The 72,089-nt window shown below is 45.0% G+C and overlaps 1 protein-coding gene and 1 pseudogene across 1 annotated transcript; one reads left to right on the forward strand and one right to left on the reverse strand.

Annotated features, from left to right (window-relative positions):
• Positions 1–13,993: 13,993 nt before the first annotated feature.
• Positions 13,994–28,689, forward strand: LOC123156732 (uncharacterized; annotated as a pseudogene).
• A 27,041-nt stretch (positions 28,690–55,730) lies between these two features.
• Positions 55,731–58,481, reverse strand: LOC123179847 (disease resistance protein RPM1). The gene has a single exon (XM_044591736.1). The coding sequence runs from the start codon at positions 58,479–58,481 to the stop codon at positions 55,731–55,733; it is 2,751 nt and encodes a 916-aa protein (XP_044447671.1).
• Between the last annotated feature and the right edge of the window lie 13,608 nt (positions 58,482–72,089).

Consider the following 72,089-nt stretch of genomic DNA (forward strand, 5'->3'; position numbering starts at 1 on the left):
GGGCCTTTAGTCCTGGTTCATAAGGGCCTTTAGTCCCGGTTCTGGAACCGGGACTAAAAGGTCGTTACTAATACCCTAGCCCTTTAGTCCCGGTTCTTACACGAACCGGGACTAAAGGCCGTCCACGTGGCCGGTGCGTGGAGCCCAGGCAGGAGGGCCTTTGGTCCCGGTTGGTGGCACCAACCGGGACCAATAGGCATCCACTTGTCAGCATTTCAGTGGCTGGGGTTTTTGTTTTTTTTTTCTAAAAGGGGGGTGGATTTGGGGGTTTATTAAGGTGTTTCATATATTGTATTAGGTAGCTAATTAATTAATAGAGAGAAAAGTGTCCTCTCTTATCTCCGTGCTTGATCGACGCTACGTACTATACGTATAGAGAGGCCCTCGACACGCTAGCTAGTAAGAAAATGAAGGAAACCATTAAGTACAGAAGTTCGTCGTGCATACCGAGAGAAGTGATTGACCTCTCCTTCTCCGAGAGATTGGTCGAACAACAAGTTTTCGTATTATCTATCCGACTACTGGCTACATACATATACAATATGTAAGATCTATACAATCCCCTAGCATTTGAAGTCAACTTCCATATGGTATTCTCCGGCTTTATTGATGACGTGGTCAAGAAAGAATCCCGCCAATTCCTCTTGAATTGCTTTATGCGATCTTGTGGTAGGAGTTCATTCCGCATCTCCCACGTCTAATTTGAAGAAGGGGGTTAATACATATATATATGAATGAAACTCAATAGAAATGATGGTGTAATAAAATGAAATTGTGAATATTATTGCTTACGCACTTCATATTGTCTTTTAGAGTAGCCCCGCTTATCTTTGCAAGTCGCGTTGTAGATGAACTCGCACACATAGTATCCACAGTAATCATTCCCTTGTTCCTGCCACAAGCACTTTACGAGAAATAGAGGTCAATCAAACTGATAATGAAGCATTATAAATGGCATTGATGAAACTAGCTAGAATCAACGGGAGATGCGCCCAACTAGCTAGCTAGTAGTACTTACTTTCGGGTATGTATATCGCAGCTCCTTCGGCAGTCCCGGAGCTTCTGCGGTGAACTGTTTCCAAACCCTGCAAGACAAAGAAAATAATTATTACTTGAGATATCAGAAAATGAACAAAAAGTTGCCGAGTGCGATAATGATCGATTGAACTTACTTGTTGAGAATTTTAGTCATGTCCGCATAGGTCTCGGGATCTTTTCGTCTCGAGTCTAAGACGGTTACTAATCCCCACTCAAGCTTAATCTCCAGGAGAATATAGTGGAAGCTGCGCACGCATGCATAACTCATCAATTACATTACTATAACCTCGCTCGAGTAATAAAGGAAACCGAATATGCACATGACAGTAACACTCACTTGGAGTTGTAAGGAAAGAGTATTAAATCTTTGTTTTGATTTATTACTAATGATTTGAGCAAGTTGGCCTCGGCCTCGGCGGCGTCCTTTTTAACCTGAAAATAATCTATGAGATTGGTGTTAATGAACCCAATATCATACATTTCTGCTTTTCTGCACTCGACGATCTTCAATCTGCATAATATAGTGAGGATAATTATAAATACATGCAATGAAAGAGCTGAGCTATATATAGAGACTTAATGACAAAAGTAGTACTTACAGACAGTAGCAAGTGACCGTTAATTTATCGAGGGCCTTCTGATTGAAAAACGCGAAGAACTCCTCAATGGAACAGGCAACAGATCACCGCTGACGAGGTCGTGCTCCTCTTTAATTCTCAGATACAAAGTATTCGTCCCCCCAGACTCTCTGCAGGTTTTCATGTACCAATTATGAAATCTTCGCATCATCGTTGTTAGAGATTTTTTATCTTTGACGAGAGGCTTCCCGTACTCGTATCTGTGTTCCTCCACCTCCAACAAATCATAATGTACATCATCGGACAGGTAATCTTCAGGATTGCTATAACCGGGCACCATCCCCGGAGCATTAGCGACGATGTCGCTAGACACATTGAGCGGGGGGAACGATTGGTTCGCTTGTTCTCCGAGCTGGGCAATTTCTTTCCCAGCTCGTCGGTCTTTTAATCTTTGATCACTGACAGTACTTCCTGACCGCTCCGCTTCGAGATATGCCTTTTCAGTATGCGCTCATAGTTGGTTTTCGGCGGAGACTTTGGTGGTTTCCTCAGGGCATCGATAGTGCACTTTGCTTTCACCGGATCTACCTTCTCCTCCGGAGGTGGATGTCTCTTTGCTTTCAACCCTTGAAAGAAGTCCTTCACCTCGGTCCGCACGATCTTCGCGGTTTTCTCCGGGGTCCTCTCGTACGGTAACTTCTCTAGAGGCTTGAGAGGTGGACCGTATCTGTATTGCCTCCTGCCTCTGCCTGTACTGCTAGACGCCGGAGCAGACGGGGCGGCTGCGGCTGTCTTGTTTTGTGCTTGCTTACGAGGCGGAGGAGAAGGAGTACGACGCGCCGGAGCAGCCGTGGCGGCGGGTCTCTTCCGCCCTTGCTGGCGAGGCGGAGAAGGAGGAGGCTGGTGGCTGCTTGGGCTCGCCGGCGCAGGCGGAGAAGGAGGCGGAGTGCCGCCACGCGCCGGAGAAGGAGGCTGAGTGCCCTGATCGTCACTCGCCGGAGGAGGAGGCGGTGGAGGAGGCCAAGTGCCCTAACTCGCCGGAGGAGGAGGAGGAGGCGGAGGCATCCAGTTCGAAAGGTTGATGAGCTCCTTCCGCCATAGGCATGGAGTCCTCAGACAAGAACCCAGTCGAGTCTCCCCTTCACCCGTAGGGTGGTCAAGCTGGAGGTCCTCAAATCCTTCTGTGATTTCATCCACCATCACCCTAGCATATCCTTCTGGAATCGGCCGGCAGTGAAAAGTTGCGCCAGGTTCAGGAGGTGCAACAGAGCCAACAGCCGCCTTGACTTTCAATTGCATCCACTGCGTCATAAGGTGGCAATGCTGAGACTCCATGATAGCATCTACGGGGTAGCTAGCAGGAGCCGTGAAGACAGGCTGAACCAGCTCGGTGGAAGCCTGGCTGCTTCTCCGCTGAGATGGCGGGGTAGCTTCGGGGGTAGTTTCGGCAGGTCGCTTGCTGCGATTTGCTTCTCGTTCCTCAATCGCTTGTACCCGTGCGTGCAGCGCCTGAATTTGGATCTGCTCCACTTTTTTCCTCCTCTCCTGGCATTTGTAACCGCCTGCGTCCGGAAAACCAGCCTTCGACGGAACGGAGCCTGGCGTGCCTCGTGTCCGTCCAGGGTGCTCAGGATTCCCGAGGGCCATTGTGAGCTCGTCGTTCTCTCTGTCTGGAACGAACGTCCCTTCCTGCGCTGCATTGATATAGTACTTAAGCTTCTTGACGGGTATTGCAAGTTGCTCATCCGTCCAACGGCACTTCCCTGATACAGGGTCCAAGGTTCCGCCAGCCCCGAAGAACCAAGTCTGGCAATGGTCTGGCCAGTTCATTGTCTCTGGTTCGATCCCTTTATCAAGCAGATCCCTCTCAGCCTTGGCCCACTTAGGCCGGGCTTTGAGGTAGCCACCTGACCCCGTGCGATGGTGAAGCTTCTTCTTCGCAGCATTTTGCTTGTTTGTCGCCGACATCTTCTTACTCTTTTCCGATGTCTTGTGGGCCACAAATGCGTGCCATTGATCTCTGATCTTCTCATATTTGCCGATGAATTCTGGTGTCTCTTCTTTGTCAATAAACCTTTTCAGCTCATTCTTCCACCTCCTGAATAGGTCTGCCATCTTCTTAAGAGCATGAGACTTGATTAATTGCTCTATAACTGGCTTCTCCGGATCCTCCTCTGGCGGTAGGGTGAAATTTGCCTTCAGCTCAGTCCAAAGATCATCTTTCTGCATATCATTCACATAAGACACCTCAGGGTCTTCTTTCTTAGGCTTATACCATTGGTGGATGCTGATCGGGATCTTGTCCCTAACAAGAACCCCGCACTGAGCAGAAAAGGCTTCCTTTGTCCGGATGGGTTCAATCGCAAACCGCGCACCCCACACCCCGCGCGCGATTGATGTGATCTCAAACCTTTCATCCGCGCGCAACTTTTTCTTCGGGCTCGTCTCTTTACCGAAGTTGTGCTCGATCCGGAGGGCTAGAAAAAAGAAGAAAGACGAGAGTTAATTAATATGTGTACATACCAAAACAATGAATGCATCAATTAGCTAGTCAGCACAGGCCTAACTAATATATTTACCTGGCCGGACTCTGTTCGGTCACCGGAGCTGTCAACACGGGCTCCTTCTTGCACCAGCATTGGGTCACCGGAGCCATCATAATCATGACTTTCCTCCTCCATTCTTCGATCACCGTAGCTTGCTTCTTCACCCTGTTCTTCCAGACCATCCTTGTCGTTAAGATATGACATGACATCACCTCCGGCTAAGATTATGTCCCCCAACACCTCTTCTGCTTCCTCGTCTCGTCCATGCTCCATTGTTTCTGCAAATATTACAACATGGCAATTATTACACAAACATGACAGCATGTGGATATATTAGTGGCAAACGTAGACCTTATTCCGGGTTTGGGGTGGCCTCGGCAGCGCTTCAAGGGTAGGGGCGCGGTGGGAGGGGGTAGGAGACCGACATCGTTTTTTCTAGGGTTTGGGTGCCCTCGAGAGTTTTGGTCGAGCGAGAGGGTCGGGGGGGGGGGGTGCTCCCGCGGTATAAGTTATCACTGTCGAAGTTATCCGGGAGGGGGTTATATCGACAACGATGACATACATACATGGGAAAATAATGTTATCGGGGAGGGGGTAGGTCGACCCCCCCCCACGTGTTGAAGTTATCGGGAGGGGGTTATATCGACAACGACGACATACATAAACGGGAAAATAATGTTATCGGGGAGGGGGTATATCGACCCCCCTCGTGTTGAAGTTATCCCCCCTCGTGTTGAAGTTATCGGGAGGGGTATATCGACGACGACAGACCTGATAAAACATAAGAAAACAAAGAAGAAATAAAAAGAGGAGAAGAAGAAAGGAATAGAGGAGAGTATCGAAGAAAAAAAAAGAAGAAAAAAAAAGAGGAGAAGAAGAAAGGAATAGAGGAGAAGAAGAAAAAATAGAAATTTTCTTCTTCTTTTTTCCTCTTCTTATTTATTTCTCCTCTTCTTCCTCTCCTCTTCTTCTTTCTTTCCTCTTCTTATTTTCTTCTTTCCTATCTTTCTTTTTCTTCTTCTTCCCTTCCTAGCTAGATATATAAAACTTTTCTAAAATTGTAACTTTTGCATATGTAAAACTTTTTCATGGATCATCATTTCTCATATATATCGAATATATATCCATTGTCATATATAAAAACTTTCTATATATGAACAAACAACTTTCTATGAACAAAAAAACATTTTTGACATATATATTCATACATTTTGAACATCTACATACATACAAATTTTTTTTGTTCACATATACATTATAGCCACATACACATATACATCACATATGAACAAAAAAATTAAACTGATAAAAATAAAAAAACACATATACACATATACATTATAGCCACATACACATATACACCACATACACATATACATCACATATGAACAAAAAAATTAAACTAATAAATAAAAATTAAACTAATAAAAATAATACGGCGGGGGCGGCGAGGGCGCCGGCGCGCGGGGGCGGGACGGGGCAGGGGCAGGGCGACGGCGAGCACGGGGCAGGGGGCTTGGGGCGCCGGGGCAGGGGCGGCGTGCGGCGGCAGGGCAGGGGCGGCGTGTGGCGGCAGCGAAGGGCAGGGCCGGCTTGCGGCGGCCGCGCAGGGCAGGGACGGTGCGCGGCGGCAGCGAAGGGCAGGGGCGGCGACGCGGTGGCAGCGCGCGGCGGCGACGGCGCCAAGTACAGGGGGAGGAGCAGGGGAACGGGGCGGCGCTCACAGCGAGGTGGCGTCGGGGGCGAGGGCAGGGGCGCGCGGGCTCGGGGACGACGTCGGCGACGGCGACGGCGCGGTCGGGGGCGAGGGCAGGGGCGCGCGGGCTCGGGGACGACGGGGGCAACTGCTAGATGAAAACTGAAATTTTCTAAGTGTTTGCTATATATACATGAAGCATTGGTCCCGGTTCATGGCACCAATCGGGACCAATGCCACCTTTAGTCCCGGTTGGTCCCTTTTCAGCAGCCCAAAGGGCGGGAAGCGGCGACCTTTGGTCCCGGTTCGTGGAACCAACCGGGACCAAAGGGTGGGCATTGGTCCCGGTTGGTGCCACGAACCGGTACCAATGCCCCCTTTGGTCCCGGTTGGTGCCACGAACCGGGACCAAAGGCCTTGCGCTGCCAGCGGCCAAAAGTTTAGTCCCACCTCGCTAGTTGAGAGGGGCTCGGAGTGGTTTATAAGCCCCAGTGCGGCTGCCCTCTCGAGCTCCTCTCAAATGCAGGCTTACGGGCCTAAACTTGCACTATGCTGTCTGTGGGCCTATTGGGCCTTCTGCGGGCCTGAATCCTGGCCCAGGTTGGGTTTCTAGTCGTATTCAGGCCGTGGTGGCCCAATAGGTGGCAGCTTTTTTATTTTTATCCAATTTTTTGGTTTTGTTTTCTGCATTATTTATTTTCTTTTGTTTTTTGCTTTATTTTTTAATTCTTTTTGCTTTTAGGTCAGAAAAATTATAGACTTTCTGTTAGTGCCATTAGTTTTCAAATTTGAATTCTATGAAATTTGTGTGAATCATAATTTTGTGATTAACTTTACTATAAAAATAGTTTTTTTTTCAGTTTTTTGTTTTGTTTTTTGCATTATTTATTTTCTTTTTTTTTGCTTTATTTTTTAATTCTTTTTTCTTTTAGGTCAACAAAATTATAAACTTTCTATTAGTGCCATTAGTTTTAGAAAAAATATAAACTTTCTATTAGTGCCATTAGTTTTCAAATTTGAATAGTGAAAATTTGAATTCTTTGAAATTTGTGTGAACCACAAGTTTGTGATTAACTTTACTAAAAAAATGAGCATAGCTGCGCCTATAGAGAAAATTCAACCTAAATTCATAATAAATTTCTATGAATTTCAGAGAAATTCACTATGAATTTAGGTCAAATAACGGGACCAAAAGGTCCAGACGAACCGGGACCAAGGGCCCACATGGCTGCCCTCTTTGAGTGTTCTTGGTGAGAACATAGTTGACAAGGAGCGAACCGGGATTAATGGTATTACGAGGGCCGAACCATAAGACATTAAAGCATTTCAAATGAACTCTGAAAAAGTTGAAAGTTTGCATGATATCATAATTTCACCCACATACCATGTGCATCTACAAAACGGACAATGGTATCATACTCGTCTGTTACAAAGTTGGCATGGTATCATCATAATAGTTGCGGGAGAAAGTCTTCACTTTTTCATCGCTTGTGTCATTTCCTTATTGCGTCGTAACCATGGATAATCTTCATCGTTTATCAGGATGCTTGGGTCAGCCTTGACTTTGAAGGGAGGAATTTCATGAAACTTTTCATAATCTTCAGACATGTCTGTCTTGCCCTCCACTCCCAGATGTCGTTTTTTCCTGAAAGAACTATGTGGCGCTTTGGCTCATCGTATGATGTATTCGCTTCCTTATATTTTATTTTTCTCGGTTTGATAGACATGTCCTTCACATAGATAACCTGTGCCACATCATTGGCTAGGACGAACGGTTCGTCGGTGTACCCAAGATTTTTCAGATCCACTGTTGTCATTCCGTACTGTGGGTCTACCTGTACCCCGCCTCCTGACAGATTGACCCATTTGCACTTAAACAAAGGGACCTTAAAATCATGTCCGTACACTATGTAACCATAATATGTGTCCTTTCCCCTCTCGGTTGCTGCATCAAAGCGGACACCGCTGTTTTGGTTGGTGCTCTTTTGATCTTGGGCGATCGTGTAAAATGTATTCCCATTTATCTTGTATCCTTTGTAAGTCAATACAGTCGAAGATGGTCCCCTGGACAACGAGTACAGCTCATCACAAACAGTGTTGTCACCTCTGAGACGTGTTTCCAACCAACTGCCAAAAGTCCTGATGTGTTCACATGTAATCCAGTCGTCACACTGCTCCGGGTGTTTGGAGCGCAGATTGTTCTTGTGTTCATCGACATATGGGGTCACCAAGGTAGAGTTCTGTAGAACTGTGTAGTGTGCTTGAGACAAAGAATGCCCGTCCCTGCATATTATTGAGTCCGCTCCTAGCGTGCCTTTTCCAGTCAGTCTCCCCTCATACCGCGATTTAGGGAGACCTATCTTCTTAAGGCCAGGAATGAAGTCAACACAAAACCCAATGACATCCTCTGTTTGATGGCCCATGGAGATGCTTCCTTCTGGCCTAGCGCGGTTACGGACATATTTCTTTAGGACTCCCATGAACCTCTCAAACGGGAACATATTGTGTAGAAATATGGGTCCCAGAATGACAATCTCGTCGACTAGATGAACTAGGACGTGCGTCATGATATTGAAGAAGGATGGTGGGAACACCAACTCGAAACTGACAAGACATTGCGCCACATCACTCCTTAGCCTTGGTATGATTTCTGGATCGATCACCTTCTGAGAGATTGCATTGAGGAATGCACATAGCTTCACAATGGCTAATCAGACGTTTTCCGGTAGAAGCCCCCTCAATGCAACCGGAAGCAGTTGCGTCATAATCACGTGGCAGTCATGAGACTTTAGGTTCTGGAACTTTTTCTCTGGCATATTTATTATTCCCTTTATATTCGACGAGAAGCCAGTCGGGACCTTCATACTGAGGAGGCATTCAAAGAAAATTTCTTTCTCTTCTTTCGTAAGAGCGTAGATGGCAGGACCTTCATACTGCTTCGGAGGCATGCCATCTTTTTCGTGCAAACGTTGCAGGTCCTCCCGTGCCTTAGGTGTATCTTTTGTGTTCCCATACACGCCCAAGAAGCCTAGCAGGTTCACGCAAAGGTTCTTTGTCACGTGCATCACGTCGATTGAAGATCGGACCTCTAGGTCTTTCCAGTAGGGTAGGTCGAAGAATATAGATTTCTTCTTCCACATGGGTGCGCGTCCCTCAGCGTCATTCGGAACAGCTAGTCCGCCGGGACCCTTTCCAAAGATTACGTGTAAATCATTGACCATAGCAAGTACGTGGTCACCGATACGCATGGTGGGCTTCTTCCGGTGATCTGCCTCGCCTTTGAAATGCTTGCCTTTCTTTCGACATTGATGGTTGGTCGGGAGAAATCAACGATGGCCCAGGTACACATTCTTCCTGCATCTGTCCAGGTATATACTTTCGGTGTCATCTAAACAGTGCGTGCATGCGTGGTATCCCTTGTTTGTCTGTCCTGAAAGGTTACTGAGAGCGGGCCAATCGTTGATGGTTACAAACAGCAACGCATGCAGGTTAAATTCTTCCTGTTTGTGCTCATCCCACACACGTACACTGTTTCCATTCCACAGCTGTAAAAGTTCTTCAACTAATGGCCTTAGGTACACATCAATGTCATTGCCGGTTTGCTTAGGGCCTTGGATGAGAATTGGCATCATAATGAATTTCCGCTTCATGCACATCCAAGGAGGAAGGTTATACATACATAGAGTCACGGGCCAGGTGCTGTGATTGCTGCTCTGCTCCCCGAAAGGATTAATGCCATTCGCGCTTAAAGCAAACCACACGTTTCTTGGGTCACTTGCAAACTCAGCCCAATACTTTCTCTCGATTTTTCTCCACTGCGACCCGTCAGCGGGTGCTCTCAACTTCCCGTCTTTCTTACGGTCCTCACTGTGCCATCGCATCAACTTGGCATGCTCTTTGTTTCTGAACAGTCGTTTCAACCGTGGTATTATAGGAGCATACCACATCACCTTAGCAGGAACCCTCTTCCTAGGGGGCTGGCCGTCAACATCACCAGGGTCATCTCGTCTGATCTTATACCGCAATGCACCGCATACCGGGCATGCGTTCAAATCCTTGTACGCACCGCGGTAGAGGATCCAGTCATTAGGGCATGCATGTATCTTCTGCACCTCCAATCCTAGAGGGCATACGGCCTTCTTTGCTGCGTATGTACTGTCGGGGAATTCGTTATCCGTTGGAAGCTTCTTCTTCAATATTTTCAGTAGCTTCTCAAATCCTTTGTCAGGCACAACATTCTCTGCGTTCCACTGCAGCAATTCCAGTAGGTACCGAGTTTTGTGTTGCCATCTTCGCAATTGGGGTACAACCCTTTTTTGTGATCCTCTAACATGCGATCGAACTTCAGCTTCTCCTTTTGACTTTCGCATTGCGTCCTTGCATCGACAATGACCCGGCGGAGATCATCATCATCGGGCACATCGTCTGGTTCCTCCTGATCTTCAGCAGCTTCCCCCATTGCAGCATCACCTTATTCAGGGGGCACATTGTTGTCATCGTCCTCTTCTTCTTCGCCGTCTTCCATCATAACCCCTATTTCTCCGTGCCTCGTCCAAACATTATAGTGTGGCATGAAACCCTTGTAAAGCAGGTGGGTGTGAAGGATTTTCCGGTCAGAGTAAGACTTCGTATTCCCACATTTAGGGCATGGACAACACATAAAACCATTCTGCTTGTTTGCCTCAGCCACTTCGAGAAAATCATGCACGCCCTTAATGTACTCGGAGGTGTGTCTGTCATCGTACATCCATTGCCGGTTCATCTGCGTGCATTATATATAATTAAGTGTGTCAAAAACCATTACAGAACATCATGAATAGATAATTAAGTGACCAAATTAATAGAATTTCATCATCACATTAAAACCAAAGTACATACATAGTGCTCATCTAACAACATATAGCTCTCCAGAGCATCTAATTAATTAAACCATACATTGAAACTATGTAAAACATTTCAATGCGAAAACAAATGCGATCATAATCGCAACCAAGGTAACAATTGATCCAACGGCATAATGATACCAAGCATCGGTATGAATGGCATATTTTCTAATCTTTCTAATCTTCAAGCGCATTGCATCCATCTTGATCTTGTGATCATCGACGACATCCGCAACATGCAACTCCAATACCATCTTCTCCTCCTCAATTTTTTTTTTATTTTTTCCTTCAAGAAATTGTTTTCTTCTTCAACTAAATTTAACCTCTCGACAATAGGGTCGGTTGGAATTTCCGGTTCACATACCTCCTAGATAAATAAAATCTATGTCACGTTGGTCGGCATAATTTTCATAAACAATAAATGAACCAATTGTTATAAAGATAATATATACCACATCCGAATCATAGACAGGACGAGGGCCGACGGGGGCGGATACCAAAACCATCGCACTATATAATAACAAGCAATAAAATAGTAAGAAAATTAGACAAGTATCTATCTAAAGTAAGAATTTTTTTTCTTTCAGAAAGAAGATAAGAACAAGAGGCTCACCACGGTGGTGCCGGCGACGAGATCGGCGCGGGCAATCGACAACAGTGAAGACGGGAATGGGACGTGACGGGCCGCTAAACCTAAACAAATCTCGAGGAAAATGGAGCTTCGAGGTTGAGCTTCGAGAGGAGAAAGCTTAACTAGTGTGGCTCGGGCATTTCATCGAACACCTCATGTGCATAGGAGGTGAGCTAGAGCACCACAAAGCCCTCCACTCGCCGGCCAGAGAAAAACAAAGCACTGGAGTGCTCTGCTCGGGGGCGAGGGGTATATATAGGCACACCATTGGTCCCGGTTCGAGACATGAACCAGGACTAAAGGGCAGCCATTGGTCCCGGCTCAAGCCACCAACCGGGACCAATGGTGGTGGGCCAGGAGCCAGACCCATTGGTCCCGGTTCGTCCCACCAACCGGGACCAAAAGGTCCAGACGAACCGGGACCAATGGCCCACGTGGCCCGGCCGGCCCCCTGGGCTCACGAACCGGGACCAATGCCCCCATGGGTCCCGGTTCTGGACTGAACCGGGACTAAAGGGCTGAGTTGGCCGAACCAAAGGCCCCTTTTCTACTAGTGATACCAGAACAACAATTGCCGCCAATGAAGAGAAGCTTAAATCGAAGGATCCAAACTGAAGACACATGAACAAAGACGAACAAACACAGGATCCCATTAGATCCACCAAAGAGAACCATCGACCGAATCTCGCGAGATCCGTTATGCATATTTTACTTGTCTACTCCCTCCGTTCCTAAATATAAGTTCTTTTAGGGATTTAAATATGGACTACATTCGGAGCAAAATGAGTGAATCTACACTCTAAAATATGTCTACATGCATCCGTATATAGTCTATAGTGGAATTCCTAAAAAGACTTATATTTAGGAACAGAGGGAATATGTTACTATGTGGATGGTTGGGAGTAACATATATGTGGTGTCATTCAACACTTCATTTATTAGCTTATAGACTCATCTGGTCTTGATATGTGTGATGTTACTCATAACGTGAGTAACTAGCTATGTTACTCAAATCATCTCTCCTCATTAAATCATTGCCACATAAACAAATTTGTTGAGTTGGACCTGATGTCTAGTGAAGTTACTCCCACTATAGACAGTCGTAGTACTAGTCTGCCATGATAATCTTCGCCCATTAACTACCATCGTTCTATGCCCGGTGCCCTATATCCACGACACTGAAGCCACACCTCCGCTGTACACAAATCCGTGTGCCACCAGTAGAAAGGCATCGTGGAGACGAGCAACGTTGTTGCCACGTCAATCGCCGGCACCTATGAGGAAGGACCGTGGTGGACATGAGGTTTAGGATTCAAGGATTAACTTGGGTCGCCGTAGGAGAGAGGAGTCTTTGGTAAACTCATGTAAGTTTGGCCCTGATCGTCTCAAAAGGGAGTAAAACAACAACACAAAAATGTTTCAAGATCACCAAAATCGTAGAGCATAAAGTACGGGTTTGATGTTCGTCTGTTTGTTTTAGTCGTGGGACCCACGGCAATCCTATGGAGTGTTATTCTGCTGACTTTCAATTTCAAATTTGTCATGTTTCTTTTCTACCTTTGTATACTAGATTATATTCCGTTTGAGGAGGGTTACACTTCCTTTTGTATCTTTTTGAATTGTTTGGATTGCTTATTACATGTGTCATGTGGTATCCTTCCTTTTGTGTCTAATAAAACACATCAATGGCATCTACTATAATAAAGTTTGTCGGGCTCCAATGAGGGTGTGGCGATGACGGTGACGCGTCTTCGACTCGCTACAGCGATTGTACCCGTCGTTAGGTGGTCTATGGATCTAGATGTAATTTTTTTACTTTGAATGTTCTTTGTACTATGATAACAGTTGACGAATAGATTGAAAGTTTCTTGTAAAAACAAAGTTAAATGTGAGGTTATTTGAAAACATGATGAATGAGAAGAATGAATAGCCTCCTTCCCTAAGAAAAGCTTAGGGTTCCTCTGTCTCCCGCCGGCGCCGGCGCCGGTCCGCCTCGTCTCCGGCGGCCTTAGGGCCATGGCGGCGCGGTGGATCCCGGTCCTTGCCGCCGGGAGGGCTCTCTTTTTAGATGTTTCTTCGAGTTTTGTTAGGGTTTGTGTCCTGTTCAGGAAGACAAGACGGCGGCCGCTCTCTGAAGATGGAATAAGGTCCTCCCCGCTTAACCCCCGTCCCAGTGGTGTGTCTAGCATTGTCGGTGGGCGTGTGGAGGTGTGTCTCCGTCGGATCTGTCCTTGATGGATTTGCTCTGATCTAGTCGTAGCTTGTCTATGTTTGTGTTTCTTCAGGTTGGACCCTTCAGATCTACGCTACTCTTTATCGAAGGTGGTTGCTGTTCTATTGTGCTGGTCCTATGGGGGCCTTAGCATAACGATTTCCTGAATGTCTACTACAACAAGTTTTGCCCAGCTCCGGCTAGGGAGAGGCGATGACGGCGACGCGCCTTCGGCTCGCTTCAGTATTTGTAGTCGTTGCTAGATGGTATACTTATCTGGATGTAATTTTTATTATTTCTGATATTAATGTACTGCCATGATTGAAAATGATAGACCCGAAGATTTCTCGGAAAAAAAAAAGAAGAATGAATAGGTCGAGGAGCGGAACTAATGGTCGCCTGGATCTGATGTAAAAAAAGGTCACCTTGATCGAATTTTGTCCATGGAGTTGAGATCGGGGAGTCGCAAAGTTCGCATGGAGTTGAGGAGATCGGGGTGTCGCCTCCGCTTCTCGCGGCATCAGCTAGGTCTTCCACGTGGCGTCGGACCGGACCACATCAGCGCCCTCCCCGACGACCTGCTCCTGCTCGTCCTCGCCCATCTCCCATGAATCGCCGCCGCCGCGCGCACCGGCGTCCTCTCCCGCCGGTGGCGCGGCCTCTGGGCCCATCTTCGCCGGATCGTCTTCCACGACACTGTCTTAGACTCCATCGAACTGGCGCTTGGCCGTGTCTCTCATGTGGTTTCCCTCCTCAAAATCCACGTCCCCGCGCCACCTGACCGGGTCGGCGCCGCCCGCGTCAACTCGCTGCTGCGCGCCGCCGCAAGGCTCGAGCGGGAGGAGTTCTTCCTCCACCTCTCACAGGACTTGTTCGGCCCTTTCCCAGTCGTCGATCTGCCATGCTTCCGCCGTGCCACTTCCATCGCATTGGACATTTTTTCCGCCATACGCGTGCCGGCCGGCATCGAGTTCCCCGCGCTTGAGACGCTGCACCTGTCGTGCTGCAATGACGCCTTCGACTCCTTGCTCTCCAGCTGCCCGCGCTTGCGAACGCTCCAGCTCCACGGCATTGTGTTGAACGTAACCTCCCTGAGGGTCAACTCGCCGTCGCTGCTGGAGCTTGTCGTAGACCGCAGATTTACACACAGTGTCAGCATTGTTGCCCCTGCGCTTAAGCAGTTGACCGTGTCCTTCACCACCTCCAAGCTCTGCATCATCTCCGTCTCGGCACCAATGGTGGAGAAGGTCTCGTGGAATTGCTGCTACCACTATGGGGTGCATGTTGTTTTTGGTCTCTGGTACCTCGAGCAGGTGACTCTGCAGACGGCAGAGACACAAGGGCAGCTGCCTTCGCTGCACATTCGCACCTCCGCTGTGCGCCCCCCCCCCCCCCTCCTACTCAATTTACTGCAAACTCCGAGTAAAGTAATCTTTGTGAATGATATATATCCTGCCAACTTTTATTTTTCTTCAGGGCTCTACTATTGTTCGTGATGAGGCTGACAACTTTGCACACGAGGTAGAGAAGCACATGGTTGCTGCCTTCTCTGTTTTGGAGCTACTTCTCACAACATACGGGCATGCATTTGGAGCATTGGTGTTTCATCTCCTTGGGATGGATCGAATTTGTACCGCTATTCGGAGGCTTAGGGTTGCCCAACAGAGATTGGTATGGTAACTCTCATTTCTGATTACTTATCTCAACAATGCATTGTGTAGTTACATATTGACGTTTATTTTTTGTTTTAGGTGGATGAAGGATGTGAATCAGATTGTCCATGTGAGCCAACAGACTGGAGGTCCCAAACTATCTCCCTGACTGCTCTCGAAGAAGTGGAGATCGATGGCTTCGAAGGAGAGGATCATGAGTTCGATTTTTTGAGACTGATAGTTAGATGTGCACCAATGCTTAGAAGAATGATTCTGAAGTTGTCACGGGAGGCCTCAGAAAGTAATGATGTATGCGCAAAGATATCCAAATTCTTCAGGGAGTTTTCTTCTCTGGAATGTCGTGCTCATCATAGCTCTGGTGAGGTATATCTTCGGCATGCATGATTAGCATGCTCGCCTAGATGAAACAAAAATATAATTGTTGTTCTTTGTAAGATTTGTCGAAAATTTGGTATTGACACGCCAACTATAGAGTTTGCTTCTTCATGTATCTTATTTATTAGCTAATTGAGCATGCTATATTTCTATGAAATATTTATGAGCATACCCTCATACTTCTATGAATTAAATAAAAGCTGAATGGTGGAGTGGGTGATAAGAAATTTTCAATATTTTTTATGCAGGCATGCTTTTGCATTTTGCAATCTTCTCTAATTTGGCACCATTATTATGTTTCACATACGTAAGATTTTCTATGTTAGCTGCATATATAGAGTTTAACTTGAAATATTGATTCGTGCCAAACCCCAAGGTGTTGTTCCTGGGTCTAGAAATGCCTCTCTCTTTTGGACGCCATGAATAACGCAGTTGTCATCATCTCATTTCAAAGAAACATCACAAATCAGGACTCAATCCTTCTCATGGTTCAGCCTGGTAAAATAAAATAAAACCATCCAGTTTCTAGTATCAAAGAACATGAGCAACACAAGGTATGTTACTGTTGGACATACGTAGATTCAGCGACTGTTACACCCTTACTCAGGCCTGCACTGTCTTTTCCCTTGTTGCTGTTTTTGTAGAAGATCATCATGTCATGTCCAAGACATATCATTTCCTTTCCGTCGGCGAGGTGATCCTCTTGAGTGCGCTGTTGAAGCATACGAGCTGGATTGCGCCAGCAGCAAGGCTACGATTCACATCAACACAGGAACATACCATGTGACCCCAACTTCCGAACATACGAGCTGGGTTGCAGTAGTAGCAAGGCTACAATTCACATCAACACAGGAACGTACTATGTGATTGCCATCAACCACACCGATTCCTACTTCTGGGTCATGGATCCCAACTTCAATACCAGTAGCAGCTGCCCTCTTCCACTGTGGAGTCACGTTCCTTATTTAGGACAACGTGGCAAAAATGTTTCAGATTCACCTTCCCTTTTTGATTTTGTCACACGCAGCCCCTACACAGCATGTCTCGCTAATTGTTCGAGAGCAGTAACAAATAATAGTGCGTACAAGACCATTGCTTGCCTGAGTGCCAACAATCAATTCACATGTTTATGTCTGGGTGCCTGATGTGTATACTAGAACCCAGACAATCCATTTTATGTCTGGGTGCGTACAAGCCCATTGCTTGCCTGAGTGCCAACAATCCATTTTCTCCTAAATTTAGTTTCCCTTCTTATTTTCTTGAAGAATTAACTTGGGGAATTACACTAGCGGTGGCAGCCGGGAAGTAGTTAACCCCAAAATTTGTCACTCCAGCGATTACAATAGCAATAATTTATGACATTGCAATTACACTGCAAAGTTTGTCACTCCAGCAATTTGGTTTTTGTTGTAATTATAAAAAAGAGTAATTTGCATTTTCACAACTTAATTTAACCCAAAAACATTGGGGTTTGGCTTTCTCACACCACTATACAATTCAATTGTGTATTGCATTTGGCTCTATTTTTTTCTTCGATCTGATCAGGCTAGCCTGTCGGGCACAGGTCAAGATCATGTTGCTTTTAAAATCAATAGTCCAAAATGCAACGTGTAGCCAAATTTAAAGAGAGTCAAACACTGGCGTTTTGCGCAAATGGGATCGAGTTAGTATGCAAATGGAATTTGCCCTATCTAAACACCGTGCTCCGTTCTAAATCCATTTCTTTGCAGTTGTATGATCTGCAGCTACTTCAAAGAGCAAGTATCTGGCGCAAACATCACACTACCAGAAGCTGTACTTTTCCTGTAGGTGACAAATTTTCCTGTGAGGCCTGAAGCCCCTCACAGGAATATAATTTTTCCTGAAGGGCTAACTTTGGCCTCCAGGCAAATCGCCTATTTTCCTGAGAGTCCAGCCCACAGGAAAATTGCTGTAGGATCTATTGTATAGATATGCAAAAATGATGAAGCTTGAAAGAGTTAAGAGGATAACAACTCTTATGGTGATGGATGTTTGGTCATCATCTCCTGTTCCTTTCAATAAACTATTATTCCCGTTAATGGTGTACATGACTTTGCAGGGAATACCGGTTCATCCCCTGTTAGCTTGGAGGATGGTGCTATGGCACTAGTAGAAAAAGGGCCATTTGTCATGGTTCATAAGGGCCTTTTGTGCCGGTTTAGGAACCGGGACTAAAAGGTCGGTACTAAAGCTCTAGGCCTTTAGTCCCGGTTCTTACACGAACCGGGACAGATGGGCCTCCACGTGGCCGCTGCGGCCAGCCCAGGCAGGAGGGCCTTTGGTCCCGGTTGGTGACACCAATCGGGACCAAAAGGCATCCACGCGTCAGCATTCCAGGGGCTGGGGTTTTTGTTTTTTTAAGGGGGGGAGGGTTTAGGGGGTTTTGGGGGGTTAATTTAGGTGTTTCATATATTGTGTTAGCTAGCTAATTAATAGAGAGAAGTGTCCTCTCTTATCTCCGTGCTTGGTCGATGCTATGTACTATATGTATATAGAGGACTCGACACGCCATACATTTAGAGAGGACTTAGATTGAACTGAGGCAACATGTGGTGCATGTCGAAAGTAATACTAATCCTAACTTGATCAAGTTTGGATTGTACTACTTTCGACATGCACCACATGCATGTTGCCTTCACTTCAATCCAATCCATGCTCGCATCGTGCATCATCATAATAACAAGTCCTACTAATCATCATCATACAACTTCTACTCGTTATTAATAACAAGCCATACGATCATCATCCTGATAGTCATCGAACCAACCCTACTTAATTGTTCTTAGCACATGATCATCAGTATTAGGCAGGACCTAAATACCCTATTTAAGATAAAATAGCATAAAACAATATAGACCCTAACTCTTCATTATGGAGAATGGAGATCATCCTGTCTCCAATTCTTGCGCGGCGCTTCCTTTTGCTTCCAAAAATCTCCTTACGACTGTCCATACATTTTTTCCATTGTTTGATTAGCATGTCTCCACTTCTTTTAGAATTCCGGTATGGACAGTTGAGATTCGTAGGATGACCTGGTTGTATGTTCAAAACATGAAGGCTACCATGCTCATACATCAAATGAGGCACACAATCCTCTGGGATTCTTTGTTGAAAAACGGCGTAATAACTTCATAGTTAGCAATTATGTACTAGTTTTAGATGTATGCAAAAGATGCACGGATGTCGTAATAGTAAAAAATCTTACCTGGGTATCTCCATGATAGTTACCGTAGTTCAACACGTGCACTAATGGCACGTATTGTCCATAATGTTGAGGAGTTTGATTGTAGATATTGTAATTCTCAATATCAGTACAAAATCCGAACCGATGATTTTTCTCCTTATAAGTTAATTCAGAGCCATCGGTGTAGTAGGTTCTGTCTACCATCTTTCGCACATTCTTTGAACAATCAAAATAAGCTGTCAATGGAAATAAGTTGTCAATTATTTTGAAATAAACAATATAAATTAGCTAATAACTATGTTTGAGAAACTCACATAGCGGTAGAATTGGAGGCGCATCAACAAGGCCCCAAATGTCCATATTGTCTTGCTCGATTTCAGGATCACCAAGATCCATGGTGACAAGCATACCCTCATCAAAACCATACATCTTGCAAAATGCTTCCCAATTTTTGCAACCAAAATGGGTTACGCTCTCAGCATTATACAAATTTATTTCAGAATCCACATCATGATGAGTCCTTAGGTGAATTTTCTTTGTTTCATAATTTTCATGGTCTTCAAAATCCATCCTCTCCAAGACACAGCGTCTTCCATGGCATGGGATAAACTATACTCGAATTGTAAAAGATGAAAATTACACGTTGAAATAGTTGAAGTCATGCTTAATTATGAAAAAAACACTTGTCGTCGTTGCGTACCGTTTCAACTTCGAAGGTCTCCTAGAGCTTAATGCTGAAGCGACAATCATCGTCCAGGTGAGGCCTGTCGCACAGACCTCGATCGTCGTGGCACCAGCCACACTCCCCCGAGAGACTTTCGTCGTCCGATGACGACATTTCCTACGTTCATAATTCAAAGATTAAACTTGTACAATTAAATATATGTACTACAAAAACTAAATTAGATCATTATTATTCATCACGTGTTGACTATCGGTCTATCGAGTCTTTTCTTGAAAACTCTCAGCTCACGTGGTGTATACATTCAACCGTTGGTGATGGTCACTCCTCCATTTGTCCCTGAGTGCATTACACCAAAATGTCTAGCAAACGGGAACAAAGGAGAAGCGACCCCCATGACAACAGTCGGGCTTCTTCGTCCTCTCATATATGGTGGAGACTCGACAGACTTAAAGTCAACCCGAAATATCATCTAATTTTATTTCTAAAAAAGGATTTGGCTGGTCTCACCTCGAGGTCGGAGGGGGTCGGTGACGGGGACGACGGCGGGGATGATGGAGGGGGGCTCCTAGATTTCTATGAAAACAAAAACCCTATAAGCTATCAACTAATCATATGCAAAATCAAATCGCAAAATAAAATAGTATTCAAATTAGGATGCATTCAATTATAAGCAAAACTACATCATCTCTTGCGTCCGTACATCGTCGAATATTATCACTAATACACCTCGAATACTATCATACATATAGCATCGCTAGTACAGCTAGAACCGTAGTGCCCGACGGGTATCGGCGTGGGCGGTGGACACCCAAAGAGAAGGAACCATCACAGGATCATAGCTCCAGTGAGATCCCTGAAGAAGCTGCCAGGTATTGTCGAACCTGCCCTCCAACGCAACCATGTAGCGACGGACGTGCTCGTCCTCCTCGCTGACACGGTGACGTACCATCTCCGCGGTGTCCAGAAGCCTCGACGCCGTCATAGGCCCACACGACCGCCACCAAACAAGGATCGGGTGGCTCCTCACCAACCTACGCACCCCGGAAGGTAGCACCTCCAAAAAACCAGCCCGGCGGAGCCCAGTCCTGGACATGGCCCCTCTGATCAAGCCGGCCTCCTCCGCCGAGTCGATGACGAGGATGCGGGATAGGCATCGTCGACGTCGATGCAAGAATAATTGCTTGAACTAAAAAAATAAACTAGTTCTATTTTTTTTCCTAAAAATAAACTACTTCTATATATAGTAAAATAAAGTAGTTTTATTAAATCAACTAGTTCAACTACTAAACACTTACTATAAATAAAATAAACTAGTACTTACTAAAAATAAACTACTTCTATATATAGTAAAATAAAGTAGTTTTATTAAATCAAAGTTCAACTACTAAGCCCCTCGACCCTCGACCCCTCGACGACCCTCGACCGCTCGGCGATCGAAGAAAAAAATCGATATCCCCCCTCATGTCATGTCCGACGTCCCCCCCTCATCACATGTCCGACCCTTATTTTTTTTCCTCTGCTTCTTTTTCTTCTTCTTCCTTCTTCCTTCTTCCTCTTTTCTTCCTTTTCCTTATTTTACTTTTTCCTCTACACAAACCTAAAATGCACTAACAGTACAACAAACCTAAAATGCACTAAATCAACTAACCTAAAATCGATATCTACTAATTACAACCTAAATAATACATATATGAACAAAACAATTCATCATATATATCATCATCTATGAACAAAAAAATCATAATATGAACAAAAAAAATTGTATGAGCAAAACATAGAGGAAAAGGGGGCCGGCCGCCGGACCGAATGGGGAGGGGCGGCGCGCACCGTCGGGATAGGGCACAGGCGCGGGGCGGCGCGTTGACGGCGAGCTCGGGGCAGGGCAGGGTCGTGGGGCGGCGTGGCGACGGCGAGCTCGGGGCAGGGCGGGTGGGGGCGCGGCGGCGACGCGGACACGGCGAGCTCGGGGCAGGGCAGGGGCGAGGGTCGACGCTGAGCACTGGCAGGGGGGCCGCTGGGGCGCGTCGACGGCAAGCTCAGGGCAGGGCGATGGCGACGGCGTCCGGCAGCCTGGCAGCGTCCTCTCCGCGTGCGTCGTCTGGGCGAACTGCAAGATTCAATCCAAAATTTTCACAAGTGTTTTCTTATATAGACGAAGCATTGGTCCCGGTTCGTGGCACCAACCGGGACCAATGCTCCCTTTAGTCCCGGTTGGTGGCACCAACCGAGACTAAAGGGGGGGCATTGGTCCCGGTTGGTTCCACAAACCGGTACTAATGCACCCATTTAGTCCCGGTTGGTGCCACCAACCGGGACCAAAGGCCTTGTGCTGTTGCGCCCGCATCGAAAGTTTAGTCCCACCTCGCTAGTTGAGGGGGGCGCGCAGTGGTTTATAAGCCCTACTGCCGCACCCCTCTCGAGCTCCTCTCCATTGCAGGCTTACGGGCCTAATTGTCTCCGCTATGCCTGATGGGCCTACTGGGCCTTCTTCTGGCCTAAATCCTGGCCCATGGGTGGGTTTCTAGTCGCTATTTTGTTTTGTTTCTAATTACTTATTTATTTCACTTGATGATAATTATTTTTGCTTTATGTTATTAAAGTTTATTTTATTTTGTTTCTACTTATATATTTTATTAAAGTTTATATTATTTTGTTTCTAATTACTTATTTATTTTATCTTATGATAATTCTTTTTGCTATTTGATGAAAATTCTTTTTGCTTTTAATGATTTTGAACAGAAAATACTTTGATAATTTTAGTTTTCATGCATTTACTAATTTTTTGAGCTATAAGACCCTGAAATTGAAAAGCACTGCACATGAACTCTGAAAAGGTTGAAAGTTGGCATGGTATCATCATTTCACCCACATAGCATGTGCAAGAAAGTAGAGAGGGTTACGACAAAAACGAGATGCACTTCGTGTACAAAACGGACAATCTCTTTCGAAGTATCAGGGTTTCATACGGAAACTCGTATGTTACAAAGGGATTTCATTTTTTAAAACTTATTTGAACTCCATAGTTCTGGAGAGATAGTCTTCACTTTTTTTTCTCTTGTGTGCTTTGCTTATTGCGCCGTAACCATGGATAATCTTCATCGTTTATCAGGATGCTTGGGTCAGCCTTGACTTTGAAGGGAGGAATTTCATGAAACTTTTCATAATCTTCAGACATGTCTGTCTTGCCCTCCACTCGCACGATGTCCCTTTTTCCTGAAAGAACTATGTGGCGCTTTGGCTCATCGTATGATGTATTCGCTTCTTTATCTTTTCTTTTTCTCGGTTTGGTAGACATGTCCTTCACATAGATAACATGTGCCACATCATTGGCTAGGACGAACGGTTCATCAGTGTACCCAAGATTGTTCAGATCCACTGTTGTCATTCCATACTGTGGGTCTACCTGTACCCCGCCTCCTGACAGATCGACCCATTTGCACTTAAACAAAGGGACTTTAAAATCATGTTCGTAGTCAAGTTCCCATATGTCCACTATGTAACCATAATATGTGTCCTTTCCCCTCTCGGTTGCTGCATCAAACCGGACACCGTTGTTTTGGTTGGTACTCTTATGATCTTGGGCGATCGTGTAAAATGTATTCCCATTTATCTCGTATCCTTTGTAAGTCAATACAGTCGAAGATGGTCCCGTGGACAACGAGTACAACTCATCACAAACAGTGTTGTCACCTCTGAGACGTGTTTCCAACCAACTGCCGAAAGTCCTGATGTGTTCACATGTAATCCAGTCGTCACACTGCTCCGGGTGTTTGGAGCGCAGACTGTTCTTGTGTTCATCGACATACGGGGTCACCAAGGTAGAGTTCTGTAGAACTGTGTAGTGTGCTTGAGACCAAGAATGCCCGTCCCTGCATATTATTGAGTCTGCTCCTAGCGTGCCTTTTCGAGTGAGTCTCCCGTCATACCGTGATTTAGGGAGACCTATCTTCTTAAGGCCAGGAATAAAGTCAACACAAAACCCAATGACATCCTTTGTTTGATGGCCCATGGAGATGCTTCCTTCTGGCCTAGCACGGTTACGGACATATTTCTTTAGGACTCCCATGAACCTCTCAAAGGGGAACATATTGTGTAGAAATACGGGGCCCAGAATGACAATCTCGTCGACTAGATGAACTAGGACGTGCGTCATGATATTGAAGAAGGATGGTGGGAACACCAGCTCGAAACTGACAAGACATTGCGCCACATCACTCCTTAGCCTTGGTATGATTTGTAGATCAATCACCTTCTGAGAGATTGCATTGAGGAATGCACATAGCTTCACAATGGCTAATCGGACGTTTTCCGGTAGAAGCCCCCTCAATGCAACCGGAAGCAGTTGCGTCATAATCACGTGGCAGTCATGAGACTTTAGGTTCTGGAACTTTTTCTCTGGAATATTTATTATTCCCTTTATATTCGACGAGAAGCCAGTCGGGACCTTCATACTGAGCAGGCATTCAAAAAAGATTTCCTTCTCTTCTTTGGTAAGAGCGTAGCTGGCAGGACCTTCATACTGCTTTGGAGGCATGTCGTCTTTTTCGTGCAAATGTTGCAGGTCCTCCCGTGCCTCAGGTGTATCTTTTGTCTTCCCATGCACGCCCAAGAAGCCTAGCAGGTTCACGCAAAGGTTCTTTGTCACGTGCATCACGTCGATTGAAGAGCGAACCTCTAGCTCTTTCCAGTAGGGTAGGTCCCAGAATATAGATTTCTTCTTCCACATGGGTGCGCGTCCCTCAGCGTCACTCGGAACAGGTAGTCCGCCGGGACCCTTTCCAAAGATTACGTGTAAATCATTGACCATAGCAAGTATGTGATCACCGGTACGCATGGCGGGCTTCTTCCGGTGATCTGCCTCGCCTTTGAAATGCTTGCCTTTCTTTCGACATTGATGGTTGGTCGGGAGAAATCGACGATGGCCCAGGTACACATTCTTCCTGCATCTGTCCAGGTATATACTTTCGGTGTCATCTAAACAATGCGTGCATGCGTGGTATCCCTTGTTTGTCTGTCCTGAAAGGTTACTGAGAGCGGGCCAATCGTTGATGGTTACAAACAGCAAGGCATGCAGGTTAAATTCCTCCTGTTTGTGCTCGTCCCACGCACGTACACCGTTTCCATTCCACAACTGTAAAAGTTCTTCAACTAATGGCCTTAGGTACACATCAATGTCGTTGCCGGGTTGCTTAGGGCCTTGGATGAGAATTGGCATCATAATGAACTTCCGCTTCATGCACATCCAAGGAGGAAGGTTATACATACATAGAGTCACGGGCCAGGTGCTGTGATTGCTGCTCTACTCCCCGAAACGATTAATGCCATCCGCGCTTAAAGCAAACCATACGTTCCTTGGGTCAGTTGCAAACTGAGCCCAGTATTTTCTCTCGATTTTTCTCCACTGCGACCCGTGAGCGGGTGCTCTCAACTTTCCGTCTTTCTTACGGTCCTCACTGTGCCATCGCATCAACTTGGCATGCTCTTTGTTTCTGAACAGTCATTTCAACCGTGGTATTATAGGAGCATACCACATCACCTTCGCAGGAACCCTCTTCCTGCGGGGCTCGCCGTCAACATCACCATGGCCATCTCGTCTGATCTTATACCGCAATGCACCGCATACCGAGCATGCGTTCAAATCCTTGTACGCACCGCGATAGAGGATGCAGTCATTAGGCCATGCATGTATCTTCTCCACCTCCAATCCTAGAGGGCATACGACCTTCTTTGCTGCGTATGTACTTTCGGGCAATTCGTTGTTCTTTGGAAGCTTCTTCTTCAATATTTTCAGTAGCTTCTCAAATCCTTTGTCAGGCACAGCATTCTCTGCCTTCCACTGCAGCAATTCCAGTACGGTACCGAGCTTTGTGTTGCCATCTTCGCAATTGGGGTACAACCCTTTTTTGTGATCCTCTAACATGCGATCGAACTTCAGCTTCTCCTTTTCACTTTCGCACATTTCCCTTGCATCAACAATGACCCGGCGGAGATCATCATCGGGCACATCGTCTGGTTCCTCTTGATCTTCAGCTTCCCCCATTGCAGCATCACCGTATTCAGGGGGCACATAGTTGTCATCATCCTCTTCTTCTTCACTGTCTTCCATCATAACCCCTATTTCTCCGTGCTTCGTCCAAACATTATAGTGTGGCATGAAACCCTTATAAAGCAGGTGGGCGTGAAGGACTTTCTAGTCAGAGTAAGACCTCGTATTCCCACAATCAGGGCATGGACAACACATAAAACCATTCTGCTTGTTTGCCTCAACCACTTCGAGAAAATTATGCATGCCCTTAATGTACTCGGAGGTGTGTTTGTCACCGTACATCCATTGCCGGTTCATCTGTATGCATTATATATAATTATGTGTGTCAAAAACCATTACAAAACATACAAGTAAGAAAAATCAATAATAAAAGTAAGAAAAATTAGACAAGTAGCTATCTAATCATACAAGTAAGAATTTTTTTCTTTCAGAAAGAAGATAAGAATTAACAAGAGGCTCACCATGGTGGTGCCGGCAACGAGATCGGTGCGGTCGATCGACGGCGGCGAAGACGGGGACGGGACGTGATGGCCCGGTAAACCTAGACAAATCTTGAGGAAAATGGAGCTTCGAGGTCGAGCTTCGAGAGGGGAAAGCTTAACTAGTGTGGTTCAGGCATTTCATCGAACACCTCATGTGCATAGGAGGTAAGCTAGAGCACCACAAAGCTCTCCCCTCGCCAGCCACCAAAACAGAGCAGTGTGAAGTGCTCTGCTCGCCGGCGAGGGGGTATATATAGGCAACTCATTTGTCCCGGTTCGTGGTACGAACCGGGTCTAAAGGCCGTCCTTCTGTCCCGGTTCGTGCCACGAACCGGGACCAATGGTTGTGGGCCAGGAGCGAGGCCCATTGGTCCCGGTTCGTACCACGAACCGGGACCAATGAGCCCAGACGAACCGGGACCAATGCCCACGAGGCCCCGGCCGGCCCCATGGGCTCAAAAACCGGGACAAATGCCCCCATTGGTCCCGGTCGTGTCAGAACCGGGACTAATGGGCTGGCCAGGCCTCAACCAAAGCCCCTTTTTCTACTAGTGTGGGCGACCACGTCGGCAATGGCAACATTGGAGTCTACAATGATGGTGAGAACATGGTGGTAGCATAGGTGACTTAGAAACTTATGAAGATGTAGGTGATGCTCCAGATCGTGAATCAGTTGACTTAGCAACATGAGTCTTTTGTTATCATTGCATTGCTTTGTACAATGCCATGGATGCGTAATTTGAGTAGTGGTGGCATGCATGCGTACAACTGTCCTGTTGCTGCTTTTGAGCAAGTAAGATTTTCAGATGTCAACTACGATATGTTCAATCATTCATGGATTAATGGATAGATATGTGCTATGTTTATACTGATTTTGGATGCTTGTATGAAGATATATGATGTGGATTTGGGTTTATTGGGATTATGCGTGGACCACTGATATCTGCTAATAAATTTGTAATTATAGAAGGGTACGGATTTGTCAGTTACATTCTGAATATGGATGCCCCGAAATAAATTACAGGCTCAACATAATTTGTTTTCCTTTGTGCCAGTTTTCCTGTAGGTTGGCCGTCACAACAAGGGGACCTGTAAACCTGACGGCATCAAGATTTCCCTGAGGGTGGCTGACAGGAACAACCGTCAGGAAAATTACTCCCGTCGGCCGACCATCAGGCATTACACGATTTCCCTGTCGTTGTATTCCTGGCGTGATTTTCCTGTCGGGTAACCGCCAGGAATTATTTTCCTGAGGGGATTTGGCATTTTCGTGTCGGTTCCTGGCCGCGGTGAAAAGTTTGTTTTCTGGTAGTGCCTCATGAATTGGGCTCGTGCTTTTCTCCGGAGCGAAATGCACTTCGTAGAATGCATGACCCAGTACTGTAGAGATCCCCACTACAGAACAAATTTGATTTTCGTTGTTGTAACCATAGTATCTGGTATTGCTATCACCAAGTTCTTTTTTGGTACGTGAGAATAATATGCTTTTTTACCTTCAAAAAAGAATTTACATGCTTTTAATCATCATGGTCACAAATGTTGGACAAGCATATGCCTCCACGTTCATCTAGCTTACATTCATATACTTGTTTGGCAGTACTATACAAGTTCATGCTGGCACCCCTGTCTGTATGTATATTCCTAGCCTACAAGTACTGGAAAACAAGGATCATAATTGATGTAGTTGAGAAGTTCCTCATGATTCAACAAATGGTCGGCTCAACGAGGTGTTAAACCACATATGTCACAAGATATGGCTGTCACGTTGGGATGCCCTCACGTCAGGAAATAGAGTAGGTTGTTAGGAGATTAGCTAGGATCCTTTCTGTAACCGAACTAGCTTATCTCTATCTCTCTATGTCTTTCTTGTACCTCAAGATGTAATCCTCTCAAACAAACTTGTATGCGTATCAGGGATAAGCCCCTGCCTATAAACACGAAGGCGCGCCCCTTAACAGGGGTACCACGCTTACCGCAAGTTTCACATGGTATACAGAGCAGGTCTCTTCCATTACATCTAGGTTTTTCCATCTCCAAAAAAAAGCTCCACCATGTCTTCCTCCAGCGCTTCCCAGGGCAGCCTCACCGGCCAAATCACGGAGAAACTCACCCGTGGCAACTATGTGCTCTGGCGTGCCAGATCACGCCCCAGCTCAGAGGTGCAGGGTTCTTCGGCTATGCCGATGGAACCATGCTGGAGCCCTTCAAGATGATCACCACCAAGGACAAGGACGGGAAGGAAGAAACGTCGCTGAACCCACTTCACTCGATCTGGGTTAGGTAGGATCAGCAGGTACTTGGATATTTGCTTAACAATCTATTCAAAAGAAGTGCTTGTGCAGGTCACTTCAATCTCCCGTGCCCATGAGCTATGGTCTGCGTTGGCGAACATGTTCTCCTCGCAGTCCGTGGCCCGCGTCAACAACGTGCGCATAGCACTGGCCAACACGCAGAAGGGGCAGCAGACGGTCGTGGCGTACTTCGCGCATATGCGCACACTGGCGGACGAGCTTGCCGCCGCCGGCAAACCCCTGCAAGATGACGAGCTGGGCTCGTACATCCTCGCCGGGCTGGATATGGAGTACCAGCACCTGGTGTCTGTTCTTGACGCCAGAACTGTCCCCGCCTCCCTCGATTAGATCTTTGTCACATCCTAGTTAGTTCATGCATTAGAGTGTTGCATCATGTCTACATTTCACAGAAACCTGAAATGGGGATGCCAGAAACCCCCAGCACCCCCCGGAACAACTAGGGTTTACTAAAATTCTTTTCAATGAACCTGAAATGCCCTCCATAAATGTTCACCACCTTTGGTCTTGGCTAAAACCTCTGCCAAAAATGGTTTCATATTTTTGGAGGCCATCTTGGATTTTTGCACAAACCATAAGTATTTGCATTTGGGCATTTTAAATGCTATAAATATTTTCAAATGCCCAAATAATCTTGAAGGTATTTTTAGGCTGTTGAGAATAATTTCAAAGGTGCCTCAGAATATTTTCAGGATTTTTCCAAATGAAATAGTATTTTTACTATTTCAAAACACAGAACAGAAATAAATAAAAAAGAGAAAAGAACAGAAAGCAGAGAACTTACCTGGCAGCCCACCTGGCGGCCCAGCACTGTGCTGGCCCGCGCCAGTCAGCTGCCTGCTCTCGCCAGAGCAGGCAGAGAGGTGACGCCGGCGAGCGCGAGCTCGCCACCGGCGCCACCTGCTTGCCGCCCTCGCCGCGGATGAGCTGGCCGACCTCCCTCGACGCGCCCCGAGCCCCTGGACATCGCCATTCTTCCCCATCGCCTCTCCCTCGCCTTCTCCCCACCATGGCCGACGCCGCCGCAGCCACCTCACCGGAGTAGCCGCGCCCACCGTCGACCTCGCGCCGTACCACCGTGTCCTACAGCACCGCCGTCGCCCACTCCTTCGAGCAAGCCGAGCCCCGAGCGCTCGTTTGCCCCGAAGCTCCGCCACCGACCTCGCCTTCGCCGCTCACCGTCGGAGATCCCCTCCGCCGTCGCCACTGCTACAGCTCGTCTCCGACCTCGCCGTCTGCTCCGTCGCAACCGCCGTGAGCATGGCCACCTTCCCATCCTCTCCTCTCTCTCTCTCTCGAGCGCTGTAGCCACCGCACGAAGCTCACCCGAACGCGCCGCCGCACGAGCTCGTCGCCGACGAGGCTCCGGCCATCTAACGACCGCACCACCGTAGCCATTAGCTTCACCGCAACGCCAGGAACCCGTAGCGCCATCGCTTGCCCCTCGCCGTGCTCTCCAGCTACGGTTTCAACCACGCCCGTACCCCGGCAGCCGCCCGGCTCGTCGCCGGCGTCGATTCCGGCGACCCCGAGCTCCACTACCACCACCAGTCGACGCGGTTTGCCCGCAGCTACACGTAGGTACTCTCCGCCATCCTTTTGGTCGCCGGAGGGGCAATCCCGCACACCACCGCCGCGTCTGGACGTCGCCGGCGGCTAAACGCCGGCGAGTCAGCATGGTTTGACCACGGGTTGACCCCCCCAGGGTCACTGACAAGTGGGGCCCGCCTGCTAAATAAATCTGGGTTAGAGTTAAAACTAATCCTAATTAACTAATTATCTAACAGTGACACTGACACAGGGACCCACACGTCAGGTTGACCTGGACGACCCCGTTGACCTGCTGACGTCACACTGACGTCAGGCTGACGCAGTAAAGCATTTACTGGAATTATTCTTATATTGGAAATTCCAGAAATTATCACAAACTTCAAAAAATCATAGAAAATAATCTATAGCTCAGAATGAAAAGATTTATATATGAAAAATGATCAGAAAAATCCATTCTATCCATCTGTACTGGTTTCATGCATGATTAAGCAAGTTAACCTACTGTTTTATACAGAACAAGATAAAGCACTAATATGGGCCATTTATGAACTTGGAATTTGAATCTTTGATTCAAATTAGTCCAAACCCTTCTGGCCTTAGTTGCATTAGCCCAATACATCCATTTTGCCATGTCTCATGCATGCATCATATTGTTGCACTTGCTTGGTGTTGATTGTGCTTCGATGTGTTCATTGTGGTAGGTCCTGCCTCCGAGGATATTCACGAGTATCCAACTGAAGGGCAGTATCCCACCACCACTCTGTCAGGCAAGCAACCCATTGATCATTTCGATACAAACCCATCTTCTCGCTTCTGCTCTCGTTTACTGCATTAAGACAACGCGATTCAAACTGCTGTGTGTTGCGGTAGTTGAACCCACTTTCCTTTGCATGACCTGTCATTGCCACAGTAACTAGATGAAACCCACTAGCATGTGTAGGAGTTGATTGAGCCATGTTGTGTTCCTACAATGCTATGCTTGCTATGCTTAGAGTTGTGTCAGGTCTGGCTCATCAGGGTGATGAACTAGAGTGAAAGTGTGTGTGTCGGTAAAGAGAGTGAAGTGTTGAATACGATTTGGTAAAGGTATCGATGGGAGGCCATGTAGGAGTACATGGTGGGTTGTTTCATTGAGACCGTCCCTAAGAACTGAGATCTGTATGCGTGATTTAAGATTCAGCTACTACCACACATTGGGCCCGAAACCAATGGACCCCCTCGGCTTCTTAATCACCCTTGTCCTCTGTCCAGGAGTTGCACGTAGTTTCTGGTGTTTGTAGTAAGCTGGAGGCCGTGGACAGCGCTGACCAAGGGGTGGGCTGTGATGCGGTAGGCTCGTGGCCCGGTGTACCGAGTCGCCCGTTTGGTGACCGGGAACCCTGCACACATCGTTCGGGGCCGTATGTGGAAACCTCGGCCGGACTCCCTGCGGATGGAACCTGAATAGGCGATAAACCTGGACTAGAGACTCGAGTGTTTAGGTAGGCTGTGGCCGACACCCACGTTGGGCTTCCGCTTGAAGGTTGCCGAGTACACGTCGTGTAGCGACGATAAGTGGTGAGAGCGTGTGTGACGAAGTACACCCCTGCAGGGTATGAAACTATTCGAATAGCCGCGTCCGCGGTAAAGGACTACTTGGTCGCTTATGCAGTTCATAGACAAGTAAATGGATACTACTAAAAGCCTCAAGATAAGTGTGAGTACCGCGGATGGCCCTCTCGTTGGATGACGAGGGAGGATCCACGGTGGAGTATTGAGATGGTGATTAGTGGACTCGTGTGCGAAAACTATTTCACAAGTGGTGTATCGTAGGATAGCTTAGCCAAGAGTCAAAGCTGGCTTGCTGCAATAACCCCACTACCTTCTTGAGAATGAACATGTATAGTAGGATCTGTTGTAAGACTTGCTGAGTACCTTTGTACTCATGTTGCTTTAATTACTGTTTTCAGACGACAACACCGCCCCTTCTGACGGGTTCTACGTAGAACTCGACGACGACGAGTGACGCGCCACCCAGGTGGTGATCTAGGCTTGTGAAGGGCCTATGTAGATAGACAGGCTTCGTCAAGCCTTCTTTCTTTCTAGTGTCTGTACCCAGACAGTTTGCTTCCGCATGTGCTTGTATGATTGTATGACTTGAGTGTCGGGTCATGTGACCCCTATCTGTATGAACAAGTTATGTAAGGCTCTCCGGAGCCCTTTAAATAAAGTACTTGAGTTGTAGAGTTTTGTTGTGATGCCATGTTGTATTTGCACATATCGAGCATATTGTGTGTATGTTTGAAATGCTTGGTATGTGTGGGATCCGACAATCTAGTTGTTTATCCTTGGCAGCCTCTCTTATGGGGAAATGTAGTCTAGTGCCTCCTTGAGCCATAGTAGTCCGCTACAGCCCGGTTCACCGGAGTCCTGCTAGCCCAGCACTACTGCTCTGGACGCCTGACTGGCCGGCATGTGAGTCATATCGTTCCTGTGTCTGTCCCTTCGGGGAAATGTCACGCGGTGACATCCGGAGTCCTGCCTAGCCTGCTACAGCCCGGGTTCCCGGAGTCCTGTTAGCCCAGTGCTACAGCCCGGATTCACACGCTGCTGACCGACACGTTCGATGTTGATTCATGTATGCCTGTCCCCATACGTTAGTGCCGCTTTGGGTTCACGACTAGCCATGTCGGCCCGGGTTCTCTGTCATATGGATGCTAGCGACATTATCATATACGTGAGCCAAAAGGCGCAAACGGTCCCGGGCCATGGTAAGGCGACACCCGTGGGAGTACCGTGCGTGAGGCCGCAATGTTATATGAGGTGTTACAGGCTAGATCGGTGTGACTTGGAATCGGGGTCCTGACAGCGTTGGCATCAGAGCCGGACTGCCTGTAGGTGCGATAAGCCAAACTGGTCGATGTCGAGTCTAGAAATGCTTTAGTTATATGTAGGGGAATTGATTGTGGGAGGGAACGTAAGGTGCTTTTACTCCTTTACCTCATGCCCTCTGATCTGAGTCATACTCTTCTCATTCTACGCGGGTTAAGGACTAGGCTCTCTCCTCTCTATCAGGTTCACGTGTTACTAATCCGTAGTAACTTATAGGATTGTTGGTTCCATGCTTCGGTTCAGTTTCTATTACCCTAGTATGTTGTCGGTTGAACCAGAACCTTGACATGATGTTGTTGAGTGGTATTGCAAACTGTTGCGAATGTCTCAAATCCTTTTTTCGAGCATTTACAACCGTTATGCTGTCCAAATTCTCCTAGAAATACTAATGCCTTGCATTATTTCGTGCTTTCAGATGGCCACCCGTTCCCAGAACCAAGTGGTTCGTCTGACCCGGTGCATCGGCGTACCTGGTCACACGGCCATGTTGGTCCGAGTGATGGTTGAGACAGGCTATCGTTGGTATCCCGAGTATACCGTCGAGGAGCAGTTCCGAGACTTTAATCAAAGTCAATATCTTTGCACAGTCAGGATTTACCCATCCTATCCTGGAGCCACTGAACCCCTCCATTGCTCTTATGGACTTGGGGTTACTATCGAGATGTCTGTGCAGGACGCAGCTTACTCAATGATGACTATCATGCGAGCCAGAACTGCCTTGCTTCAGAACACCGACTTCTGCTATATGCCAGCAGCACTCCCTGGGGCACAGGGGTACTATCAGGCCACTTACTGTGATTCTACCCATGAGGGCTCACTACTCCGTACCACCACCGAGATGCTTGAGGACAAGGACCGTGAGAATCGTGCCTTGCGAATGGAGCTCTTTAATGCTCGTGCTGATCACTGGGCCACTCTGACACGGTTTGCACCTGCCGTGCAAGCTGGGTTTATGGACATGAGGGACATATACCCCGTGCGATCTGGTCTGCCAGAATGTATGGAATGGCGTGATGTAGGAGGCATCACCCCTCCTCGTGGACCCCGTCTGCCACCGTTTGTTGGACCAAGGCCACACCCGAGTCCCTATGGACCGCAAGCTCCACAGGACCGACTGTTTCCGGATGATCATGTTCAGCTCCCAGGACATGGTGGTGACTTCTATGAGGATTACTACGGAGACGTCTGAGTTGGTAGTAGTTCCACTAGTATTGTAACAGTTGTAATCTCCACAGTCCTGCGTGTCTTGTGGGATACGACTTGGTGTGTATCACGTTCCGGAGGTGTAGAAAAATAATGTATAGGAGCTTGGAATGCCTCTGATGAGATGTATCGTCTTTCATCGTAGTTGTACCTTGGCCTGGGCTTGTACTAAACTATGTATGGCGTGTATGACCGTTGGTATATGTATGTTGCTATGTTACCATGTCATACTGATGGTCATCTCCGCATTCCGTGTTATCCATTACATTCCGCATTTCCCTATCAAGATTTAGCCATCCTCGTCTAAACCGTTGCTTTGTTTCTCCTAGGATGGTTAACACCCGCAACAACCCTGCTGTCCAGGCGCAGGGTGAAGCCAATGCAGCCAGGGCGGAGGATCTGCCCCAACCGCCTTCACTGGCCGAAGTTATGCTGGAGGCAGAAAGAAACAAGCGTGAGACTAACCGCTTGCTAGAGCGAATTGAGCAGAATACTGCACGTCACCAGAGGAACGACCTGGTGTCCATCAATGACTTTATCAAGTTGTACCCACCGAAGTTCAACCATTCCGTCGAGCCCCTTGATGCGGATGATTGGCTTCGCAGCATCACCCATAAGCTACGTTCTGCCAACGTAGCCAAAGCTGATAAGGTTACCTACGCTGCCTATCACCTCGAAGGCCCTGCTAGCCTTTGGTGGGAGAACTTTGAGGCTATGCGCCCAGCTGGCCAAATCACTACTTGGGCTGAATTCAGTGAGGCTTTCCGTGAGCATCACATTCCGGAGGGCCTCATAGATCGTAAGCGGGAAGAATTCTGCAACTTCACCCAAGGCAGACTAACCGTGGATGCTTACAGCCGTGAGTTTGGAAATCTAGCACGCTATGCTCCTGAAGAGGTATCCACCGACGCCAAGAAGCAGGCAAGGTTCCGCAAGGGACTTAGCCCCGAGCTTCGCCGTGATCTCCGTCTGCATGAGTGCACCTCTTTCCAGAAGTTGGTCAATAAGGCCATCAGTGCCGAGACAGGACAAACTGACTATGACGCTACACGCAAGCACTCTCGTGACTTTGGTTCCTCATCTGGCTCCGGATCCCAGAAGCGCCGGGTCTGGATTCCAAATACTGCTCTGCCACCCAGGTTCACTCCGAGGCCATCCTTCGAGGCGCCTCGCCCCAACCAGCAGCATGCACCGCCCAAGGTTTATGGTGGCCCCGCTGCTAATGCTGCTCCACGCCCCAATATTGTGACATGCTTCAAGTGTGGAGAAACGGGTCACTATTTGCGCGAGTGCCCCCGAAACAACCTCAATCAACCTGGACAGTCCGTTGGCCGTGGTAAGCCAGCAGGAAAGACTTACTACGCCAAGCCAGCCACCACTGCACGTGGCCATGTCAACTACGTTTCAGCTGAAGAAACTCATGAGGATCCCAACGTCGTCCTTGGTACGCTCCTTGTTAATTGCCATCCGGCAACTGTTCTTTTCGATACTGGAGCATCTCATTCATTTATCTCTGAGAGCTATGCTCGATTACACAACACCACATTTAGTGACATGCCTACTTCCATGGAAATTCAAACTCCTGGTTCTAGATGGCAAACCTCTAAGATAAGCCATGGAAATGAAATTCTTGTTGACAGACTGGTCTTCCTTGCATCACTAATAGCTCTCAAGTCCTCGGACATAAACATCATCTTGGGTATGGACTGGATGTCAGCTCATTATGCTAAGATTGATTGTTCTACTAGAACTGTTCAACTCACCCATCCGTCGGGCAAGACAGTCAATGTTTTGACCCGAGTGTCTAAGCGTCAGCTCTACTCACTAAATGCCAACCCTCTTCCAGACCTCGAAGATGTGCCGGTAGTCCGTGACTTTCCGGATGTCTTCCCTGAAGAACTGCCAGGTATTCCACCTGACAGGGATGTTGAGTTCGTGATAGACCTTGTTCCAGGAACCGTCCCAATCTCTAGAAGACCCTATAAAATGGCACCCCTAGAGCTAGTCGAGCTTAAGAAACAACTCGATGAGTCCTTGAAAAAGGGTTTCATCCGTCCTAGTTCTTCTCCGTGGGCTTGCCCCGTCCTCTTCGTCAAGAAGAAGGATGGTATGGATCGGATGGTTGTAGATTACCGACCCGTCAACCTAGTCACAATCAAGAACAAGTATCCGCTTCCCAGGATCAACGACCTGTATGATCAGCTCGCTGGATCCTCAGTCTTCTCTAAAATGGATTTGAGGTTGGGCTACCACCAAATCAAAATCAAGAACGGGGACATACCTAAAACGGCCTTTGTTACTCGTTATGGCCAATACGAGTATACAGTCATGTCCTTCGGATTAACCAATGCTCCAGCCACCTTCTCTCGGTTAATGAACTCAATCTTCATGGAGTATTTGGATAAATTCGTCGTAGTATACCTCGATGATATACTCATCTACTCCAAGAACGAGGCAGAACATGCCGAGCATCTAAGGCTAGTACTAACGAAACTTCGAGAGCATCGCCTTTATGCTAAATTCTCCAAGTGTGAATTCTGGTTGCCAGAGGTGACCTATCTAGGCCATGTAATCTCTGGTAAAGGTATTGCTGTCAATCCCGAGCGAGTTCAAGCCATCCTTGACTGGACTTCCCCTGAAACGGTCAAGCAAGTTCGGAGTTTCCTTGGCTTAGCAAGCTACTGCCGCCGCTTCGTCGAGAATTTCTCCAAGGTTGCTAAACCTCTAACCGAACTCTTCAAGAAAGATAAAAGGTTCGAGTGGACCCCACAGTGCGAGTTCAGCTTTCAGGAACTGAAAAGACGCCTGACATCTGCCCCCGTACTCGTACCACCAGATTTTTCTAAGGACTTTGTTATCTATTGCGACGCCTCGCGACAAGGACTAGGTTGCATACTCATGCAAGACCGTCATGTGATTGCCTACGCTTCCCGGCAGTTGCGTCCACATGAGGATAATTATCCCACACATGATCTAGAGCTTGCAGCCGTAGTGCATGCACTCAAAACATGGCGACATTACCTTCTTGGTAACCGTTGCGAGATTTTCACCGACCACCAGAGTCTGAAATACATCTTCACCCAACCGGATCTGAATCTCAGGCAAAGACGTTGGGTCGAGTTGATCTCAGACTACGACTTAGGAATAACTTACACCCCGGGCAAAGCCAACGTCATGGCTGATGCGCTAAGCCGTAAATCCTATTGTAACAACTTGATGTTACAACAAAGCCAACCACTTCTCCACGAGGAATTCTGTAAGCTTAACCTTCACATTGTTCCTCAAGGATTTCTATCCACCCTGGTGGCGAAACCTACCCTTACGGATCAGATCATCAAAGCTCAGAAGGTAGATCCGGGAATCTCCCGTATTAAGAGAAACATCAAGAAAGGAGTTGCGGATTGTTTCTCCGTTGATGACCAAGGTGTCGTGTTCTTTGGAGACCGCCTAGTGGTTCCCAAGGTACGCAACCTGAGGCGATTGATCCTTAAGGAAGCTCATGAATCTCCTCTCACCATTCATCCCGGTAGTACTAAAATGTATTAAGACCTACGCCAGAGGTTTTGGTGGACTAGGATGAAGAGAGAAATCGCTCAATACATTGCTAATTGCGACGTCTGCCGACGTGTTAAAGCAGAGCATCAACGACCTGTTGGCACCCTTCAGCCTCTAGCTATTCCTGAATGGAAATGGGATAAAATCGGTATGGATTTCATTACCTGGTTTCCCAGGACCAAGAGAGGGAATAATGTTATCTTCGTTGTTGCCGATCGTCTGTCCAAAGTAGCCCACTTCCTACCTGTTCGTGAGAGTATAACCGCTAGCCAGCTAGCAGACTTGTACATCTCTCGAATAGTGTCTCTTCATGGTGTTCCATTAGAAATTAACTCAGACCATGGAAGTCTCTTCACCTCTCGATTTTGGGAAAGTTTCCAAAATGCCATGGGAACTCGTCTCTCTTTTAGCACCGCTTTTCACCCTCAATCAAGTGGTCAGGTAGAACGAGTTAATCAAATTCTGGAGGATATGCTCCGAGCTTCTGTCATCTCCTTCGGCATGGATTGGGAGAAATGCCTTCCATTCGCCGAGTTCGCTTATAATAATAGTTACCAAGCTAGCTTGGGCAAAGCCCCTTTCGAGGTTCTCTATGGACAAAAATGTCGAACGCCTCTTAACTGGTCGGAAACCGGGGAAAGACAACTCTTTGGCCCGGATATGATCCAGGAAGCAGAAGAGCAGGTTCGCATTATTCGTGAGAAATTGAAAACAGCCCAATCTCGCCAAAAGAGCCATTATGATCGCAAACATAAGGCTATGACTTTTGAGGTTGACGACAAGGCTTACCTTCGGGTGACTCCTTTAAAGGGAACCCATCGATTCGGTATCAAAGGCAAATTGGCCCCTCGCTACATTGGACCCTTTCGCATTCTTGCCAAGCGAGGAGAAGTTGCCTACCAATTGGAACTACCTCCGCATCTTTCCAAGGTTCATGATGTCTTCCACGTATCTCAACTCAGGCGTTGCCCCTCGCCGTGCTCTCCAGCTACGGTTTCAACCACGCCCGTACCCCGGCAGCCGCCCGGCTTGTCGCCGGCGTCGATTCCGGCGACCCCGAGCTCCACTACCACCACCAGTCGACGCGGTTCGCCCGCAGCTACGCGTAGGTACTCTCCGCCATCCTTTTGGTCGCCGGAGGGGCAATCCCGCACACCACCGCCGTGTCTAGACGTCGCCGGCGGCTAAACGCCGGCGAGTCAGCGTGGTTTGACCACGGGTTGACCCCCCCAGGGTCACTGACAAGTGGGGCCCGCCTGCTAAATAAATCTGGGTTAGAGTTAAAACTAATCCTAATTAACTAATTATCTAACAGTGACACTGACACAGGGGACCCACACGTCAGGTGTGACCTGGACGACCCCGTTGACTTGCTGACGTCACCCTGACGTCAGGCTGACGCAGTAAAGCATTTACTGGAATTATTCTTATATTGGAAATTCCAGAAATTATCACAAACTTCAAAAAATCATAGAAAATAATCTATAGCTCAGAATGAAAAGATTTATATATGAAAAATGATCAGAAAAATCCATTCTATCCATCTGTACTGGTTTCATGCATGATTAAGCAAGTTAACCTACTGTTTTATACAGAACAAGATAAAGCACTAATATGGGCCATTTATGAACTTGGAATTTGAATCTTTGATTCAAATTAGTCCAAACCCTTCTGGCCTTAGTTGCATTAGCCCAATACATCCATTTTGCCATGTCTCATGCATGCATCATATTGTTGCACTTGCTTGGTGTTGATTGTGCTTCGATGTGTTCATTGTGGTAGGTCCTGCCTCCGAGGATATTCACGAGTATCCAACTGAAGGGCAGTATCCCACCACCACTCTGTCAGGCAAGCAACCCATTGATCATTTCGATACAAACCCATCTTCTCGCTTCTGCTCTCGTTTACTGCATTAAGACAACGCGATTCAAACTGCTGTGTGTTGCGGTAGTTGAACCCACTTTCCTTTGCATGACCTGTCATTGCCACAGTAACTAGATGAAACCCACTAGCATGTGTAGGAGTTGATTGAGCCATGTTGTGTTCCTACAATGCTATGCTTGCTATGCTTAGAGTTGTGTCAGGTCTGGCTCATCAGGGTGATGAACTAGAGTGAAAGTGTGTGTGTCGGTAAAGAGAGTGAAGTGTTGAACACGATTTGGTAAAGGTATCAATGGGAGGCCATGTAGGAGTACATGGTGGGTTGTTTCATTGAGACCGTCCCTAAGAACTGAGATCTATATGCGTGATTTAAGATTCAGCTACTACCACACATTGGGCCCGAAACCAATGGACCCCCTCGGCTTCTTAATCACCCTTGTCCTCTGTCCAGGAGTTGCACGTAGTTTCTGGTGTTTGTAGTAAGCTGGAGGCCGTGGACAGCGCTGACCAAGGGGTGGGCTGTGATGCGGTAGGCTCGTGGCCCGGTGTACCGAGTCGCCCGTTTGGTGACCAGGAACCCTGCACACATCGTTCGGGGCCGTAAGTGGAAACCTCGGCCGGACTCCCTGCGGATGGAACCTGAATACGCGATAAACCTGGACTAGAGACTCGAGTGTTTAGGTAGGCTGTGGCCGACACCCACGTTGGGCTTCCGCTTGAAGGTTGCCAAGTACACGTCGTGTAGCGACGATAAGTGGTGAGAGCGTGTGTGACGAAGTACACCCCTGCAGGGTATGAAACTATTCGAATAGCCGCGTCCGCGGTAAAGGACTACTTGGTCACTTATGCAGTTCATAGACAAGTAAATGGATACTACTAAAAGCCTCAAGATAAGTGTGAGTACCGCGGATGGCCCTCTCGTTGGATGACGAGGGAGGATCCACGGTGGAGTATTGAGATGGTGATTAGTGGACTTGTGTGCGAAAACTATTTCACAAGTGGTGTATCGTAGGATAGCTTAGCCAAGAGTCAAAGCTGGCTTGCTGCAATAACCCCACTACCTTCTTGAGAATGAACATGTATAGTAGGATCTGTTGTAAGACTTGCTGAGTACCTTTGTACTCATGTTGCTTTAATTACCGTTTTCAGACGACAACACCGCCCCTTCTGACGGGTTCTACGTAGAAATCGACGACGATGAGTGACGCGCCACCCAGGTGGTGATCTAGGCTTGTGAAGGGCCTATGTAGATAGACAGGCTTCGTCAAGCCTTCTTTCTTTCTAGTGTCTGTACCCAGACAGTTTGCTTCCGCATGTGCTTGTATGATTGTATGACTTGAGTGTCGGGTCATGTGACCCCTATCTGTATGAACAAGTTATGTAAGGCTCTCCGGAGCCCTTTAAATAAAGTACTTGGAGTTGTAGAGTTTTGTTGTGATGCCATGTTGTATTTGCACATATCGAGCATATTGTGTGTATGTTTGAAATGCTTGGTATGTGTGGGATCCGACAATCTAGTTGTTTATCTTTAGCAGCCTCTCTTATGGGGAAATGTAGTCTGGTGCCTCCTTGAGCGATAGTAGTCTGCTACAGCCCGGTTCACCGGAGTCCTGCTAGCCCAGCACTACTGCTCTGGACACTCGACTGGCCGGCATGTGAGTCATATCGTTCCTGTGTCTGTCCCTTCGGGGAAATGTCACGCGGTGACATCCGGAGTCCTGCCTAGCCTGCTACAGCCCGGGTTCCCGGAGTCCTGTTAGCCCAGTGCTACAGCCCGGATTCACACGCTGCTGACCGACACGTTCGATGTTGATTCATGTATGCCTGTCCCCATACGTTAGTGCCGCTTTGGGTTCACGACTAGCCATGTCGGCCCGGGTTATCTGTCATATGGATGCTAGCGACATTATCATATACGTGAGCCAAAAGGCGCAAACGGTCCCGGGCCATGGTAAGGTGACACCCGTGGGAGTACTGAGCGTGAGGCCGCAATGTTATATGAGGTGTTACAGGCTAGATCGGTGTGACTTGGAATCGGGGTCCTGACAATCTTTGCCATGATGAGCAACTTCGATCAGAGGGCGGCTCTCTACTCGGGCTCCGGCGGCGGCTTCAAAAGCTCCGGCAGCGCTGCTGCTCGAGGCCGCGGCTGCGGCGGCTCCTCTTGGTACCGTGGATCACCACAGACCAAGGGCAAGAGCGGCGGCGGCAACCACACCAACAACTATCACAGCAATGGCACCGCGGGCGGCCCCCCTCCTCCAACAATAGGGGTCGCTGCAACTCCTCCAACAACAAAAACTCCCGCCCTGATGCAATCCGCTGCCAGATCTGCGGCAAGCCGGGTCACTCCGCCAAAGACTGCTGGTATAGGTTTCAGGAGGATGATGACACCTCTTCTCAGGATGAAAAAGTTGCCGGGGCAGCGAGGGGTCCTATGGAGTCGACACCAACTGGTATGTCGACAACGGCGCCACGAATCACATCACTGGCGAGCTAGAGAAGGTCACTGGGGGAAAATTACCACGGCCAGGAACAAGTCCACACCGCAAATGGAGCAGGTATGAGGATTCAGCATGTTGGTCATTCGATTATAAAAACCCCTCATCGAAAAATACATCATAGAAATTTTTTGCATGTCCCTAGTGCCTCTATGAATCTCCTATCAGTTCACCGTATTGCCATTGACAATCATGTTTACCTTGAGTTTCACCCTTATATATTTTTGATCAAGGATCATGCCACAAAGAAAATCCACTATCGATGTAGATGTGTTCGAGGGCTTTACCCGTTGATTCCCGAGCTTAGGAGATCCAATAAGCAAGCATGTGGTGTCACCAAATTATCCTCGTCCCGGTGGCATGATCGATTAGGGCCTGCATCTTTTTCTTTAGTTGAACGAGTGCTTAGGAAAAATAAGCTCCCGTATGTTGGTGAGCGTAGCATTGAAATAATTTGTGATTCATGTCAAAAGGCTAAAAGCCATCAATTGCCATATCCAATCTCTACTAGCATTTCTACCGAACCATTGCAACTCATTTTTTCCGATGTTTGGGGTCCTGCCCCTAGTTCTGTTGGTAGACACACCTATTATGTGAGTTTCATTGATGATTACAACAAGTATTCCTGGATTTATCTTCCTAAGAAAAGATCCGATGTCTTCCAAGTTTTTCACAATTTTCAAGCACTCGTTGATCGTAAGTTTGATAGCAAAATCATTGCTCTCCAATATGATTGGGGAGGGGAGTATGAGAAACTTATCTCATGCTTCCAAAAGATCGGTATTTCTCATCATGTGTCATGCCCTCATGCTCACCAACAAAACGGTTCTGCCTAGCGCAAACATAGGCACATCGTAGAAGTTTGTCTTGCTCTTCTAGCAAGAGCTTACATGCCCCTAAAATTCTGGGATGGAGCGTTTCTTACTGCTGTCCATCTCATCAACATGCTACCTAGTCGTGTGATTCATAATGAAACTCCAGTAGAAAGACTCCTTCATACCAAATCCGACTACACAATACTTCGTGTTTTTGGTTGTGCTTGTTGGCCTAACCTCAGACCATACAACAAACGAAAACTTATGTTCCGAACTAAACAGTGTGTCTTTCTAGGTTATAGTCCACAACACAAAGGTGTCAAATGCCTTGATGTGTCCACAGGCCGTGTCTATATATCCCGTGATGTTGTTTTTGATGAAACCAAATTCCCCTTCGCTGATCTACACCCCAATGCTGGTGCCTTGCTGCGGCAAGAGATTCTTCTTCTACCTCCTCACCTCACCAATTTAGATCAAGGGGGAAATTATTCTGATGATCAACTGCTGACTAACCCTCATGATAATATCTTGCGTGAGCCTTGTGATGATGCAGAAGAACACAGCGAAGAAAATGGTGAAAATCGCGAGCAAAACAGTGCAGAAATCGGGTCTACAGGGCTCATTTTATGTGTCCACAACCAGGGGACAGATCCTCCTTGGGATCGCCGCGGCTGACACCCGTCAGCGGATCTGCACCGGGATTCGGAGCGTCAGCGAGGCCAGAGACAGCGCCAGGCACCGCGCGCGCCAGCAACGAGTCCCCGCCTGGCACGCGCATGACGCAACTGAAGGAAATATGCCCTAGAGGCAATAATAAAGTTGTCATTTATATTTACTTATATCATGATAAATGTTTATTATTCATGCTAGAATTGTATTAACCCGAAACTTGATACATGTGTGAATACATAGGCAAAACACCGAGTACCTAGTAAGCCTCTACTAGACTAGCGCGCTAATCAAAGTTGGTTAAGTTTCCTAACCATAGACATGAGTTGTCATTTGATGAACGAGATCACATCGTTAGGAGAATGATGTGATGGACATGACCTATCCGCTAGCTTAGCATAATGATCATTAAGTTTTATTGCTATTGCTTTCTTCATGACTTATACATATTCCTTTGACTATGAGATTATGCAACTCCCGAATACTGGAGGAATACCTTGTGTGCTATCAAACGTCACAACGTAACTGGGTGATCATAAATATGCTCTACAGGTATCTCCGAAGGTGTTTGTTGGGTTGGCTTAGATCGAGATTAGGGTTTGTCACTCCGAGTATCGGAGAGGTATCTCTGGGCCCTCTCGGTAATGCACATCATGATAAGCCTTGCAAGAAATGTGACTAATGAGTTAGTTGCGGGATGACAGAACTTTTAAAGAGACTTGCCGGTAACGAGATTGAACTAAGTATGAAGATACCGACGATCGAATCTCGGGAAAGTAACATACCGATGACAAAGGGAATGGCGTATGTTGTCATTGCATGCGGTTTGACCGATAAAGATCATCGTAGAATATGTAGGAACCAATATGAGCATCCAGGTTCTGCTATTGGTTATTGACCGAAGATGTGTCTTGGTCATGTCTACATAGTTCTCGAACCCGTAGGGTCTGCACGCTTAACGTTCGATGACGATTTGTATTATGAGTTATGTATTTTGGTGACCGAAGATTGTTCGGAGTCCCAGATGAGATCACGGACATGACGAGAAGTCTCGAAATGGTCGAGAGGTAAATATTGATATATTGGACGATAGTATTCGGACACCGGAAGTGTTTCAGAATATATCGGGTACGTATCGGAGTACCGGGGGAGGGGGGGTTACCGGAACCCCCGGGGTAAAGATATTGGCCATATGGGCCATAGGAGGGAGGCAAGGCAGCCCACAAGGGTTGGGGCACGCCTCCCCCCATGGGAGTCCGAATTGGACTAGGGGAGGGGGCGCGGCCCCCCTTTCCATCTCCTCCTCCCTCTCCTTCCCCATTTCCCCTTCCGGTAAAAGGAAAGGGGGGGTGGCGAATTGGATAAGGAGTCCAAGTGGGACTCCTCCCCCACCCTCCTTGACGATTCCACTTGGCGCGCCCTAGGCCGGCCTCCTCCCCTCTCCCTCCTTTATATACGGGGGTGGGGGCACCTCCAAGGACACACCAATTGTTCTTAGCCGTGTGCGGCGTCCCCCTCCACCGTTTACTCCTCCGGTCATATTGTTGTAGTGCTTAGGTGAAACCCTACACGGATCAATTCACCATCACCGTCACTAGGCCATCGTGCTGACGAAACTCTCCCTCGACACTTTGCTGGATCAAGAGTTCGAGGGACGTCATCGAGATGAACGTGTGCTGAACTCGGAGGTGTCGTACGTTCGGTACTGGATCGGTTGAATCGTGAAGACGTTCGACTACATCAACCGTGTTAAACTAACGCTTCCGCTTTCGGTCTACGAGGGTACGTGGACACACTCTCCCCCTCTCGTTGCTATGCATCTCCTAGATAGATCTTGCGTGAGCGTAGGAATTTTTTTGAAATTGCATGCTACGTTTCCCAACAGCAACCCGCCCAGGCGACGCCATCGAGCCGCGCCAATCACCTTCTGCCACGTGCCCGTCGGTCGCTCGGCTTGTTGATCCGTCGCGCGTCTATACGCGTGGCCCACGCCAGCAGACAGGCGCGGATTTGGAGGCGCCAACTAGACCGGGATTCGGCGCTGGTCCTGTCGGGCCTGTGACTGGCTCGCGACACGGAGCTGATCCGGGTGGACCCACGCCATCATCAGGCAATGATGTGGCCCGTGGCTCGGGATCTTCTGCACCGAGCGCAACAGCCACGCTTTCTCCCGATGCTACAGAAGATCCAGCTACCTCAGTAGATGTGCCTGGAGGTCTGGGATCGGCTGCTGATCCTATGGGATCTTCCGTGGCAACTGCTCCGAGTTCATCTCTGGCGCCAGTGCCGCATACATGTCTCCAACAAGGGGTAATTCAGAGAACTAATTATAAAACTAAATTTGGGTTAGCATGTTCTACAGGTGAACCTGGCACTCTAGCAGAGGCGCTCAATGACACACGATGGAAGAAAGCCATGGAAGAAGAATACATGGCACTTCAGAGAAATAAAACATGGCATCTAGTTCCACCACGGCAAGGTAAAAATCTTATTGATTGCAAGTGGGTATTCAGAATTAAGAGAAAATTTGATGGAACTATTGATCGCTACAAAGCAAGACTTCTTGCAAAAGGCTTTAAACAACGTTATGGTATCGACTATGAGGATACTTTTAGTCCTGTTGTAAAAGCTGCTAATATTCGTCTTGTTCTGTCCTTAGTTGTTTCAGGGGATGGAGTCTCAGACAACTAGATGTACAGAATGCGTTCCTCCATGGTGTTCTGGAAGAGGAAGTTTACATGAAACAACCTCCTGGGTTTGAAAGTAAGAATGCACCCTATCATGTATGTAAACTTGATAAATCTTTGTATGGATTGAAGCAAAGCTCCTAGGGCATGTTATTCAAGACTCAACCAAAAATTGCTAGCACTCGGTTTTGTCTCTTCAAAATCAAATACCTCATTGTTCATTTGTAATAAGTCAAATACCTCTATATTTGTGCTTATCTATGTTGATGATATTATTGTCACAAGTTCATCAGATGAGGCTATATGAGGGTTGCTCAAGGATCTAAGTGCTGAGTTTGCTATCAAGGATCTGGGAGATCTACATTTCTTTCTAGGCATTGAGGTAAAGAAACATGAAGATGGACTTCATCTCTCTCAGGAAAAGTATGCTGCTGATCTGGTAAGAAGAGTTGGGTTGCAAGGCTGTAAGTCATCACCAACACCTTTATCCAGTACAGAAAAGTTATCATTAGTAGAAGGAGAGCAACTAAATCAGGAAGATAGTACCAGATATAGAAGTCTAGTAGGAGGACTTCAATACTTTTTTTTTTTGAGATCTGGAGTAGAAACAAACTACTCAGGTGGGGGGGGGGGGGGGGGGGGTGGTACATTCAGAGAGCATCAAGGGCCGTAGACAGTCCGGGACATTGGCGATCAATATCTGCTCTCCTGAGATTCTTGTTGCTGCAGCGAGGCCATGGGCCAGAGAGTTGCATCCTCTCCTTACGCATCGGACGCTGCATGCAGCAAAGCCAGCCATGGTCTTTTTTATGTCCATAATTAGTCCATAGTGAGGGGATCGCGTTGGTGTTTGTGATTCCAGCTCATTCACAATGGTTTGGTTGTCCATCTCAAGTACTATCTGACCATTGTAGTATCCTGCCATTGTCTGTAATCCAACTAGGGCCGCTCAAGCTTCAGCCTCCTCGGCGCTGTGGCAGCGTGGGAGCCTTTTGCACAAAGACAGGAAGACAAAGCCACGATAGTCTCGACCAACCACACCCGCCGCACTTTCCCCAGTTTCCTCAAGGAAAGCAGCGTCAGTGTTGATTTTGGCCACTTCTCGCGGCGGCGGCATCCATTTGGCCGCAGGTAAATCAGTACTACGGCTTTCTGAACTCCCTTCTTTCAATTTTTCCTTGCCCTCAGTAGCATCCCTTGCCTCCGCTGCAGTTCTTAGTTCCTTATCATATTTTATCAGGAACTGCACGGAACTGCTAATTGTCTCCCTTCCGTTGTTTCGCAGGCTATCTTCTCTAAGGTGCCAACTCCTCCAAAGAAGCATCAGGATTTTGGCCCGCCCTTCTTCACTTTCTGTATCCAGCAAAGTCTGTAGCCAATCCTCCCTAGTGTATGCAAAGTTCTTTTCAGCAGGTAAATTCCACACTTCCCTCATAGCACACCTGAGAGCTCTACTTTTTGTGCACATGACCACCGCATGGTGTTCATCCTCAATACTGTTCCCACAAATGCAGCAAGTGGCATCCAGTTCAATGGTTCTTTTCCACTTGTTTTTCTTTGTAGCTAGAGTATTTGTGGCCACTCGCCAACCAAATATTCGCACTTTTCCAGGAACTTTCAGTTTCCAGATGAGATCCCAGCTGCTTCTATCATTTGGCTCTCTGGTGGAACTCGACGGGTTTTGGGCCAGCTGAGGTAGGCTTGTTGCGGCTAGCTTGTATGAACTTCTTACCGAGAAGATCCCGTTCTTCTCATAGTGCCAGGCAATGCAGTCATCCACATTTGTCGCCGGAATGTTCAGATTACATATTTCATCGGCATCAAACGGGAAGAAGAGTTGCCTAATTAGTGTCTCATTCCATTCTCTCCTGTCAGGATGCATAAGTTGACTTACCCACCGAATCCTCGATCTCCGAATGAACGATGCAGTTTTCAGACCCTCCCGTCTCGGGATCCACTGGTCTCGCTGGATCTGAATGCTCTTTCCGTTTCCCACCCTCCATATGAGGCCTCTTTTCAGGAGGTCAAGCCCAAACTCAATGGCTCTCCAGACGGGGGATGCATCCGACGCAAACACCGTGTCCAAGAGGTTACCATTGGGGTAATATTTAGATTTTAGCACCCTCGCACACAAGCTATCTGGGTTTTGAATTAATCTCCATCCCTGTTTGGCAAGGAGTGCTTGATTAAATAGGTGCATATCTCTAAACCCGATGCCTCCAGCTCTTTTTGGTTTTGTCATCCGTTCCCACGACATCCAATGCACCTTTCGGTGTCCCTCCTCATCTCCCCACCAGAAGTCCCTAATCATTCTTTCGTACTTCTGGCAAAAACCCTTGGAGAGCATAAAAACACTCATGACGTAGGTCGGGAGGGCCTGAACTACTGATTTTACATGGACCTCCTTTGCTGAGAATGACATAAATTTCTCTGACCAGTCACTGCATCTTTTCCGGATTCTGTCCATTATTGGTTGGAATTGGTCGTCTTTCATCCTTCCCTCCGGGGTCGGTAGGCCTAGGTACTTGCTCTCGAAGGTGTCCGACGTTACGCCAAGAATAGCTAATCTCCTCTCTAGTTGCTGCTGGGCATACTTCGCTAAAGAGGAGCGAGCATTTGTTTGCACTTAGCAACTGACATGTACATTTCTGAAATGTGAGGAGAACTCTTTGTATACTTTCAGCTTGCCCTGGCTCCGCCTTGAAAAATAACAAACTGTCATCTGCGAACAAGAGGTTAGAGATGCCCGGGCTGTTCCTAGCAACTTTGATGGGAGTCAGCTTGTTTTCTGCCATTTCCTTTCTCAGGAGATGCACAAGGCCATCCGCAATAAACAGAAAAAGATATGGGCTGAGAGGATCTCCTTGCCGTAGCCCCCGAGAAGGTGAAAACATCTCAAGTAGTTCTCCGTTGTATCTAACTGAATATCTCACTGATCGGACACATTGCATCACCCATCCGGTCCATTTATTGCAGAAACCAAATTTCCTCAGCACACCTTCGAGGAAACTCCAGTCAACTCTATCATACGCTTTTGCGAGGTCGAGTTTGTATGCACAGTAATTATCTCTGACATTCTTACAGTGTTGGATTTTGTGGAAACATTCAAAGGCGATAATGGCATTATCCGTGATCATTCTTCCTGGATTTTGTGGACTTCAATACTTGACTCTAACAAGGCCTGGTATTTCATTTGATGTGAACAAAGTATGGCCGTTTCTTCATGCACCCACCACAACTCATTGGACTGCTGCAAAGGGCATAGTTAGATATGTGAAAGACACTATGAATGTTGGTCCACAGCTCAAAGAAAAGCCCACAGCTCAAGGAAAAAACTTTTTAAAAATGTGGACACCCGAATGAATTTAGGGTTGGAAAATCAAATGTTTTTCTTACCGTGGTCAGAAAGATATAATACGGTCCAATTTCAGCATCAACTACTGAGTAGTTTTTCTCCCAACTAGCAAACCAAAAGAAAAGGGTTGGACCATCTTTGAAAAAAGGGTTGGACACCGGTGAAAGTGAGGACACATGATCCACTTAGCAATAGCCTCACAGACACGATAGAGAATGACCTTGAGGAAAACACTGCAATCAGTTGGTTGCTGTCAGGATGATGGTGCTAAACCTGGGCATCAATCACAACTTGTTTCACATGTGAGATTTTTTTAAATGAACCTTGATTAGAGAGGGTAGCCAATCTGGCTTCCTGCTAGGCTTCAACTATTCTCATTTTCTTTTTGCGCATAGAGCTTCAACTATTTCAGCATAAGTGTCATCTCTCTGCATATCAAGTACTACTACTCATCATCCATTCGTTGCAGGGGAGTCAATGCCAACAACAGCCTAATTCGGCTTCAAATGTTGTTTGAGGACAATGTCACAAGGCGGGTGATAGACGTAGAATGGACTTGAGTACAACGTCTGAGCATCAACCAAAATAGTCATTGATCAGCCTTCTATAGGATGTTGGCACGAGGACGAAGATGAGGGTATCAATCAAGCTTAGGGACCGGTTATGAATCAAGCTTAGAGAGTGGTAAAGCATGCACTTGGCCAACTCCTCTGGAGGGAAGGGACCTACGATAGATAGGAAACATGGAAGTATTTGAGCTCCAACTCGATCGTGGTTGGCAGCGCCCTGAGTTGGAGTTCCAACTCAGACATGGTTATCTTTTTCAAGAACAAAGGCGCAAGAAGCATCCGGCTTTAACTTAAAGTGCCGAACAGGCGAGTGCACAGATGAAAGGTTCAAACAAGGGCAGCGCCCAAATATAAAAGGAACCAAACATGGCTGTAGCCGGATAACATATGTGAAGAGTCAAACAGAATATTATAAGCCACCTAAGAGGCTCATCGATAGGAGATCTAACACGGATATTGATTTGTCAAAGCTTCTGAAGAGCTAACTCAAGCATTTTAAAAATATTAATAAGGCATTTGAGAAATGTGAAATGCGCATAAAAGATATTGACAAGTATTAAAAAAATGTCAAAGTTGTATTAAAAATGTTAATCACGCATTTGCAAATGTTAAAACGTGTATAGATAAAAATTGACCATGTATTCAAAAAAGGTTAGTCTTCTTTTTAAAAACTTTTAATCAAGCATTTAAAAACTGTTTAACATGTGAATAGAAAGCTGTTAATCACGTATTGAAAAAAATGTTAACCAAGCATTTGAAAAATGTTAAATGTGTATAAAGAAAATGTTTCCCATGTATACAAAAAATATACAATGTGTGTAAAAAAGATGCTCATGTATTCAAAAATGTTAATAAAGCATTTAAAAAAATGATAAATTTGTACTTGAATTTTTTTAATCAAGAATTCGAAAAATATTAAAGTGTATAGAGCAATGTTGATCACGTATTAAAAAATGTTAGTTTGTATTCTAAAAATGTTAATCAAGCATTTAAATTTTTTAAAATGTGAATCGAAATGTTGATCACGTAGTAAAAAATATTAATCTTGTATTTGAAATATTTAAATCAAGCATTTAAAAAATGTTTAAAATGTCTAAAGAAAAAAGGTTCATGATGCATTAAAAATATTAAACTTCTATTTGAAAATTTTGAAATGTGTATTAGAATAATATTCTTGACTTATACAAAAATGTAGAATGAAAACCGAAAGAAACAAAGAAAAACAGAAAAACAATGAAAACCGAAAAGGAAACAAAAAACAAAAGAAAAAAGAAAACAGAAAAAGAAAACCCAAGACACAAGTGCAAAAACAATAGAAAAACTAAAAACCAATCAAGAAACTAAGAAAAACAAAAAGACCATGGCAAACCAAGAAATAAACAAAAAATAGAACAACATACATAAGAAGGAAAATGAGAAAAAGAAAACCCAATGCAAAGCATAATAAAAACATAGAAAAGACAAAGAATCCAAAGAAAACTGGTGAAAAAGAAATGGAAATAAATGAATCCAAAGAAAATCAAGGAAAGTAGAAGAAAGAAACAAAGTAAAACAAAACATATAAACTAGTGAAAACTGAGAAAAATAAAGAAAACGAAAAAAGAAAAAACCTGATGAAACCCAGAAAAAACAAAGAAAACCGATGTTACATCAAAGAATAAAGAAAATAAAAAAGCCGGTGAAAAAGCAAAAAGAATCAAAGAAAAAATAAAAAAGGAAAAAAAGAAAGAAAACCGGAACAAGAGCGAACATACATTGATTAAACTACAGGGAGCAAATAACTTTAATAATCGTACGGCCCACTGGCGGTGCGCCTGACGCAAGAATCCGTTCCATCTTGCTATAAGCGAGATATAGCACTCGCGGTTAATATAAAAAAGCCGTGGAGCAGTTTGAGATGGACGGACGCGGACGCAGGCCAAGCGCGGCCACCGTCGAAGCGATCACCTGGACCGTGGAGCCGTTCGGGCCGGCCGGACCAAGCGGGGCTGGCGTCGAAGTATTCATCTAAGGCGCTGCCATGGAGCGATTGGAGTAGAGGGATCCAGATTGAGAAATTGAGATTTTGGCAAGGTGTGATTGGGCTAAGGGGGTTATTGAAAAATTACCTGACTTAACTACTAGCGTGCGGGCGTGTTTTTGCAACTTTGTGTTGCTTTTGATCCCATACGTGGGATGTTGATCGGCTGGCTGACAATGGACGGATACATGGATGCACGACCTGCCCCGGATGCACTAGATACAACGCCCATAATTATTGTCAACAAAATTGTCGGCCGGCCCATTGGCGGTGTGCCTGACCCGTGCTGCTGAGTGCATTACATTATCATATTTTTATGACAGTGATTAGTTATTTGACTAGAGCTGCAATCCAGGCTTGCAGAATAAACTATTTCACGTTGGGTTATGTGTTGAGAGAATATCCAAAATAAGAGATGGTCATTCCTACCAGAATTCATCAAGTTCGGACAATGTTTAAAATTGCTCTAGATGTACACATCATCTTTCTCGTTGAAGCAAGATTTTTTTTTAGAAACACATTACATACACATAAATGCTCAACTACATGCACAAACACCCTATGAATGCGTACACGCCCTAACCTATGAGGACCTCAGAGAGACTCGGCTGACAAATCTTAATGGCACCTTTTTTTTCTGCATTGTTCATGTCGGAGTTTTTCCTTTTATTTTGAATTTTCTGGTTTCCTATCATTTTTCAAAAAATCTGGTTTTCATTATTGTCCAATTTTTTTATTCATTTTCAGTGTTTCCTTTTTTTGTTTACACTTTCCTTTTTTGTTTTTTACTTTTTCTTTCTTCTTTCCTTTTCCATTGACTTTTCTCTATACATTTTTTTGTTTTAAGAGAAATGTATATATATTTTATACAAATCGAGAAATATTTTTGTAAATAGTTGAACACGTTTTGGAATGGCATGTGCACATCTTAAAATAACAATAACATTCTTTTTAAATGCGCCAACATCTTTTATTTCCATAATATTTTTAAAATACGCGAACACTTTTATAATAGTAGATAATTTTTTTAAAAAGTCGTGACCACTTTTGAAAAAGCACACTAACATTTTTCAATGTACACGAACATTGTTTTGAATTGCATCAAAAAAAGTACATGAACATTTATCATTTTCTAATTTTTTACACATCTAAAGATATTTTATAAGAGCAAATATTTTTACTCATTTTTGTTTATTTTATTATATTTAAAAAATCAAAATAATTAAATAAATGTACCTATTTGAATGGGCCACTGACCTTGACCCATTTAAGGCATGTTGTCGATTGTTTGCCTCCAATCGGTGTAAGTGGGATCAACCGTTTTCCATGCTCCCTGGCATTGAATTTTCGATCGAACACACACATGCACGTCGTCATGAGGCCAGAAAAGACGCTCGAGCGATGACGACAAGGTGGAGGTCGAGTGCTCCATGGTGACTGACCGGAGGCGAGGCGGTGGAGGGTGGATGATGGAGGCGAAAGACAGTCTGAGATTGAGTTGGCAGTGCGTTAGGTATAGGCAAGGACGAAACTAGGCGGGCGGTGATGTCGACCACAAGCGGCGGGAGACAGCGGTTCGACCCGGGGATCATCTAGTTGGACGACGACACTGAAAATGGCAAGGAGAGGGGGGCAAGGTGTGTGTGTGTATGTGTTTCCATGGCAATTTAACACCGAAAGCGTAAAATAATAAACATATTTAAGAGAAGAAGGGAGCAAAGTTGAGGGTTTTTTTTGTTGAGAAAAGCAAAGTTTTTATTTTGAGGGTAGAGAAAAACAAAGTTGGAGCTCGGACTGTTAAGCTTTGGTCATGGGCCCGGAAACGTGATGGGCTATAGCAAGTAGACATAGTCCTTTTTTGAGGGGTTATTTTTATTTTTATTTTTGAAGTGAGCTAGCAGGTCTTGTTAGAAGTAGGTTTCACACAGGACGAAAGTAGCCAGGGTGGGCCAGGCACAAAGGCTCATCCGTCCCAGCCGCCCCCACGGCCTGCTGCTCGCCGGTTCTCCTCCCACCGCCGCGCCCCACGTCCTCCCAACGGCAGCAAGCATGTGTAGGTCACCCCAACCCAGCACCACCAGCGGTCGCAGCCGGCCGGGAGCTGATCCCCGGTGACTGAATAGGCAGAAAGCAGCAGCGGCCGCGCCTCGATCCCTCTCAAATAAATCAAGACCAATAGGTGCTCCTGTGCCACCACTGCTTATATATTTTCGGTTCTTCTCACAATTCGATAAAAGGCCATCAATAAATCCAAGACTGTGAATGAAACCTGAAGAAATCCCGTGTGTTTGGCACACCAACTTATTGGAATCACAGCAGATACGCTCTGAAGAAATCGTTGATAGACTAATATTAATTGCTTGAGCAGTCCAATCGACTGTCCAACATCCATTTTCACCCTCTTTATCAAAACTCAACACATGGAGAAAGGAAGTATGCAGACTAATTAATATCAGCATCGAAAAGAGCAGTGTGGGCACTATCACAATGATATGTCTAGCACCCCCTCTCCAGTATAACACTTAAAAGTGAGCCTTTGCCTCTTCAAACTCCGTTCCTTCCTTCGACACTTCTAGTCTCCACATCCGTCATACACTGATGCACGAGAACAAACCATTAACACAAAGTTTCAGAGCTTGTAGTCATATTGCAGTTGGGTTGTTTTGCAAAAGTGGGATCGATCAGAGTTTTGCCTGGGAAGAAATGGCTCTACTATAAGGGGCTCAAATGGCTTCCATCAACATTTTGCCCACAAAGCACAACATATAGTAGGATGGGAAGTAGGCGACGCGTGGAGAGGGTGGCAATGGGCACGGAGAGAATGGGTGACGACACCATGGTGTTGGTGTTGGCGGGCAGTACAACCTTGCCCCGCTAAAAAGTGGTCCGATGGGGAGTTGGATAGAGAATGGCTAGGTTTCTCTACTTTTGACAAGTTGGGATGTTTTGGGACCTTTCCTCATTTCTATAGGGAGTTAAGAACTTACAGAAAGTGTTAATTGGGTGTATGTAACTCCCTAAAATTTCAGTTTTTAGGTAGTTAGTGTCTTTAGGGCAAGGGGAGAGGCTCTAATTCAATACATCGGTTTAAATTCTAATGTGAAAATTCATATATGTTATAGAACTGGAAAATGCGTCTTGATATAAGCTACTTCTAGATGCAGTAGACTCAGTGTCCCAGTGTTGTGCACAGGAAATTACCGCTACACGCTAATTTCTTCTATAAATCATACACGATAAAGATGTTGTGCACGTATTTGGATGGGCCACTTCTGTATTATTTGAACTAGAACGTACACACTCATGAGCCCAATAGGGTACTAAACAAGTACGAATGCATAACTAAATAAGTAGTAATGCAATGCAAGATCTAGGAAACAGAGAGATGGGCGTGTACATGGTATATCATTTGATGGAGTCGGTATGCATATGACGTCAAGCAAAACCAAGCAGTGATAAGCTTATATAATGAAACAAACTCACTCAGTTTAGTTCCAGATGGCAAGGAATGCCTGTGTTTCAGGAATTATTACCGACACAACCAACAATGCATGACAATATACAGTCGGAAATAAATTAAGAGCTGTTGATACTATTACAGTATCATAGGACTCATCACAAATAATAAAAAGCATGCATACTTACAGTGTATACGAAACTCTTATGAATCTTTATTACCCAAGGAGGTAGGCTACTAGACACGGAGCTCAGGAACATCCTTCATCTTGTTGTGCATCTGGTTTAGATTCCACTGAGCCTTGAAGTCCTTGTGCAGATCTAACATCCAGAGCTTCTTGAGGGTTTCAAGGGATTCAATGCCATGAGGGACCATGTTCAGCTTGGAGAGTGACACAATGTAGATCCCGTCAATTGCCGGAATGGCGCCCTTTTTAATCTCCAGTTGCTTGACATTAGGCATGCGCTTCAAGACGAGTGTCTTCAGCTTAGGAAAGCACCCTGCAGAAAGAACCAATATACCTGCACTACTCACCCTGTTAAGACTGAGATAAGTGAGATCTGGAAGATGAGATGCCAACAACTGCTGCGGGTCTTCTATCCCAAGATTGCACCAACTTAGAGCCAAGTACTTGAGACTCTTCCCATGGCCCTGAAATATTGGGCACTTGAGTGTACCATCAGCCCAGCCGCCTCTGATTATTAGCCTATGGAGATTTGTGGAAACTGGCTTGAGTGCTTGGAAACTAAGTGTCTCATTCTCATCACACGCAGAGAGAAGTAAGCTGGAAAGTAGGGGCATATCTGAGAGGGTTTTCAATAGGTAATCACAGTTAGATGCATTGATGTTATCAACCCAAACTGTGTGCAGCTTCATCATTTTCTGCGGCTGTAGTGACAAGTCTTTGCTGGCATGGACGGTCTCAAGAGTTTGCAGCTCTTGAAAGTTGGAAATCATGTGAGGCGCTTCGACTCCGACAAAGTATCGGAACTCCGTCTGCTTCTCATCAGCAAACCTGTCAGCTAAAAGGTGCCGTAGCTTCTCAATATGTACAATTCCTGGTGGTAGCTTCTCCACTTTTGTTTGCTTGATGTCCAGTGTCTCAAGGTTTGAGAGCTTATCAATGGTGTGTGGCAGTGACTGGATATTGGTACGCCTTAAGCCGATGTAGCGAAGATTGAACAAATCCCCGATGGATGCTGGCACTTGGGTTATTGCAGAGTCTTGAAGCTCGAGAACAGTAAGGTAGCTGGATCCAGACAAAACTGAGGAAAGCATGTTAGTACAGGGCGAAGCTGTAGCAAGTGACATGATGGTACGGAGTCGTGGAAATTTCACTCCCACTATTGCTTTACTGTCTGTCCAACCACATGTCGAGAACCGACGAACTTCTTTACCCATGTGAATCAGTTCTTTGGGGGCCTTCGCAGAGCCAAACCTCTCCTGTTTAGCCACAGCAAGAGCCAGGTCACGAACAAGGTCATGCATCTTACATGTACTAACCCTTAAGAGCTCATCCCTTTCCACAACTTCCAACATGTTCCTCCCAATGAGCTCCATAAGATTTCCCTCAGCCACTTCCTCTGGTGTGCTGTTTTCTTTCTTCACCGCAAACCCTTCGGCAACCCACAAACGCACAAGGCTCTCCCGTGAAATTGCATAGTCTTCAGGGAACAAGCTGCAGTACAGGAAGCAGTTCCTTAGATCGCCTGGCAAGTCATGGTAGCTCAGATCAAGTATAGGTTGGACATGGTTATCCCCCCGCAACTCGCTACGGAGATGATTGAACATGTGATTCCAGGCATGCTCTGTTGGTTGCTTCGTGGACAATAGGCTGCCAGAAGATACAATGGCTAATGGTAGGCCACGACACCTCTCAACAACTTTTGTAGCCACTGTATTGAGCTCTAGAGGGCACTCACGGTTCAAGTTGCTATGGAAAGCCCTTGAGCAAAATAGCTTGAATGACTCAGTGCTACCCAATGGCTGGAGTACAAGGCGACGCTTCGGTTGAGCAAGAGCCGCAACATCTTCCATCCGTGTTGTGATCATAACACGGCTTCCATGGATACCCTGGAAAGCATTGCACATTTGATTATATGCATCTTTATTCCACACATCATCAAGCACAATCAAACACTTCTTCTCTTGTACTATCTTGTTTATTGCTTCTGTTAAGTCATACACATCAGATTTGGCACCCACGCTAAGAGGAGGTGGTGCCGTTGACTCTTGTGTGTGTCGTATCTTAGTGAGCAATGTCCCCAGCAAATCAATTACATCATATTCCTTTGATACCACAATCCAAGCATGTGCATCAGCGAAGTTGACTTTCTCCCGATCATACACATTCTTGACAAGGGTTGTTTTCCCCAAGCCTCCCATACCAGAAACTGTTATCACTGTGCTTTCTTTATCCTTGGTGGCCAGCCATTCAATCAACTTGCTCCTATTTTCATCAATCCCCACAAGATCCTCGTCACTAAAAAGTTCTGGAAAGCAGCTTCCAGACCGTTGCTTATCAATCTTTGCATGCTCATTTTTGTTGGGTTGGTTTGTGTCTCTCCAATATTTAGGCAGTCCTTTGATTTGCACGATATCCTTTTCTATCTCTTCAACTTCCTCAGCAATTTTACTGAAAACCTTAACATGGCGTGAACCGGTGATGATGTAACGATGTAGGAAGCCTTCGTCCTTGAGCTTAAGAGCCTCATACGAGTACTTATCAATTACATCCTCAACACGGTAGGCCAGCTTCCTTACGTTTCCAATCCAACCCTTGATGACATTGTTGTTGAGATTTGTTGAACCCAAATCTTGGATTATATCATTCATTGTATTCAGTTCTATCTCGATTCTTTGGACCTTTGCTGGCAATTCCTTTAGAGCATCAAGCTTCCTCGACAACTTCTGTACCACATCCGTGACTACTTCATTCAAAACGATTGTCCCAATCTTCGACACAGCAAGGAGTATGGCCTCCGCCATTCTCTTCTGAAAAAACACAAACACCCAACAAGTTATATATTCATCATACATGAGTTAGGCATCGAGTACAATAAGACTAGCTCATGCATGCATGGTAATAGTACAATAGATAAATACGATCAGAATATGGCGTAGATGCATAGTACTAGTACATATGTACACACATTAACTTGGCACGGAGACATAAAGTAGATGCATGGTAATAGTACATAGTCAGTTCTAGCAGGCTGAGTGCACTTTCTAGCAATTAGCGATTCAATTTTCTCTGAAGCCCACCCGCCCGCTCAGCTCCACCCACCCGGGTGATGGTACAGGGCCCCAAATTTTCAGGGGCCCCGAGTTTCCTAGCACTTTGTTGCAGGCCATAGGATGCATGCCTATTATTCTCGCCTGGGCTGAATGCTGCGAATGCCTGCAGCAGGCATACAGGTTTGAGTCTCTTACGACATGGTTCACGCGCTTCCCGATTCCTTCGCTCATATATCCGGTCAGTTTCATTGGAGCCGAGACCGATCTGTCCTCGCCGTCGCTGGAGCCGACCGCGTCATGGGAGCCGGAGATGCTACGCAACAAAGATAGGATAAGAGGCAGTGTCATGCCTCCTTCGTCGTACACATCTGAACCATTTTCTTGTGTTTGATTTATTTTTATTTTGTCGTAGGCATCCGAGCCATTTGATTTTTGGAGTGGATATCCTTAATGCGGGAGTTGGTTTGGTTCGGCCGATTCCTAACTGAGTCACTCAAGTGGGATACCATGACACTGCCGGCAGCCCTTGTTACTTCACCCTCTAATTTCATAGTGTTGTGAATTGCTATCCACAAAGTAGCCCTTAACGGTCGGAAGTCTGCGGCGATGTTGCTAAAATTATGAACTCAAAGCCAATTGTTGCAACTGTATGCGAACAAATGAAAGAAGTGAAAAAATTATGCAAATATGGCTACATCTAATGTTAGTTGTAGTTATGAAAAATTCATGTCCCGCAATGCAATCTCAGCAGATTGTAAAGTTAGTTTGGAGCACATATGTGTCAGTATTTCAATCTTTGCAAAATTAGAAGGATGCTTGCTACTTGGACCAAGTTCTTGTTCAGTCACTCATTAGTCATTACAGCATCTTGCTAATCAAGAAATCTAGCAGTGTTTAAAATGTTCGCTGCTACTTCCTTTCCTGACCTGTCTAGCTGAATTATATACATAATCTTTCTTATAGTGCCATAGAATATTGCTTACATATAGTAGTTTTTCTTTTGAGTAGTTACATATAGTAGTTGAAAAACACATGTACAGCCTAACGCAAATTCAGACCAAAATGCACTATTAGTCAAGCTGGTCATATGATCCAAATAAGTGAGCATTTAGATTTTTACCAACTCATGTCTATTGATTGACTAAATCATACCGGAGCGCTGATTACTAGAAATGTATGTAGTTGTCCTCAGTTCACAACAACTGGAATTAGAAAAGTTTGACGGCTCAAAGTTAGTTCTTCACAGTGTAATAAACTGATTTACTGACCATTTATGTTCAGCTGAGGTTTATGGTGGATCTGATTCCTGCCGAAATCTCGTTGGGGACAACTAGAACCATGTATTGCTAGCTCACATCATTTTCTGGATTTGAAATAATATGGGAACATATCACCAGTAATACAAAAACTTTTTGTTTGACCTGGGTGGGTAATTTTTTACTGGATTTTCAGCATGATTGTGTTTCTTTAGTTGAGAGATAGGCATTCTTTGTCGTTTAACAAATGTTATGGGTAAATACGCTTTCAACACTGTTTAGATTCCTAGCAAAAAATTATTGCTTATCTAGGTGACTCTTTAGGGAGGCAGATGTTCCAATGAATGATGTGCATGTTTGCAGCATCCAGAAAACAACATTCAGATATGGAATATCATGGCTTCAGGTACGGATTGGCCATCAAGCGATATGCAAAATGACGAAATGTTATGGGCTACATATGCAAAACAACATTCAGATGTGGAATATCATGGCTTCAGGTACGGATTGGCCATCAAATGTTATGGCCTGCATATTCTGGAGCAGAAACATGACCATCCTTTTGGTGTTCTATCTGTGACATTAGGAGAATCATCTGTGTTAGCAACTGACATGAGTGTATTTCCTAATTGTACTCCCTCTTTAAACTTTTATAAGACGTTTAAGATCATACAGAGGGAGTATATTTCCTAATTGTATATTGAGTATTTGATGCATCTTGGGACTACAATATTTAGATGTAAGCACCTAGTCAGCACTGTACTGTAGTCCATGCCGGTGATTAGGAAAATCCATCATGCATGCTGGTGTGGGAAACCTAGAACACATGCTTCTTTTGAGGTGGCAAGATGCAAATGTTAAGGAGGCATGCATAAATAGCGGAGTGAATTGATCCAGTCCATCCCTATCTATCTATCTATCTATCTATCTATCTATCTATCTATCTATCTATCTATCTATCTATACCTCTATATACCTATATCTATACCTATACCTACCTACCTACCTATACTAATTAGGCACTTCCAAGAAATTACCACGTTAATTAGATTTTACGAGCCGTTCATCTGGTGGGACCGAATTATTACGGTGTAGATTCAATCATAAAATCCTCAGCCAGAAAAACTGTTTTTTCTCGGTTTTGAAAACCAAAGAAAAAAATATATAAAGCCATTAGATCCTAAATCTAATTGTTAAGTGCTACAAAAACTAACCATCTCATATACGATTCCTTTGTGTAAAAGAGGCCCACCACAGCCAGCGTTCTATTCCTCTCATTGGGGACATAACCCCGTGCGTTCTCCTCCTAGCAGGTATCTCCTCTATATTGCTTTCAAAAATAGGCATCTCCTCTATCTCTTATACGATTCCTTTGATTAAAGAAGGCCCACCATAGCCAACATACGTACATACAACACAGAGTCCGGAGTCCACAATGCGTTATATTCCTCTCATTGGGGACCTAACCCCGTGCGTTCTCCTCCTACCAGGCATTTCCTCTCTCCTCTCTCGCTCGCGCAATTGCTTCTCCTGTCTTTCTTTTCGCGTCGGCGGCCTATTAGATCCAGTAGCAAATCTAATTGCCCTAGGGCATGGCGCATAGGCCTTGGTCTCTTCCTCCTGGTGTCATATCTCTCTCTCTCTCTCTCTCCCTCTCTCCCTCTCTCTCTCTCTCTCTCTCTCTCTCTCTCTCTCTCTCTCTCTCTCTTGCAGGTGATGAAGGGAGCGGCTTAGATCCAGCGGCAAGAAAAGTGAGATTTGAATATAGGTGATGACAATCATCATGTGACTATATAATTGGCTGTCTCCACACAGTATACAAACTTGGGCAACGAAGTGCAATACAGGACACTACGCAGTGAATAATCTCTTAAACATCACCCAGCCCAACCTTTTGATTAGGTAAATACATTGTGTTGTCCCTCCGTGTAGTGTGTCAATGCTATCACGTGGTCTGGTGATAGCACCGTCATGGCCATTAAGCAACTGGTCTGGTGATGGATTAAGCGTGTGCAGAATCTTTTGATCTGAGGTAGCATAATATTTTTCTTATTTAATTACAATGTATTTTTAGCATGCATATTTGTATGCTATTTTTCTGCATGTAGTGTTCACAAAAGGAAGATTGTGGTTCATTAATTAATTAACTATGCAAGACAAATAACTCACTGGTGTTAGTCCGTGATAAGTCAGGCTATGTGATTTATCATTGTTGGGGCATGGAGATTCGCTCAAGGAAACAAGTTTAGTATTTTTTATCGCATATTTCAACTCTCTTTTTTTGTCTTTGTTTTTCTTATTTCATACCTTATCATGACACATTTTCTTCTACCACCAATCTCCATTTATCCGGTCCCCTGTTCCTCATCTCTGACACTTAGCGTACAACATCCAATTCTATTAATATGATCAGCATCTCCCTTGATCGTACGGACCTCTAAATCCACAAATATTTAATACGACCCACGAAGTTGTCCATCGAGGAACCACGGATGCCCATGGTACGAGTAAAGAAGTTATATTTCAATCCAGTTCATTTTTGTAAGATCTTATACTTGGATTGTGCTTCTGACGTTGTATCTTATATGTGCAATTTATTTCTCACGTCCTATGTTGGGACTGATTTTTGTGAAGGACAACCAGTCAATTGTTTCCTAGGCTAGCATCATTGTTGGGAACAGATTATTATCTGCAAGACAGCCGATGCTCATATTTCATGCAATAACCTTTGCATGTACCAGAAATATTTGACCTTATCCACCAAAATCACCAGATTAACAAAAGGTATTCTAATTAACCTTTTCCGAATACCTGAGACTGAATTAGAACAGAACTATGGCAACCCCGACATGCAAAGTAGGCCCATGCATGAATCGTATGTCTCATCAGGTCACTGTCCTGCCCAGCTTTACATTGCATAATGCATCGGAAGTTAGAGTTGCCTATCCACAAAAACCACCAGATCACTAAAGAGATTTTGCAGCATAATTAGATTATTTGCCCAGTAACCCAAACTTATGTAAACGTATGAAAGAACTCCTTGGCAGTCAGATACAATACATTCCAGGGTACCAAGTTATAAAGGTCAATCTTACATACAAGCAACAAAACTAAACATTTACGTAAGAGTAATCCACATTCAAGAAAGATATTTACTTATTTTTACACTGTTTGTTTTTTGGACGTGAATGTGATAAAGTTTTGTGTTAATGCCATGTCACTACAGAATTGCTAAAAGTTTTCAGCGTACTTGGCAAAGCCTAGAAATAACTCGGCGTTGTGTTTGCCAAGATCTGTTCTAGGCAAACAACAATGGGCTGCACGGATGTGGGCAATCTTTAACTTTGCCGAGTTCCTATTATCTGGCACTCGACAAAAATTTAAATAGCCACTTCCGAGTTTTGGAAAATAAGTACTAGACAAACTACCACGTGTGGAACAATATGCATATGTTAATTTGTAGGAACCACATATATAGGGTGGTAGGTAATAGACAGGAGACATGCATCTCTTCTTTTTTGCGAAAAGGAGACATGCATCTCAGTTTGTTTGCTTTGATAAATACGATTTTAGTTAAATATTGTATCATTATTTCTGTAAATACTTCAGTAAGGTATTTATATATTCCATTTTAGCCAAAGTTCATGTTGATTCAAAATAGAGACCAAAATTGTTTACTTGTTTACATATGTTAATATATTAATATTTTACTTTTAGTAATCGACTAATATAATGAAAGTGAACATGTTTAGATCAATACATTATGATATATTGGAAGCAAAGGAGATGCAGAAAAGTGCAACCGCCGAAACATGTACATAAGCTCAACCTGATGACTATTTTCTCTATGCATGATTTTATTATTTTAGTTAGGGCCTAGGCATTTATCTTTTCGTGAGAAAATTCTGGAACAACAAAAAGTAATAAAAATGGTTGTCTGATGCTTGCATCTATTTCTTTTCTATTTTAAAAGGTCCTTTTTTTGGTAGATTCTGTGAGGGTCTTTCATCTTATATCTAGAGTAAACTTCTTAAAGACTCTAGACACTGATCGGAATAGAGGTCAAGTGAATGAACAATTAAAAAATATTTTCAATTTGTTGAAGGCATTATATACCAAGATTAGAGCTGATTAACATATTTTTTATCTACATAGAGAACATTTGAGTATATCCATCATTTCATACTCTATTATTTCAAGTATTAAATTTAGACTACGGTAAGACTTAAATATTAAACATATATGGTCGTAGGACAAGATGGAATTGTTCCAATAGAAATTTGGGAATTCTTAATTTCCTAACTCCCAGTAAATGAAACATAGTCTCCAAAATTCATCCCATTATTGGTTACTAAACTAGCCCGTGCGAATGCACGGGTTGACGACTAGTAGATCTAACGCCCCATGCAATCCAGGAACCCTCGACCCATAGCGGAATGGGCATCCAAGCAGCTACTTGCTCTGGTTCCCTGAATTTTTTTATGCCACCAGCTCGGCAATGGAGGGCACCGGTGCCAAATGAACCAAAACTGGGTTTGGCATCACTTTTGGCCTGCATAATGGAGGGCCTAAGTTCCTCTACCCATGAGTTTGACCTTCGATTAATCTTTTTAGTTTGCTTGTCTCTAATCCTGTGAAGCATTCTGAGCTTGCAATTGGTCGGGTGCGCCAGTGGAATCCCTTTTCCCAGAGTACCCGTAGGATGACGAGTGGGTAGACTGATAGAGAATGAGTTGCCTGACAATCCTGCACACACGCACACTCAACACTCAAGATTAACTCATATGCATTGTCGGTACAATTTTTGATATATTATTATAGTTTAATTGTTTTAAAGGTAGGCCGATTTTATAGTTTGGCACTGGGCCATGGATTTTGCAGGGCCGGTCCTCGTTCAAGACTTCCTTTAAAAAAAGGATACCTCACTAATATGTGTGCAATTCGTTTCTACTAACTTCCGTTTCTTAATATAGCCATTTTTGTTGTTTAACTCGAACTGTGAAAACGTCTTGTATAGGAACAGAGGGAGTACTAAACTGAGGCGCACGCCGAGACAGCCTCGTCGTTGCCGGCTTGCCGCAGGTCTGTTCCACAGGCCACTTAACTCACCACCTAATCACAATTGTCTATATATTATGACGAGGGAAGCCAGAACAAAAGAGCGCAGGGACTTAGATCGTCTGCTTATATTGAAGGAGAACTACACCGACCCTTTCTTTTATTTAAAGATTGTACCAATCTATCCTGAAGTACAGTCTTATTTGTGTTTGCAGCATTATATGTTTTGCTTAGTAACTAAGTGTGTGCTTTTTTGGTGAAACTTATCTAGCAACATTTCTAGGACAGAATTTAAGAAAGACTATCCCAATCATCGTTCTTTCAAGGAAAATTAATATGCAAGTCTTCCATGGGAAGAAACCATGGCGAGTAAACAAAGGAAGGCCGGACATCTCAACAATTCACATTGACAAAAGGTGACTAATTATACTGGAAAAGGGTGACTGAAGTTGCGTGTATTTAACAAGATATTAATGGCCTACCTACTGGCAATAACCCGCAACCCGGCCTGTAGATGTTCTGCAAACTACAAACTAGAACATCTACTGATCAATGTCCAGTGATGTGCTCAAACCCTGCATAAAAATATAATTATACGCAGGCTGCTTTAAGTTCTTTTTAACTAATTTTTGGTATATCTAACCATATAGTTAAAAAAATCAAAAATTATGATGACCTATGGTGATTAATTTTTTGAATATGACTTCAAGTAACCATGGAAAACAAATAACAGTTCAACTCACTAGCAGTGACATACTGCAACCAATACAAAAATATATGTTGTATTTTAAGTAAGCATGGCAAAAAGGAAAAAAAACAGTTCAACTCACTAATGAACTTGCGAGTATTTAACAAGATATTAAAGGCGTACCTACTGGAGACCTACGCAGCAACCCTGTAGATGTTCTGCAAATTACAAACTAGTACATCTACTGATCGATGTCCAGTGATGTGCTCAAACCCTGCGTACAAAATAAATACTGAGGTTGCTTTAAGTTGTTGTTTCTAACTAAAGTTTGGTATATCTAACCATATAGTTAGATATATCATCGTAATGATGCACAAGCCAGGGGTTTGAACTGCCTTTTTGAAAAACTAACCAACCATCGGGTTAGTAAAAGTTTTTAAGAATTACGATGACCTAAAGATATTTTTGAATATGATTTTAAGTAACCAGACAAAAAACAGAACAAGAAACAAGCAGTTCAACTCATTAGTGACATACTCCAACCAATACCAAAATGTATGTTGTATTTTGTTTCATATAGGCATGCCTGTCTTTGACCAACAATTGGTCTTTTAGCGTATATTTTTTGTTACCAAATTCATGCCATTAGATTTATTTTCAAAATTAACTGCTTGTAGTTATAATTTTGTATCTCAGAAAAAATATAGGGTAATTTCTGCTCAAAGGCTTGCCCCAAAAACAAAAAAGCACCTTAATATTATTTTAATTTTAGAAAGATGACATGTATGAGTTCTACATTTTTTTCCATTGTCACATAAAGTTGTATTATTAAAACCACATTGTTGGAACATCTTATAGTATGTCATGTGGTTCCAATAATCTTTTCATAATTTTAAAGAACTAATGTCATAGTTTAATTAGATATACACTTCTTGCCATCTAAAGCAATACTACCTTCATCCCAAAATAAGTGTCTCGAGCTTAGTACAACTTTGTACTACACTTATTTTGGGACAGAGGGATTACTTTATAAACCATAGTTTTAAATAGTGACGGACTTCTTCTAAAGGCTATAGCGTGCTATAGCGGTATTTTAGCGCTCTATTTAAAATGTTTGTTCATGTGTTCTGACCAAATACCTTAGCGCGGCACCTCTTCTAAACGCCATAGCATGCTATTTAAAACCATGATATATACATACTAAGAATGATAAAAGAGCAGAAGGACAACTTCCATAACATCTTGGTATACCCATGGATTCGTTAATTCCTACTTCGATGGTTGTACTTTCTTAACCGAAGCACTTTCTACCCTTGCCAATAGTTTACCACATTCTACGTTGCTACTATGGGGGCTTTTGCACATGTTACACCAATTTTAACTTGCTCGGTCTATTCAATTCCTCCTCTTATTGGTTAGCGTTACTTCTTGGTGCTCCTCCCCGTATGATGATTTGAAGGATAAAAAATGATATATTAGGATAATCTTTTGCGCTGACAAAGTGTGTAATCATTGCCATGAATGGTGGTTGGTGGGTAATGGTAGCCTAAAGTGAGCAAACTCCTAGCGAGTTGAGTGAGTGGTGGAGTGCTCGATGTTGCCAGCTTGTTGGCGCATCAAGCAAAACTTGTAAATTGAATGTTTCTCTATCTTAATACATAGGCACACAGCCCTCATGCGTATTCATGAAAAAAATATCTTTCGCGCTGAGTGAGTTGTGCTTCTTTCTTATGCCGAAACTGGATAAGTGAAAAAATAATTGTTGTCGAAGAAGTAAATAAAGAGAGGACAATCCATCCTAGTATCTTATGCAAAGCAAGTTTTAATAGACGATGCCTGCATATTCATTCTCCGACGTATGCATCACAAAAGTAGTCAGGGGCCTAAACTTTTCAGATATATATATCTAGTGAGAATGAGCACTTCATATTCAATCTATGTATGTTTCAGTTCCGAAAAAAGAAGAAGATTATCACTCCCTCCATTCGGAAAGACAATTTTCTAGATACATCCATTTCTCTGACAAGTATTTTCGGACAGAGGGAGTCTAGATACATCCATTTCTCCGACAAGTATTTCCGGACGAAGGGAGTACATACTAATATTCCCTTAAGGTCAGTACTCACAAAAATATGTGAATTCCATAACTATAAGATTGACAAAAAAATTCCATAAGGGGCCATGTGTGCATAAAATAAGTAAACACACACATAATATATATATATATATATACATATATAGCTAGATAAACTCCGACGTGCAGAGCTGAGCAAAACTGGGATCGGAAGCAATATTAGAATAAAGGCAAATTTTATCATGGTCCCTCTTACCTGCTCTTTTCATATGATAGATAAGAATACATAATAGATCTGAGCCATTGATTTAGTTAAGTAGTGGTATGATTAACTCTTAACTTCTTACTTTTCATGTGAAAAGAGGAGGTAGATCGCAAAAAAAGGAGGAGGTAAGAGGGAGCATGTTAAAATTACTCATAAATAAAAGTACAAATTAGAAATACATCCTATGTAGAACTCGTGCTACATAGATCAACTATTCGCAGATGTTCAGCAGGGTCGATGGATATTGGAACAATATGCATGGGGAGGAGCAGCAAGAAGAAACGCTAACCTGTAAGAGATGGAGTGCAAGCGCTTGCGAGGGAGAACAATTTGCCGATGTGAGACTTGCTCCATATATATGTGTATGTGCACAGTAGCGACCAATTATTTCCTGTCGAACCCACCTTCTTTATTTTAGCTTTACTAGCATCTCCCATGTGTGAACTGCTCGACTGGTGTGCACGGTGCACTTGGCCTTGTCTCTCGTGAACTGGTTGATGTGCACCTTTGGTCTTCGATTTTAATCACCACAACTTTGCGCTTGATACCTAACAGCCAGAAAGAAATTCTTTAGAATGCAAGTTGCACATTACCTATGATCGCTTCCGTGTCTTTATATGTGTGTTAGATATCTGATTATACTCTATACTTCACTGTCGAGTAACAACTACTCGTAGGAATCAATTGATTAATTATAAGTAGGGTGTTCGGTTATAATATATACTTCTCTTTCGGCTAACAACTACTTGTAGAAATCAGTTAATTATAAGTGCTAGTTGCACAGTAATTGTGATCACTTCCACGTCCTTACCTGTGCCTCTAATTAAGAACTGATTAATGTGCACTGTGTCTTTGATTATAATCCATATATCACCTTTGACTAGCATAGTTGCTAGTTGCATATTAATTTCCACCGCTTCCTATGTGTGAACTGATTGACGCACATTGGGTATTCTATTATAATCTTTACTTTGCTTTCGACTAACAATTACTTGTTCAAATTAATTAATTATAACTTCTAGTTGCACAATAACTTTGATCTCTTCTATGTCCTTAGGTGTGCCTCTAATAGTCTTATGTGCAAACTGATTGGCATGCATTGGGCCTTCGATTATAATCTATACTTCACATTCTACTAACTACTAATTGTTGACGCAAATAATTGTAAGTGATAGTTGCACATTAAATTTGATCGCTTCTGCGTCTTTAGGCGTGTCTCTAATTATCCTATGTGTGAACTGGTTGATGTGTTTTATGTCTTCGATTATATTGTATGCTTCACTTTCGACTAACAACTACTTCTAGAAACTAATTTCTTAATTATAAGTGTGTGTTCAATTATAATCAGTACTTAAGTTTTGACTAACGACTACTTGTAGAAATTAGTTAATTATAATTGCTAGTTGCACATTAATTTTGATCGCCTAAATATATCATGTGTGAACTGATTGCCGTGCAGTGGGTCTTCGGTTATAATTTGTACTTCGCTTTCGACCAACAACTAACTATAGAAATTGCTTAATTATATGTGCTAGTTAAACATTAAATCTGGTCATTTCCACGTCTTATGTGTGACTCTAGTTATTCTATGTGTGAACTGATTGACTGATGTGCATTGGGTCCTCTATTATAATTTATACTTCACTTTCGACTAACAACTAATTGTAGAAATTATATAATTATATGGGCTAGTTGCACATTAAATTTGACCGCTTCAGCATCTTTAGGTGTGCCTCTAATTATCCTATGTATGAACTGATTGACATGAATTGTGTCTTCAGTTATAATCTATACTTCACTCTCGACCAACGGCTACTTGTTAAAAGAAAATAACTATATGTGATAGCACTAGTAGAAAAAGGGGCTTTGGTTGAGGCCTGGCCAGCCCATTAGTCCCGGTTCTGAGACGAACCGGGACCAATGGGGGCATTTGTCCCGGTTCTTGAGCCCATGGGGCCGGCCGGGGCCTCGTGGGCATTGGTCCCGGTTCATCTGAGCCCATTTGTCCCGGTTCGTGGTACGAACCGGGACCAATGGGCCTCACTCCTGGCCCACAACCATTGGTCCCGGTTCGTGGCACGAACCGGGACAGAAGGATATCCTTTAGACCCGGTTCGTGCCACAAACCGGGACAAATTAGTCGCCTATATATACACCCTCGCCGGCGAGCAGAGCACTTCCACACTGCTCTGTTTTGCTGGCCGGCGAGGGGAGAGCTTTGTGGTGCTCTAGCTCACCTCCTATGCACATGAGGTGTTCGATGAAATGCCCGAACCACACTAGTTAAGCTTTCTACCCTCGAAGCTCGACCTCGAAGCTCCATTTTCCTCAAGATTTGTCTAGGTTTACCGGGCCATCACGTCCCGTCCCCGTCTTCACCGCCGTCGATCGACCGCACCGATCTCGTTGCCGGCACCACCGTGGTGAGCCTCTTGTTAATTCTTATCTTCTTTCTGAAAGAAAAAAAATTCTTACTTGTATGATTAGATAGCTACTTGTCTAATTTTTCTTACTTTTATTATTGATTTTTCTTACTTGTATGTTTTGTAATGGTTTTTTACACACATAATTATATATAATGCATGCAGATGAACCGGCAATGGATGTACGGTGACAGACACACCTCCGAGTACATTAAGGGCGTGCATAATTTTCTCGAAGTGGCTGAGGCAAACAAGCAGAATGGTTTTATGTGTTGTCCATGCCCTGATTGTGGGAATACGAGGTCTTACTCTGACCAGAAAGTCCTTCACGCCCACATGCTTTATAAGGGTTTCATGCCACACTATAATGCTTGGACGAAGCACGGAGAAATAGGGGTTATGATGGAATACAGTGAAGAAGAAGAGGATGATGACAACTATGTGCCCCCCGAATACGGTGATGCTGCAATGGGGGAAGCTGAAGATCAAGAGGAACCAGGCGATGTGCTCGATGATGATCTCCGCCGGGTAATTGTTGATGCAAGGGAAAAGTGCGAAAGTGAAAAGAAGAAGCTGAAGTTCGATCGCATGTTAGAGGATCACAAAAAAGGGTTGTACCCCAATTGCGAAGATGGCAACACAAAGCTCGGTACCGTACTGGAATTGCTGCAGTGGAAGGCAGAGAATGTTGTGCCTGACAAAGGATTCGAGAAGCTACTGAAAATATTGAAGAAGAAGCTTCCAAAGGATAACGAATTGCCCGACAGTACGTACGCAACAAAGAAGGTCGTATGCCCTCTAGGATTGGAGGTGGAGAAGATACATGGATGCCCTAATGACTGCATCCTCTACCGCGGTGCGTACAAGGATTTGAACGCATGCCCGGTATGCAGTGCATTGCGGTATAAGATCAGACGAGATGACCCTGGTGATGTTGACGGCGAGCCCCGCAGGAAGAGGGTTCCTGCGAAGGTGATGTGGTATGCTCCTATAATACCACGGTTGAAACGACTGTTCAGAAACAAAGAGCATGCCAAGTTGATGCGATGGCACAGTGAGGACCGTAAGAAAGACGGGAAGTTGAGAGCACCCGCTGACGGGGCGCAGTGGAGAAAAATCGAGAGAAAATACTGGGATCAGTTTGCAAGTGACCCAAGGAACGTATGGTTTGCTTTAAGCGCGGATGGCATTAATCCTTTCGGGGAGCAGAGCAGCAATCACAGCACCTGGCCCGTGACTCTATGTATGTATAACCTTCCTCCTTGGATGTGCATGAAGCGGAAGTTCATTATGATGCCAATTCTCATCCAAGGCCCTAAGCAACCCGGCAACAACATTGATGTGTACCTAAGGCCATTAGTTGAAGAACTTTCACATCTGTGGAATGGAAACGGTGTACGTGCGTGGGATGAGCACAAACAGGAGGAATTTAAACGCACGCGTTGTTGTTTGTAACCATCAACGATTGGCCCGCTCTCAGTAACCTTTCAGGACAGACAAACAAGGGATACCACGCAAGCACGCATTGTTTAGATGACACCGAAAGTATATACTTGGACAGATGCAGGAAGAATGTGTACCTGGGCCATCGTCGA

This window comes from Triticum aestivum, chromosome 1D (assembly GCF_018294505.1).
Source record: "Triticum aestivum cultivar Chinese Spring chromosome 1D, IWGSC CS RefSeq v2.1, whole genome shotgun sequence".
NCBI classification, from domain to species: domain Eukaryota; kingdom Viridiplantae; phylum Streptophyta; class Magnoliopsida; order Poales; family Poaceae; genus Triticum; species Triticum aestivum.

Excerpts from the sequence above, each read along its gene's own strand:
- LOC123179847 (XM_044591736.1), bottom strand. The coding sequence starts at position 58,481 with ATGGCGGAGGCCATACTCCTTGCTGTGTCGAAGATTGGGACAATCGTT.